Below are 72,089 nucleotides of genomic sequence, written 5' to 3'. Positions count from 1 at the left end.
ATTGTTCGAATGTTCACAGTTGGGCTGTTCACAGCGGGACTGTTGATATGAGGCTTCCTTTGTTGCGTTATTAATAGTGCCAATTACCGATGCAGCAGACCGAAACTGTGAGCGGTAAGGGAATGGGATTACCGACACATGATGATTGTTGCGTAGACATAGTAGCTAGAATAACACACTAAGATGGTCAGTTGAGGGGCCCTGAGTTATGAGCTCATGATCGTTCGCTTAGTAGCGGACACGCAACCATATGTTCCATACCATATTCTATAATGTTCGCAACCATATTCTAAATTTCATCTAAATTTTCAAACGACCTCTTTAGTAGCCATATGAGTACAAGCAGTTTGTTTTTTATTAAATCGTAACAGTAACGTTAAACTTATGTAACAGGCTCAGTTACATAAGTTTAAAGGAGCCAAACTCCTATCTGAGTAAGGAAACTCTTCCTGTTTATATACTTTTTAAAAAAGAGTTTTATTAAATTCCTAACCTACTTATTCCCTAGCCGACGTCCAGTGTGAGAAAAGAGAGCGAGCCACATGGCTGTGGCCTTTTTATTATTTCATTCTGCTGGGTATGCATATCGCATACCGCTGACGATGGATGTGCCGCGTGGCGTGGTATACCGGCTGGATTTCCTAACGGCTCCCCTTTTAGTCGAAAGTCGTCCTCGGCTTTCCTCAATTATCTTGCTGCGGTATGAACTTAACCCTCGGTTTCTTCTGAATATATTCATCTACAATGTCCTCCATACTACCCGTTGGCGTGTCTCCCTTGATAACGATTTTGGTTCTATTGCATGGTGGAAGTATGTTTTTGATGACCAAGGTGAAAATGATTCCAAGGATGATTAGAGTTGTAACGGAGAATGAACCAAAGGATATCCACTTGAAGGTGCGCAAACTTCCGTGTATGTTTGTCGTCGTCAAGTTGAGCTTGTGCAGGTGTTCTCGATGATTTAGATGAAGTTTCTGTAAGTAGTCTAGAGGCATACGATTGATGATTTCAGTGGCGTTTACCTTTAACCCGGTGGTTGGAATAAAAGACGTTGCAGGTCCTTCAGCGTCGAGATTTGTATACTCCTCTCCATTTAGGTGGATAGTACATCCGGAGAACTGAATTAAGAAAGATCCCTGCAAGTCTTTCGTGTGTTTAAAACAGCTTGAAGACATAGTCATGTTTGCATCATTTACAACGATATTGGCGTCGTTGATTTTCTTTACAAAATTTTGACCATACGTTTTCTCAACCATACATTGGGCAGAACTTCCACTCATTAGTTGTTGAATGCATGCTCCTGCTACTTCTAACTGCGACTCTTGGCAAATGTAAAGTCCTCTGGTTTTAGGACATAAATTTTGCATATGGTAAGATTTGGGTCCTTTTAGATAGTAGTTTGAAGATAGATGAACACGTGTACCATTGGTTATGACTGGTTCGATGTAGTGTAGCTCATAAATGACATCCTTAATTCTTGGAACTTTTAAGGTGTAGATAATTGAATGTGAGGTTCGAAGAACATAAGCGCTGGCGATATCCAGAATAGTGCCGAAGGAATCTAGTTCGAAATTGTTGCTGGTGAGAAACTGTTGTGCTGCGAAGATTTCTTCTGGGCTGATGAGGCGGCTGCTTGGTATATTAAACCTAGCTAAAGTTATAGCCTCCTCTACTATCTCTAAATTCTTGATGAGCTCATCTAAATTAAATAAAAGATTAACTGATTCAAATCCATCCATTGTTTCATTATATGACTTGTAATAGTCGGTAGCTAGCAAAGAGATAGTTTTTGTTAAGTTATTGATTCTTTCTTCAAATTGCTTGTTAATTGCTGTTTGCTTATTATTTTGTTCAATTAGTGTATTGGTAGTGGTATTAATGATTTTCAAATCTTCGGCATCCGGGCTGCCTGATATATATTTCCAGGCTTTTCCTAGGGTTTCCCATCGTCTGAATCGTCTAATATTTGGCGTTTTCAGTTTTTCAAAAGTTATTAACAATTTTTCTTGTTTAGATTTTATAAGTGGGCTCAGGATGTGTCTATGTGTTATCTTTTCATTTGCAATTACAATCAGTTTTTCAATAATGGATTCAATAGAACTTACATTTACACGGTGGATAATTCTAACATAGTTATGGCTTATTCTCGCAGGTCCTAATGACACAACAGCTAGAGGGTTTTGATTTAAATCGTGTATGCGGACATCGCAGTGTCCGCCCTGGAGTAGTAGACATAGTCTGGAAGGAAGATCATATAAATGAGGGGTTTAGATAGGAGATCTTTTGATGCTTTTCTTGTGAATTTTGATGTTTGTGTCGTCGGTCACTGTCTTGTCCGTTTCAGTTTTGATGTTTATGAGTCGATATCTGTGTCCGTGAGGCGTTGGATGTGCTTTACATTTTACTAGTGCTTGTCTATTTACCAGTTTCTTGAAATCGTCCTTTGATATTATGGGTAATTTAGAATTGTGATTGTTTGCGTCTAGGGATATATTGTCTCTAGCGGTCTGAAGTGTTTTGTTTTTCGAAAGGTTGATTTCGTCAATGTTAAGGGACGATGAATTTCCAAATATTATTTCTCTAGGTGTGAGTTTTGTCGTCGTATGCTTTGTCTCGTTATACAGGGTCGTTACCAAGACTAGGCCCTGATAAAGTGAAAGATTTTCTATTTTGTCTCTATTCGCCATAGACATTTCGAGCAATGTGTTGTGGAAACGTTCCACAATTCCGTTGCCATTACTGCAACTCGCGAAATGAAGAGATATACCAAGTTTGTGTAAGAATTTGTTAAATTTTGCATTTCTAAAACTTGTGGCTTGGTCACAAGTGATCATTTTTGGTAGGCCGAAACTTTTAAAGTATTCAGTCATAGTCTCCATTAACTCATCGGCAGTTTCATTTTGAATCTTGTAAATTTGCGCGAACTTTGAGAACGCGTCAACGAGGGTTAAAATTTTTTCACCCTCTTTGACATAAACGTCTATGAAGACATTTTCAAACGGTCTTTCATAAATTCTTCTACCAATCGGGATTTTGAACGGTTTTCGTTCATATTTGGCAAATTTGCAAGATTCACAGTTTTGTACAAATACCTTGACCTTAGATAACATCCCTGGGAAGTATAAAGATTTCTGTAGCTCACTGTATGTGAGTTTCCATCCTCTGTGGTTAAAATTATGACATCGTTTGATGAATTCCTGTTGGTCCGCTGATGACATCAAATCTGGAAGTTTGAGATTGGAGAAGTTAATTTTTAAGGTCTTGCTAAATGTGTTATTAATTATCCTTCGACACGACAAAGAAATGTCGAGTGGCGCAAAGATACCGTTATTCGTTGTTGGATCCAGATAATCCTTCAAAATCCTTGTTAGGTCTCCATCTGAATATCCATTTCTATGAAAAATGTGTCTTACTTGACCTGGAAAAGTATTATATATTATATGTGGGCTCTTAGACTTATCCTTAGTAATTTTTAATATAAGCTGGTTCTTGTATTTGTTGATAATTTCTGGACCATATACTTCGTGATTTTCAAAGCATTCGCTTTCCAACGTTTGAAGATTGAGTTCCATGCGGGGAATCCTGGAAAGCCCATTCGCGACTACGTTTTGCTTTCCTTTCTTGTAAATGATTCGAAAGTCGAACTGTTCCAGATAAAGCCGTTGTCGGGTCACTCTGCCAGTGGCGTCTGTCAATTTTAGCTCTTTTGTTAATGGTTCATGGTCCGTGTATATAGTAAATCGTCGACCATAGAGATACGGCCTAAACGTTTTCGCGGCAAAATATATCGCTAAAAGCTCCTTTGAAGTGGCTGAGTAATTCTCTTCAGCCTTTGAAAGAGTTCGAGAGAGATATGCAATAGGTCTCTCTTTACCATCAACCAGTTGCGATAACACTGCCTCAATTGCTACGTTAGAGGCATCCGTAGTCACAATAAAAGCTTCGTCAAAGTTTGGATAGTGTAATAGCAAATCCTTAGTCATTATATCCTTTAACTGTTTAAAGGCTGTTTCGAAATCATGAGTTACATCAAACGTTTTACTTTTTCCGCGTAATTTCGAAGTCATTGGTTTTGCAATGGATGCAAATTTTGGTATGAATCGGCGGTAGTAAGATACGGTTCCCAAAAACGATCTCAACTCCTTCAATGTCCTTGGGATTGGCCAATTTTTGATCGCCTCTACTTTCTTTGGGTTTGGTTTAACTCCTTGAACAGTAACGAGGTGCCCAAGAAATTCAACCTCTTTGCGAAGAAACTCCGACTTATTGCACTGTACCTTTAAATTGGCTTCTTTCAGAGTTTGCAAAACTTTAGTGATATCTTGCAGATGATTCTCCAAGGAAGGGGAAAAGATAATGATGTCGTCCATATAGACGAAACATCTGATACCCAGGTGTTTCCTCAATACAGAGTCCATCAACCTTTGGAAAGTAGCGGGCGCATTCTTCAACCCGAACGGCATGCGAATGAATTCGTATTTGCCATGATCTACATTAAAGGCAGTCTTGGGAATGTGAGCTGGTTCCACTTCAATTTGATGGAAGCCGCTTGCTAAGTCTAACACGGAAAAATATTGAGCTTTTCCTAATCTGTCAAGGATCTCGCTGATTTCCGGTATAGGGTATCGGTCAGCGGGTGTGACTTCGTTTAGCTTGCGATAGTCAACCACAATCCTATATTTCTTTTTGCCTGAATTGTCGTCTTTTTTGGGTACGACCCAAATCGGAGATGTCCACTGTGATGAGGACTCTTGAATAATCCCGTTGTCTAACATCTTCTGAATCTGTTCAGAAACAATTTCTCGAAGGTGGTATGGGTACTTGTATGTACGCTGATGGATGGGTTTTTCATTAGTCGTGTTTATAGAATGTTTTACCTCATGAGTGAAAGTTAACCTTTCGCTTTCATTGAAAAATATGTCTTTGAATGGCTTCAGGGTTTTAACCAGTAGGCGGATTTCTTCTTTGTTTAAATGATCGGCAGGAAATTTTAGTTTACCTGTACTGCATTTGTCTTCCAACAAGTAAGGATCATTATCGAATGGTTTTAAGTTGTGATTTCTTTTCTTTCCATTTGCAGACAGAAATACTGTTGCCCTGTTATCCTCGGCTACATATAAGCCAGGATTTACAGTGACATTTGAGTTGATATCTGTTTCATGCTCAATTAAAAATGTGCCATTCGATGTAGTACAAATCTCACCAAGTTTTTCACGACACTCGTGGAAATTTATGTTTGAAGGATAGTACTTTGTGAAAGAGTACTCTCTGTTACCAATTTTTAAAAAATGATGTGTTGTATCAATGATTGCGTTCATGCGCGCTAAATTTTCGTAGCCTATAAGGCCATCGAAAAATGGATGAAATTTAAACACGTGGTATGGCAATTTTTCACTGAAGGATTCTGCAAACAAATTAGCATGTACAACGCTATCTATTACAAATTTACCATTTTTGTTTGTTACAACCGCAGGATTAGATACCTTGCTAGCGGTTTTGACATGTTCCGGATTTATATACGACTTATTGGCCCCTGTGTCGACCAGAAAGTTTAAATAACCTTTCGAAGTCGTAAAACGAATGTATGGTATAAAATTCAAGTTCGAGAGTTTTTCAATCTGACCACGTGAAAATTTAGTTCATTGGATTCCACTGCGATATCTGATTCGTCGTCATCGTCATCGTCATTGTCATCGTCCGAGTCATTGTCCACTATGGCGCTTTGCGCTCCATTTGATTCATTATTATTATGCTCAACCCGCGCTCTGTATTGCTGATATGGTTTCTTATGTTGTTGTTGTTGTTGTTGCTGTTGCGGTGGGGGTTTATTAAAATTTAATTTACTTTGGTGTGCTTGATTTCCGAATGCTTTTGGTTTTACCGTCCCCTTTGCGCGTGTCTCGGCGTTAGCATTAAGCACAACTGCTGAGTGTGCTTCATCGAGTGTAGAAGGTTTAGAATTTCTAATAATGGACGCAAGTGGCTCCCCTATATTGTCCAAATATTTTGAGACTGTTATCATCTCGATAATTTCGTTTGGTGAAAGCGGGTTCATTTGAAGATTAGCCTTCAACTTAGTATTGATTTCTTTAACCTCGTTAAAGAATCTCGAATTTTTTTTGTCACCTTTACGGATATGGAATAAAAGTGAAAGGTTAGTAGTAAAATCTCTTTGGTCACCGAAGTTTTCGACCAAAATTTTCTTAATCCCCTGTAAAGTACTGGGATTCCCGTTGGCACATAGAATGGTGCGTGCCTCACCTTTAATTTTGTTTCTTATTGCTCTGAGATAGAACATGTTTAATGTGTCAGGAGCACCCTTTCGTCCCTTCACTTTAAAGGTATCGTATAATTCGTCAACTTCTTCCAACCACGAGTTTAATTCTCGTTTGTTGCCCGTGAACTCGGACAAATTTTTGATGGGATCTGGCAGGCGATAAAGATCGTCATTCTGCCCCCCGGCGAGCATTGTTTTAAGCTCCTCAACCGTGTTACGGAGCTGCTCAATTTCACTGCACTTTTCGTCTGGCATTGTTTCGGTAGTTAAGTATAATTAAATGTGTGTACTTACACGATTATTTCCAGCATTCGATATGCTGATATGTAGGCCCCGAGGAGGCGGGCAATAGTTGTCGTTCTGCTAGGGGCAATGTCCAAGCGATGCTCCAGAATGATTATTCGGTGCTGCTGCTGGTGATCACTACTAAACTTTCACTGTCACTTTGTCACTTTTTTTTCTAAAACCTCCTGATGGGTATCCTACCGGCTGCGCCAGTAAGGAAACTCTTCCTGTTTATATACTTTTTAAAAAAGAGTTTTATTAAATTCCTAACCTACTTATTCCCTAGCCGACGTCCAGTGTGAGAAAAGAGAGCGAGCCACATGGCTGTGGCCTTTTTATTATTTCATTCTGCTGGGTATGCATATCGCATACCGCTGACGATGGATGTGCCGCGTGGCGTGGTATACCGGCTGGATTTCCTAACGCTGTATAGTTACAAGTATATATAAAATTTTTTCATTAATTCTAATATTAATGAAGTAGAGAACCGATTACTCGCGATTTTACAAGCAGTTAAGGAAGATTGATTCAAGATTTATGGTTTATTATTAACTAATGATAAACCATAGATTTATTCAAGATTATGCCAATGGATGTATCGGAAGAAATGACCTTCGAATATTCGAACGGAAGGTCCTGAAAAATGTTGATTCTCGCGAAAAAATACCATATGCAAAACTTTAGACGTCGCAAAGACATCAAAGTTTGTATTTTTTTGGAAATTTTCATTTGCATTCTAGTACACGTGATGGCCATATGTCGCAATGTGTTTCATTTTTCTAAATGCACAATTATCTATCGCGGCGATCTTTTTCGCTGCTGATATCCACTGTAGACACACCTGATTATGTGATTATATATTTGTTTCATCACCACCGTTACCAACCTTTGACAAAGCATAAAACCAATGCGTGAGTGTTATTTAATAATACACAAACATTCTCTGCCTGACGGTATGAAATCTGACACGATGAATCTTTTTCATCTTTTCAGCTCGAATATGAGAACAAAAATTGAAAGAGGATCAAAATTGTATCTTTCATAAACAATACTCTATTCGTCCCCCGAAACGATTGCGCTTTTTGTCAGGCAAGTCTTCTATGTTTGGAGTTGTTGGCAAAAGTGTAGTTTGGAGCTCACGTTGCAGTATTTTTCTTCTACTGCACTGCATTTGCACTTCTAGTGAGCAATTTACGGGCGATTGATTTGCCCTGCAGGCTTTGCAGTGATAGTGGTATATTCTCATCACTACCATAACATACAAAATCGATTCGATGTGGTTTGCATTCCACGAGCAGGAATTTTAGATGGATCAGATGGTGGGGTTCGGAGCGTAGTGTGCGTAGTGTCCATGTGAAACCCCTATTTTTAGCAAAGTTTTTTATCAATTAAAAACAGATCTATTTTTGGAGTTTCCGCTGAATATGAGTATAATGTTACAGTGTGCAATGGATATTTGTGAAATGATGTCGGAAAAGGTTTATAAAAGTGATATTTTTGTGTGTCATTTTCATTCTCTCACCTTCAATGAAACAAAAAAAAATCGTTATTTTCGCGATGATATGTTAATATTTTCAAGGCTCACAGTGTTGGCGTATGTGATTTGAGAAAAATAGTTCACAATTGAGAAACATTTAATTGAAAATGCTGCTATTCTCGAGGACTTAGGATATGGACATTTTTGCACCTCAAATGATGGAAGTAAGTTACAATAAAATTGTCATCTATTAAAAAACAATCAGTTACAAGTTTTGGTGTACAATTTGGCTCATAAAATCATGAAACCGTGAGTTTTTTTTTAACATTGTTTTGTTTCTCCCATATACATTACATATTAAATGCAAATAATGATGACACCATATTTTGTTCACCTATCCAAATATATTCTGCCTACCTCATTGGTTTGCATCAAAAAAAAAATATCATGGTAACCTACCCCATCGTCATAATTCCAAGTAATATTTGTTCTCATGGTAACCCAGCACTTGCTGGCAAATTTATGGTTTATATTGACGACGAGATAACTGTTGCGATATTCTCTTTACAACAAATGTTTGGATGCCTTGACAAGAATCAATTGATCGAATGAATGTACTGAACGGGACAAACGATTCACAAAGCATTAGCACGCACTGTTGATGGCTCGCTGTCTATAGTGACACCGAAACACTGAAATAGCGGAGGCATCTTTTATGGTGCGCATTTCAGAAATCTGGACACTCACTTTGATGGTGTGTGAGTGTAGAAGCCTGGATCGGGACTTCCTCGGGTTATATAGCATATCAAACCAATAACTTGAGGCTGCCCTTGCACGGGGCATCCTTCATGTGTTCCACTCCTTTGGTTGTTAAACCATTTTAAATCGATCTAGAACCATTAAAGCATAAGACTCCTGCTACAAAGTAACCTGTATACACTTCTGTCGATTTGGATACCCGGAGTGTATCTAGCATGTCTAATATACTTCCTATCGAACTTCAGACCTATTTTGAAGGCGATTTATATTATGAAGATAAATAAAACATTTTCTTTTAGAACACAAGTTTCCGGTATACACTCTGTCCAACTTCTATAAGACCACCCTGATTCTATTTCGTTGCAACACAAACAGTTAGAATTTCAACAAGATACATTCATACATTGTTGAATACCTAAATAAAGTATATTTATGGTCAATTTCGTTCAAAAGAGTTGTTTGTTTATTTATTCTGCTTAAATATGATAATTTCAGCTGTCCAGTTTCTATAAGACCATTTCAAAATTCATTAGTATTATCAATGAAAAATTCAAAACGATCGGCTGATTTACATGTCAATAATTGGCAACCTTGCCATTTCGACTAATGACCTGGAAAATTCGTATTGGAATACTATTTTTCAAATTCTGCTGAACATATTTCTTAATATTTTTGCATTTTTCCGAAATTGCGTCCTCAATCGTTTTGTACCGTTTTCCCTCTGTGTAGATTCTGTGTACTAGGATCCCCCTAAGATTTTCAACAGGATTAAAGTCTGGAGAGCGAGCCGGCCAGTCCAAAAAATTAGGTTTTTGGTCCTTAATCCATTGCTTAGTTTCCTTGCTGGTATGAATAGTAGCTGGAATGTGGTTTTTTTTGTGACGATATCCACGCAAAAACGATAGGAGAGAGGATTCCAGAACATGTATGTAATCCTTGAATGATGTGAAAGCTATTTTGAGCTCTCCAGTTGCGCAGAATCCCGCCCAAACCATGCACGAGTCTCCACCAAAATTGAAAACTACTGTTCCTTTTTTCGTGAATCACGCCAGTGCCCTTTGAAACCATCAGGAACATCCGATGACTTTCCGAACTTTTTTCGTCAGTGATGACCTATACATTAAAGAACCTTTCGTTATGGTATATAGCAAAATGTATTGTTTTGGAATTATTCTTTGTCATAACATACCATGTCCCACCAGGGTTGCCAACTATAATTTGAAAAAATCAGGAAGAATGAAAATAAAAATCAGGATAAATCAGGATATCTCATATTGGCATTATAATTTAATTTTATATCCAGTTCTGTTTCACAATCTTTCGCAATCTTTCACACAGCTTAAATATTCTAACCTCCCAGAACATGTTTGCTTCCTCGTCGAAAACTGCTGCGAGCCATACATGTGAGAAACAGGTTGCTTGATAGTAGCTCATAATACAGGATCCATTCCAAATCCCACCAGAAACAGAGTACATCTTTCTTCGGGCGAAGACCGGATATATGAAAGAATTAATAAGCATGGTATAAATCCGTTTTCGCATAAGCGGAAATGTTAGTGTTTCGCCTCACTTTTTGATCGTTTATATTTTTTCCGAAAAACCTACAGCATCACTACAGTCAATTGCAGAGAAATCAATATTCACATTTTCACTGAATTCATCATCCATGCTTTGGAATAAATCTTCACTCAACAAATGAGGAAAGCATATCAGTAGTGGAAGACTTGTTGATTTTTTCCTAATTTCTATGATATTTAGTACGGTTATAGATATATATTTACCATAGTCCCATAATTAAAGTTTATTCTACTTTGAATCAGACGAAAAAATTACATATAAAATCTCATTATTTTGACTATGGATTCAAAAATTTCCTCTTGAGTAATTTTACATTCTGAATAGTATTCCTACATTAATAACTCTGGGGATATATCTACATACACACTATCTTCAATAAAACAATGTTATTCCTCAAACTTAATCTCGTTGTAATTTCATAAATTCGTCAGACAATCTGGTTTCATGAAATTTTCTAGCACTGCTTTGGGAAGCCACAAAACAATTGAGGGTACAGATAAAAAAGTTGAGTACACAGTCTAACTTAATGTAAGATATATACAAGTGCGAACCGGAGAACTATCATGACAGAAAACTTTGGCATGGAAACCAGTATATTTATTACGAATAATGTAAAGAGTACAAAAATCAGGTAAAATCAGGATCATTTCAGAAAAATCAGGATAAATTAAGTGTTCGTCAGGATATCAGTTAGCGTGCTAAAAAGTCTGGAAAATCCTGAAAAAACAGGAAAGTTGGCATCCCTGTGTCCCACTGTCGGTTCATGTGAGCATTGGCAAAACTCAGACGTCTTCCGATGTGAAATGGTGTAAGATGAGGAGTTTCCACCTTTTAAACCCTCTTTATGTGAGGACTTTTTACCAAAACTTGACGAATTGTCACCCGAGTAACATTTAAATTGAAATATTGCTTTATTTGCATAAGCGATTTTGAGGAATTCGAAGCTGTTTTAGCTATATCCCGCTCATCCCGGTCAGAGAGCTTCGATTTACGTGGAGCTCTCGCTTTCTTACCGTATCTTTGAGGATTCGCCAAATAATTGGACACTACTTGATGGGATCGTCCAATCCGACGAGCAATTTCTCTGATTCCAACATTTTCGTGGTGAAATACATCGATTTGTCTTTCTTCTCTCTCCGCGAGCACTTTTCCCTTTGGCATTTTCCAGATTAATGGATCAAAACAACTAAAATAACGGGAAATGTAACTAGTCTTATAGAAACATGACACTTGAAAAATACAAAAACATTCTTTTACGCGCAGCGCTTGTACACACACATATGAAAATCATTCGATGTATGGTAGTCACCAATACCTACACACTAGAATATAAATTGAAACTTTGTTCATTTAGAATGACACAAAGCAACAAGATCATCTCCTGGTATTATAGAAGTTGGACAAAGTGTATATTTGACATAATGTATGGTGATGAATGCCTATAACAACAAATGTAGATCATAGAGCAATACTATATGTATGATTCACTCGTGAGCAATGAAAAATAATTTATACTTCTCGCTCGATGTAACGTGACAAATACGAAATTTATTCTCAAATCAGCAGAAAGAATCAACAAACATATATTCCATAGAACAGTCCCTTATTATATTCAATAAACGTATATTTCATTACACAAAACGCTCCCAATGAGTGGCGCGAGCAATCGGCACAGCAGTAACATTTCCAAGTCAACTCTTAACATTGAACACATATTGTTGGCTGAAACTAAAAATCGGAACCACAGTTAGTTGTTTATTTTATAAACTCTTCAAACTTTATAGTTCATTTGCCTCCAATCTGATCGAAACCACGAAACCACATAAATTGCTTGGTATATTTATTATTAACTAGCTGACTCGACGAACTTCGTCCCGCTCAAAATAGATTTTTTGATTTAAATACTCTCAAACATCCACGTTTTCTTACTAAGTGAACGTTAGTAAGTCCAATCACTGAACTCTTCATTGATTGATTACCCTTGGACCCTTTAGAATTTCCTTTTACTATAAATTGTCTAGTACTTCTTCAAAAAATCGTCCTTATAATATAAAATTATTTTCAGACACAATTCTCGTTCAAGAATATTCATTATGATGCAATTTTCAAACATGTGGGAATTCAATTTTCCGAATTTTCCGTCCTTCCTTCAGAGTTTTCCGAAATTTTTCCGGTTTTTCTCTCCACTATATTGATCTACGGGAAGAGACGAATACAACAAAATAAAGAAGGCTAAAATCGGACCATCCCTTCTTCGGGTTTTCCGCTTACCAACAGATTTTGCTTTACATTTTTATTTAGATAGATGTGTATATTTGGATCCATCCATTAGTTGGGATATATTAACGAAAATTATCTTCAACAAGCAAATCGCAGACTTCAATTTTTCGGATTAAAAATCATCGAAAACTTTGTGCTCATTTCAAAATGAAAAACAAAAAAAAATTAAAATCCCCACTTGCATCACAATTTAACATTTGCGGAGGGTTCCTAAGAAAATATCAAAAATAACTAAATCGAATTTTACTTGTACCTTATGTTGTACCGTACCGTAAGTTCATCGGAAAAATAAACTCGAACTCATTGAATCGAGAACTTTCGATGTAAATTTTTTATTATTGAATCTTCTCCCCCCCATTCCCCACTTCTGCCATCTTCAATTTAATCCCAACATCACCAGGTGCACTCGAATTGCAACATCCACACCGGCAGCTTCCTGCCGCATCTTAATTAAAATGTTCTACTTTGCTGTTTTTAATTTCGTCAAAAAGGAACCTGACCGTCTTCGGTTCGGCAACAGAAAGAAGCTGCAAAAAGATAGATCTGCTCATGATGTTCCGGAGCAAAGCTATGGCGTTAGAGAAAAAATCATGGGAGAGGACCGGCCACAAGTGGGTCCGGGGGGGTGTAATGCATACCGTTGCACAGAAAGCCAAACATGAAAGCACCTCAAAACCCGTTCTCGGGAAGCTCCAACGATCAAAGTCTAAGGTGTCTGCCGTTTTGGGGGCCATCCTCTTCTTGTGAGCTCTAAGTGAGAGCACCCACACGTGTATTAGAATGAATGAGCGAGGGAGGGAGAGTGTGGGATAGAAAGAACAAACATGAAAACAAAATACTGGTCCGGATGTTCTCTGTGCTGTTTTGGGTTTGAATTTAATTTCGGATATTAAGAACCCTTCTGAGATTGCCTTTGCTCGGTACAGATTTTCGACATCAGTAGCAAAGATGTTTGGGTGCTTTTCCTGTGGGTGAAAGGAAGTATGACACAATATTGAAAGAACGGGTGCAAGTTAAAGAGCCCTTGGAATACAAACGTCGTCCCGGAGGTACTAACAACGGTTATTAGGTATACCTTTGAAATTATTTTTTTCTAACGTGATTTACAGAAACTGCATTGTATAAAGATTCCTAATCTTCAATTTTTTTCTTAATTTATTTCTCACTGACAATCGCACATCTTTTCACATCTGCATAAATAAAATGAATAAAGGTAATCAATTTCTTTAGCAAAAGATTTTTAAGGGGGTATTCTAGTGTAGATAGACGAGCTTCGTAAAAATAGAACAAAGAGTATTTTTACTATCTATTATATAATTATTTGTTCATCTATCTTTTAACAATAAAACAAAAGTTGAACGGAGAAAAAATATTCATAAATATGGCAACTAAAAGTATCGAAGATGTGCTACTCACATGTGCAGGAAATGAACAAGTCCTAAGTTTCGCGCAACAAAAACAAGCAACACACACAAAGCCAAACACTGATGGCCAGAAGCGACCTATAATCATTTTCACTCTTCACTTTTATCGCCTGCTTTGCCATGGCTCGGATGGTTGTGTTAATTGCAATGCCAGATGCACTTCAAGTGAAATATTCGCTAGCGTTCACAGCTCGAGAGGAAACATAGAAGAAAAAATGGGCAGAGTAAGCGACCTTTGTTGTCTCGGGCACAGAAAGATTCTGAGAATTTTCCTCAGAGGAGATGCAATACTTATACGCTAGCGACAGCTTACTTATTATGCAAGGGTGGGGTTTACTTCACAAATATTCTCTTTTCGCTATCCTCCTTCGTAGTTTCTTTTCTATCGGCTGCATAAGTTGCCCGTTATTGACAGCCTTGTTCGGGAAAGCACATAAATGGACAGAACAAATGTATGGGGAAATGGGAATGCTTCCAATTTTCATCAATTTAAACCATATACAGACTATGGAATTGTTATGTATAGCATATCAAACAAATCTTAGAAAAATTCTGATTCGATTGGTATACAAATCGTTGAAATCCGTCCGCAGCAAAAATAATTATTGACGTTAACTTTATTTCATAAAAACGTGACCTGTTTTCTGATTTGCCCTTAATGTAAGACGTATTCCTGCGTCAAAAAAACAAAATTGCAATGGGTTGTATATAGGACACGACCGCAGTTTTCGACGTAGAACCACGGAATTATATTATTCAATCCACTTGTTTATCACTTCGGATATTATTCTAGAATGCATCGAAATTTTTGTGATATATTTTTAGCTATTTAATTTTTTATTACTTCAGTACACTCGAAAAAGTCGAGTAGAGTCGAAAGCTATCAGCACTTCTCGTTTATTTGGTTCAACTTGCATTAGGCTTCCTCCTTCCCACTCAAATATCGATCACAAACTATGAACCCTTTTGCTCCTATATTCCGTCTGAGATGTGATCGAACCCCACAACATGCAACAGTAAGGTTACCCTGCTGGAATTTGAAAGCATACATTCATTAAATATATGTTTATCTAAATAAATGCAGTGTATATCTATATTCCAAAATTCTGGATACTCTTCCATATTTGTACTAGCACAAAAAAATCTCGTATGCTGCTTTTCTTTGTCGTAGCACACCTCGATACAGAGGGCTTCCTCTCCTTGTATCGAGCTGTGTGAGTATATGAGTGACATCAGCATTAGGCATGAATGATATCCGCTCGTTGTGTTATGCTAGCTTACTCGCATCTGTGTTTCCATTCTATTCTATTTATGGTTTCCGCCTCTAGCCGTGTGGAAAGAAACTCTATTCCATACTCCTCCTTCACCCGACAAGAACACAATCCTCTCCCGCTCGACGCTCTGCGGCAATCATGTTGCTTCGATGACCACCTAACGAGAAGTGGTGTGGCTTCAAATCGCGGTTGGCTTATTTAAACCAAATATGTTGAAAACGGACAGAAACGAATGTATCAGTTGTTCGTTATTGACAGCTCTGTTCGGGAATGCACACAAATCGGCAGAACAAATGTATGGGAAAATGAGAATGTTTCCAGTTTTCATTAATTTAAACTGTTTAGGCAATAGCGGATTGTACTGTCTAGTATATCAAACGGATCTTAGAGAATTTCCGATTCCATTGGTGTGCAAGGTATTAGAATTTGTTCGCTTTGAAAATAGTTATTAACGTTAACTTTATTTCACAAAAACGTGACCTGCTTTCTGATTTGACACCCTTCCTGAAAGACGAAGTTCTACGTCAAAAAAAGATTTTCATCAAATTTCTAGACTAGGATACTGCCTTAAAGCTGTAGCGCAACGTTCAACAAAAACCATCCAATCGAACATACCTCCCGGCCAAGCACACATGACAAGTCATGTGGATCATACATCCAAGTGTAGGGTTTGAAGAGGTTTCCCAACCGAGTTAGTTGCTGACACAAGCGTCCGGGAAAGACCGAGCCGAATGAGCACTGTACTTGTACTTTTGTCTTCCTATCTCTTCAGGTCCCAATGCTACCTTCCAACTCACCCACAAACCATAGCCACAAACGAGCGAGGAGGATGAAAACGTGCAATCAGCATACAATCGATTATTATTCGCTAGCAGTCTCACAACTCATTAGCATATAATTCAATTACGTTGATGTGTGGTGATGGCTTTCCAGGCATTTGCGATGCATTCGCCGTAGCATGCTCAAGTAAAACGAGCACATATCGGATCTCGTCCCGCTTGGACCAGGTTTGTCGGAACGTCCGGGAGTTTGTGGAATTTTCATTTGACGCGAATTTTGAATGATACCCTCGCCTTTCTCATCTCTCAATCGTTTTCACTCTTAACATAAGTTCTAACTGTTATTTGAGTGAAAATGAGAAACGGATCACGAGAAAGCTAATCAAATCCAACGGCTTCAGATCATGCAGGACTGGTATCGAAATGGCGGGATGAAGCGAGTGCACATGAGTAATGTTTCATTGTCTGCAGGAAATCGAATCACGATTCGCTCAGTCATCGGAGTAGCGAATCTTTAGAATCTTTAGAATAAAAGTCCACTTTTAATACATTCCCGATTCTACACCATTTTATCGTAGAGTATAAGCCATAAATTTACCCATCGTTAAAATCATGCTTAAGTGAAATTTGCACACTCTTCTCCCAGCCACATGTACTGAGAGGTCCAACTGATTAATCCATCTTGCGATGGACTTTCGAGTGTTTCAAAAACTGAAGGATGGTTGGGCAGGTAGAGTGTAAAAAAATAATCAACCACCGAAGCCTTACCACGGAGAACAATATTGTGCCGTGCAAATCACCTGCTTGACCCATGTTGGGTTAATTTTTGTTTGCCCCAACTCAGATACCATATAAGACAGACTTTTTTTTATGTTTCAACTTCTTACCGAGGTTCAATGGTTTGGGAGTGGATCTTCTCAAAGTGTTCACAGCTTGGATCGAACCCAGAACTCATTCAGTATCAGAGTCCATCGTTCGATGGCAGCGCTTTCCTCTACAGTCAGATTATTCTTGATGTGGCAGAAAGGGGCACCGAAGTGTACGACCAGTCGAAGCGAAATCGCTCTGGCAATGCTTTTATTACATTTTTCTGACCGTCTCTCTTCCGTCTGCTGTTCGATCCTGTCCAGCAGCAGCAGCAGCATCACCGCCGCCACAGACCACATCTTCCAAACATCGATGTGACCAACTGACGTTGTGCCGCCACCGTGTCATCGTCCATTTACAGCTGCTCGTTGACGTAGGGTATGGACACCTTGAGAGCGGGTAAAAAAATTCAACCGGGTCACATCAATCGGGACCATCGCAGAGGGGATATTTTTATAATCCTTAACAATACACGCTTCGCCACTTCGATGTGCAGTGCACAGTGGAAAAATTCTATCAAAAATTAGTCTAGAATAGCGCTCTTCGAATGAAGATGATGATGATTGACGTTTCATCTAACCTTGTTTAGTTCAGTTCTTGTTTTTTAGGGTAAAGTACTCAGCCAAAAGTAACCCTTGTTTCGAAATACGAATACTACAAAATGCGTATATGGATTTTTACAAACAATGAATAAAGAGTTATATACCCCTTCATGTGAAATCTTTAGATTATGAGCAATCAAGAAAAACAAGGTTGAACCTAACCAGATAAGCTCTTGGAGGCCGAATGATGTTGTGATGTTTTATTCCATATTCTAGATTTTTGACGTGGGTCTACGTTTAACCGGAGTAAAGGGGGGGTAAAATGAAAACCTAAACACAGAACATGCAGGAAAAAATGAAAGATTACGAATGCTTATAACTCGAACATTTCATACTGGATCGGAAAATTTTTTGCATCAATTGATAGGGAATATTTCTACGCTTCTATCGCAATTAATAAAATGTTATTTTTCATTAGATAAACAGTTGAAAAAATGTAAAATGTTAAGCGTTATCTAAACGCCCTAACTGCCTCGTTTTGTTCGGTCGATTTTCGGTTTCCCTAACACAGCCATCTAAACCAAGCAGCAGAGGTGCCAACCTTCCTGATTTTTCAGGATTTCCCAGACTTTTTAGCACGCTCCCTGATATCCTGACGAACACTCATTTTATCCTGATTTTTCTGAAATGACCCTGATTTTTCCTGATTTTTGTCCTCTTTACATTATTCGTAATGAATATACTGGTTTCCATGCCATAAATATCATTAAAATTAGGAAAAATTGAACAAGTCTTCCACTGCTGATATGCTTTCCTCATTTGTCGAGTAAAGATTCATTCCAAAGCATGGATGATGAATTCAATGAAAACTTGAATATTGATTTCTCTGCAACTCTGCACTGTAGTGATTGTTGGGGGCCTGGAACGGAGCTATCGGAGATTTGGAATACTGTAGGTTTTTCGGAAAAAATATAAATGATCAAAAAGTCAGGTGAAACACATTTCCGCTTATGCGAGGATTTATACCAGGCTTATCAATTCTTTTACATATCCGGTCTTCGCCCGAAGGAAGATATACTCTGTTTCTGGTGAGATTTGGAATGGATTCTGTCTTATGAGCTACTACAAAGCAACCTGTTTCTCATATGTATGGCTCCCACCATTATTCGACGAGGAAGCAAACATGTTCTGGGAGGATAAAATATTTAAACTGTGTGAAAGATGGTGAAAGATTGTGAAATAGAACTATGGATATAAAATTAAATTATAATGCTTTGATTGAAAATGATGTTTTTGTTTTTCCAAAAATCGACATTAACTTTTCGGACAATCCAATATGAGCTATCCTGATTTATCCTGATATTTATGTTCATTCTCCCTGTTTTTTCAAAATTATAGTTGGCAACTCTGCCAAGCAGCCTTGGAGAAATCGGCATTGCAAATACATGAAATCGGGGGTATTTTTGTTCCGACTGAAATGTGTTTCCCTAACACAGACTTCAAATCCATGGAGCATAGGGAAATTGGCATTGCAAATACTTGCAGATCGGGGGTATTTTTGTCTCGACTGAAATGTGTTACTCCAACACAGACTTCAGAACCAAGGTGTCTGAGAAAATTGGCATTGCAAATTCATACAAGTCGGGGGCATTTTTGTTCCGGCTGAAATGTGTTTGCCTAACACAAACTTCAAAACTAAGATGTCTGGGGAAATCGGCTTTACAAATAAATGCAAACTGCGAGTTCTTTTGTACTCGCTTGCCTTTGTGCAAACTAGAATATGTTTCCTTAACACGGTCTTCAAAACTTAGGAACCTGGGAAAATCGTGCAGACACTAGAGGCGAATGAACTTTCAGGTTCAAATCCTCTATAGTATAAAAAGTAGAAGTTGAAGTTGTTGATTCATGCAAGCCGGAGGTACTTCTGCTCTCACATGTTTTTTTTTGCACTCCGAAAAGTGTTTTCCTAACGCGGATTACAAGAACGGGTACGAACATAACGCTTTGGTTCGGTTATTCAAAATTGCATTGAAGGATATGCCCTCATATCTTCTGCTCACTGAAATGATTGCTAAGCTAAAGTAGTCCCACGTCAACCTTGCAGTTATATCATAGATATAACCCATCCATTTTTTTGCAATGCTAGTTTTAAAGGGGTATTCAAGTGTAGATGCACGAATTTCGAACGTTGTTGTCTAGCTCTGAGCAAATAAAAAACAAATAATATATTTATCTACTAACACCCGGCGAACTTGCCCCGCCAAAAATAAATTTTCTGATATGCATTCTTCCGAACATTCATGTATTCTTACTAAGCGAACGTTCGTGTGTTTCAATCGCAGAACTTGCCCTTGATTGATCCTCTGATTGGCCCTTTACAGTTTCCTCTTATTACAATTTTTCTATTACTTCATCTGAAACTCGTCATTATAATATAAATTTATTTTCACACACAATTTTTGCTCAAGATCTTTGATCCACTTGTAAATAACATATTTCTCCGTTACATATTTATATGCATGTTTCAAAGGGCGTTAACCCTGAAAATCCATTTCTTCTTTCGAACAACGATCTATTTCGTTAGCGCAAACATCAACTGGACTAACAACGTTTATCAACGTTTACGCGAATGAAATAAGAACACCACTTTTCTTAACATGTGCTTCACAAAATTCTCTATATTTTAAAGGAGTAAATGCTTTCAACTCGATGCCAACATATATTAAACGTGCAACAACACTAGCGGAATTTGAGAGAAACTGTATTTCACACGTTAAGGCTGTGTTTTCCTAACAGCCGAAAGCTTTTTTTTTCCATTTTTTTTATGACGAATATTTTTTGACTGACAACGTTTTATACGAACGGATATCTTAATGTGAACAGTTTTCTTCATTTTATTTTGTTTTTAATATTTTCAACCTGACGAAATTTTTTTTTTCTAAACGGATTATATTGTTTATACATTTTTGAACAATTTTTGATTTATGTTATATTTTTTGTTTTCTATTTGCATTCGTCTCTATCATGATCATGATCTTGGTGATGATGGACTATTTTTATTTTTTGTTGTTTTTGTTTTGTATTAGTTAAAAAAAATTAAAAGTAGTCTACAAAAGTTTGAGCGCCGCGCGCGTTTCACAGATATAAAGGATATAAAGTAAAATTTTTTTTAAGTGCCGGTCTAAGAATTTTTCGTAATTGAAAATTTCTCTACTTCTCTGGATGAGGATATTCATTGTCAATCCAAAACAAGGCTGGCGGTTGGACTTGTGCTTTGGTGGACCAATTGGCTGCAAGAGCCTGGTCGGGACCGTATCGGCCCTGTGGCGGACACGACTGGGTATCGGCTTGGGTTGTTTTTGACATTGCAATACTATATACGAATTTATATCTGTAAATAAAATCAGTTCGTTTTACTTTGTTAAACTGGTTTCAATGCTGAGAAAAATAAATTATCTTTTAGATAATTCGTCTTGCTCAAACCTCTGTAGGGGAAGGAGGCGGGACCATCATCATCAATCAATTCATGATGTAGTTGTTGAACATATGGGAATTTAATTTTCCAGATTTTCCAATCTTCCTTGTAAGTTTTCCTAAAATTTTCCGATTTTTCTCTCCACTACATTGATCTACGGGCAGAGACTAATACAACAAAATTAGGACGGTTCAATTCGGAGTATCTCTTCTTCGTGTTTTGCGCTTACCTACACATTTGGCCTTCCATTTTTATTCATGTAGATACATTATTCCATTATATGTTTCTATGCCCTTCAATAATACTACTACAAGAACTAAACAAAAAAAAAATCAAAATTAGAATAGTTACAAGCTGGTGAAGATGGGGTTTAAAAAAAAGTGCTATGGCGTACACGATTCCAGCCCTTCTAATTTGCTGTATTTCCCTCTTCTTTCTTTTTTCTTTTTTCTTCTTTCTTCTTTCTTCTTTCTTCTTTCTTCTTTCTTCTTTCTTCTTTCTTCTTTCTTCTTTCTTCTTTCTTCTTTCTTCTTTCTTCTTTCTTCTTTCTTCTTTCTTTTTTCTTTTCTTCTTTCTTTCTTCTTTCTTCTTTCTTCTTTCTTCTTTCTTCTTTCTTCTTTCTTCTTTCTTCTTTCTTCTTTCTTCTTTCTTCTTTCTTCTTTCTTCTTTCTTCTTTCTTCTTTCTTCTTTCTTCTTTCTTCTTTCTTCTTTCTTCTTTCTTCTTTCTTCTTTCTTCTTTCTTCTTTCTTCTTTCTTCTTTCTTCTTTCTTCTTTCTTCTTTCTTCTTTCTTCTTTCTTCTTTCTTCTTTCTTCTTTCTTCTTTCTTCTTTCTTCTTTCTTCTATGTGTCTATGTTCTATGTCTTCTATGTGTCTATGTTTCATTCAATTTAAAGTTCTATACAGAGCAACTTCGATATAACGTACATTTCGCTTTCAAAATTGTACGTTATATCGAAACATAGCTCATATTACTTTATTATAATGCTGTTTGGTTAGATTAAACAATGATGACAAAGTCCAACTAGAAGGTGAGGCCAACCGTTCTCATGATGTTTCTCTTCATACTGTTGGTTGAGGGTAAATAGTTTAAGTAAACAAAAAAATCGTCTTGTTAGTAGTTGCATGGACTATTCATATAATTTTCGTTCAGAATTTAAAAAAAATATATTTTTGAGAACAATGAATTTTTATTTTGAAAATATTTTTTTTCATCGTAATTTTTATATTTTGACGTAGGACTACGTCTTTCATTTCTATACTGGGGTGTAAAATCAAAGTTTCGAAAACGAAAGCGTTACGCCGAAGACCGAGATTTTGAGTGTTAGCTCCTAAACAACTGAACGAAATGGTATGATAAACACTCCATTCGAAAGATAAAATGTCTACGCGTTCTATACTTGTTACTTTCTGATCCAAAAACTTGTTTCAATAGTCTTAAATTTGCTTTCAAAATAGGCTATTGAAATCACCAATCGGTATATAAGCGAGCGCCGCTCGGAAATCCACTCAGTTCTAATTGAACAGCGATTGGAGCATGTTGTCGCTGTTGTGGTGAAGCTCTTCATTTATCATGAAAGCGCGGATGAACGGTGTCACCAAGAGCCTGTTTGTGCACCTTAGGCCAGAAGGGAATCCATCAGGAGGAGAGTGATGCTACAAACGGTTCCCCGGGAAGATCTCGAAGCAGCCGCTACACACACACACATACACGCACGGAATTCTTTCCGTTTGGATCGAGAAAGATCCGGAAAATAATCTGCCAGTTCCTCTAGGAATTTAGAAATACATTCATGTGAAAGAGTTTATTTGAATGTTTTCTATCCATGTAACACTGTGACCAAATACATTAGGTTTTGTGATTTTTCAATCAATCGCAATCAACAGGATAGCTTCTGAAGATTATTCTTCCCCATCAGTAGGATATTTCCGTATCCAATATTGGATGCATAAAACCTTGTGCCTCCAACGTGACGCTCTCGTTTTCGAAGTTCTCCAAATATTCATTCATTCAGAATGAATTCAGATTCAACTTCATACAAATGATCTCTAAATCAACGATAGTCCTACGTCACCCTTGCGGTTATACCATAGATATAACCCACTTCCTGTTTTTTTCGCATTTTTTCATCAAGGATTAAATTATTTCCTATATTTTATTTCATTATTTCATTTTGAAAGTATTAAATTTTTTAAGTCGAACTTTTTCGAAAAAGCTGAAAAATAAATTAAAATTTCCAAAAATGTCCACTATAAGAACTACATAATTTTGGTCAGACAATGAAATCAACATTGGAAATAGGACGCTGCTATTTCTGGTGATTTTTATGAGAAATTAAAGGAATTGTTTTGGGAAAAATTAATTTCAATCTTTAAAATATAAAAATATATTTTTTGTTTTTTTAAGTCCCAAAAGGCCAAACATTTTTTTCGAGATGACACCAGATATTGACGTTTCATGCATTTGTTATATGGCATCGGAAAAAAAATCGATTTCCCAAATTCAAAGGGAGGGTGGATATGAACATTGTTTAGGTGGATTCAGGATGGCCTGAGTCTTAACTAGGCTGAACAAAAGTACCGTTTTTAACGAGACAGTACCGTGTTTTCGACCGATTTTGATTGTTCCGTCATTCATTCATTAATACATTCTTGTATTCATTAATATTCTACTATCGTTATTTTCAATAATTTTATTCGAATGAACATCTGATGAATGAATTGGGATTTACATTCTTATATTCGCAGGGATTTCGCACAACTGTCTTCAACATGCAATCGACATTGAAAGCTCCGTTGTAATAATTATAAATCAAACATTTATTCGCTTTGTTGAAAGAGACGATGTATCTGCCACTATACCAGTGCCCATGAATTTGATGATTTTATTAGAATTTTTACCAGCGTCAATTCGTCTTCAACTCGATTATCTCCAAGGTTAGCCTTAAATCATGGTTGAAAAGGCCGTACTCCAATCGCAACTTCTCTCGACTCACGTCCAATCACTGTTCGTTAGATGCTCTTGACGATCTTGTCCAAATCTCTTTATGTTCCCTCCTCTCTATAATAAAAATATGTAACCCTACTAACCTCGAGTCGTCCGCGTTTGAACTGTTCCCCATCCTATTAACCGTAGAATGAGCAGGTTGTAAATATACTTTAGAATTAAAAATAGATATAGAATTTGGCTTATTCAAATTTATGTAACTGAACCCATAAGAATAAACATATAAATAAATGGTATAAATGGTTTTTATTAAAGTTCATTCCTAACTGGCCATTCAAAGTAGCATCAGTGAAAATCTTCTTTTCCAGATAAATGGAAACATGTTGTTTGATGAGCACACAACAACTAAAGTAATTTAAATTGATGAGATAAGGTGGTGGTGGAACTAATATTCCTTGCCAGTGGCAAATCTTTGGTGAAAATATTCTCAGAAATGGAAAATGAATTTTTATAGTGTAACTTAGCTTACTTATTATATTTTATGTGTGTCTGGTAGTATCGCATCAGTTGGAATGATTTTTCTATAATGAACAATACGTGGGGACAACGGAAAAGTCACGACTCAATTTTTTTTGTCCCATTTATTTATTTTAGGCTCAATAGCATTTCAGCTGTAACAGAGCCGAATTTTAATTGTGTGAATACATGTCACATGTTTATTATATCTATAATTAGCACATTACACTGTTGCCATTTTTCGGCGTAAGATTATTCCCTTCTATACCATTTTGCATATGGTACATTTACACAGTAGCCATTTTGGCGTAAGAGTATTCCTTCTGATCCTTCCATTATTCAGTTAGACCACCGGACAGCGGAGACAGTTGATTGATCATTGTTGAGTTATTTATAGAACAGCAGTCCGATGTTGCAATACACAGAGCAGTTGTATGGATGCATCGATCTTATTTCGATCGTGGATCGATCTCCATCGCTGATGATTGTTGCGTGGACGTTGTTATTCTGTAACAACACAGAGATGGTCAATGAGGGCCCTGAGTTTTGAACTCACGATCGATCGCTTACTAAGCGAACGCGCAACCAATGTGGCTACGGAGACCCCTTAGGACTCAACATTGAAATCATAAATAATAGTCAAATAGAACTTTTATCTGAATTGTGACAAAATTTATGGAAAACTTTCGAAAAATTATAATTATCTAAATATTCTTTCCTGGTAGAGTACAAAGCAGGTATCTATACAGCCATGCCAGGCCAATGCGATATAGTGGTTCTCAGGTTCTCGTTAAATATAAGACCCGTATTGCTTTAATTTGTTTATTACGGTGGTCCACAAAATCAATTTTTCCCCTTTTACAAAAATGTTGGGTCTAAATGATTTTGCGATAAGGATCAAAAGTATCAATTTCAACGAAATATGAGAATCACTATATCGGTTTGGCATGGAATGTCTGTATAAGAATGTTTAATTGTCTGCTTTTATTTTCGGTTTCATTCAGTCAATAAAATTCTTAAAAAAACAGTCCGGAACAATTTGGTCAGCCAAGTTTTAATCGAATTTTTGAGCACAATATCCCGGCCTATCGGCGAAAAACTCGGCGAACAATGACAAAATATTTCTACTAGAAAGAGGGGAAACATCTGATGTGAAGATGTTGAACTGGATGATTCCTATAACACTGCCCTGGTGTAAACCTGCTTTAACTCTAAACGTTGATTTGAGAGATCTACCCAGTTAGTGGCAGCTTAAAATCTTCACAAGAAATATCGGGAATTACCGATGCGGCTTGAACATAACAATTATTCAACATTTAAGATATTCTAGAACGCCTTCTCGGCGTTTAAATACGACGATTTGTCACAGCGAAGGTGCGATATTTATGACCAAGCTAATGCTCTCGATTACAATGATACACGATGCATAACTGTAATTGGTAGGCTGAAACTGCAAGCTTCGTTCTTTACTGATAAACATGAGATGATAGCTGAAAACTGAAGCTGTTTCGAAATACAGCCCCATCGGTTTTTAAGAAATGTGTTAAAAATTCAAAAAATAAATCGAAGATTTCTGACGAATTTGGAGGTTACTCAGTTTTTTTTGTCCTCACAATAAAGTGAACATGTCAACTTTCTCCGCTCGATTTGCGGCACGTGGTGGGGAGCTCATCCGGGAGATCTCATAACGCTTTACAAAACAACTATTCTATCTATTCTGGAGTATGGCTCTTTTTGCTTTCTCTCAGCAGCTAAAAGTCACCTTCTAAAATTGGAACGAATTCAATATCATTGTCTGCGTATAGCTCTCGGCTGTATGCACTCAACGCATAACATGAGTCTCGAGGTTCTGGCAGGAGTAACTCCTCTACAGAACCGATTCTGGGAACTTTCTCTCAGAATACTGGTGAAATGCGGAGTCACGAACACACTTGTGATTAAAAACTTTGAAAAAATTCTGCATCTAAATATACAATCTCGGTTTATGAGAATTTATTACCACTATATTTCGTCGGATATTTGTCTTCCATCGTTTACTCCAGACCGTGCTCACTTCACCATCAGCAGTTCCTCAATTGAATACGATCTGTCGATGAAACAAGCAATACTTGGGATTTCAGATCAGCTTCGACCAACTTTCATTCCCCGTATTTTTAACCGAAAGTACCAAAAAGTCAATTGCATGAAAATATACTTCACTGATGGGTCTCGCCTCAATGGATCCACTGGCTTCGGTGTTTTCAATGAAAATTCGAGCGCCTTCCGCAAACTGCAGGAACCTTGTTCCGTTTATGTTGCTGAGCTGGCAGCAATCGCCTTCGCATTGGGGATGATCTCCAACAAGCCTGCAGACCATTACTTCATTTTCTCGGATAGTCTCAGCTCGCTTGAGGCTCTCCAGTCGATGAAAACTAGTAGGCACCCATCTTATTTCCTCATAAAAGTGAGGCAGCAGATGAGTGCACTGATCGAAAGATCTTATAAGATAACCTTTGTATGGGTCCCCTCTCATTGCTCAATTCCTGGCAATGAGAAAGCGGACATTCTCGCAAAGGTGGGTGCCCAATAAGGCGAATTGTTTGATAGACAGATTTCATACGATGAATTTTTCCAATTACTACGTCAGAGTTCTCTCTTGAGTTGGCAAACCGATTTGGACACTGGAAGTCTTGGGCGGTGGTTATATTCAATTATTCCAAATGTTTCTTCGAGAGCGTGGTTCAAAGGTTTGGACGTAAGTCGTGACTTCATTCGTGTAATGAGTAGACTTATGTCCAACCACTACTCGCTAGATGTGCATCTCCACAGAATAAATCTTGTTCAAAGCAATGTCTGTCGGTGTGGAAACGGTTACGATGACATCGATCACGCAGTTTGGCAATGTACGGATAATTACGCAGCCAGAGAGTACCTTTTGAATGCCCTTGAGGCCCAAGGAAGACAACCCTATGTTCCTGTTAGAGACGTGTTGGGAACTCGCGACATCTGCTATATGCAGCTGATCTATATGTTTGTGAAACGGTCTAGTATAAAAATTTAATGCTGTTGTGTTTTTCTTTTTCGTTATTAGTTTGTTTGTCTTGTACCCTCATCTCACCGTCGCCCACCCTCGACAGTGAGTCGAACACCAGATGATATCCCTGGTCATTATGCACAATGCTACAGTGCGTGTGGAAACCCTCTGTTGAGACAACGGTACTCCTTATCCTAATCCTTAACCTGTCCTGTCCCACAGAAATTGTTGCCCTTTTAACCTCGAGTAAACCGCGAGTATTCGGTCGAATCCTACTAAACATAGCAATTAGTTGAAACGTTGTATAAACAAAACTTGAATTAGCGGCTCCGCAAAGCTTATGCGATTGAGCCTTACAAATAAATGAATTGGGAAAAAAAATAAAGTGAACATGTTCCATATTCTGTATTATAAAGAACAAAATGCGAAAATATGTATTGAAACAACTCGTGGATATTTCTGGAATAAATTATGTATATTCAAACAAACATCTTCACCGGACCATTGGCACTAATTTGATAAGAAAGATCTATGGATAATGTATGGGTTCTGAGACAGTTTGTACCACCGTGTCGCAGACACTTGACGTGGGATGATAAATTTTTCATCACATTTTCCAACAGCATCGACCACGAAACAAAAAAAAAGATGCAAGCTTATCATGACATAGCCCCATTCACTCCGCATTTTTTCCACCCGAATCTCAGGTAGTCACTCATCTCACGGATCTTTTTTTTTGTCTTTCGTCCGCATATTTTCGACTGTAATCTCCGGCGCTCCATTCCGGCCAACGAACGAACAAATAATACCACACTCCAACGCTGTTCCGGAGTCTCTCTCTTTCTCGTTCGTCAGGGTCTTCGGGGGGCTAGTACTCGACATTTTAGAACAGTAAATTCACTATCTAGCTTTATTGCGCTCTTGTACGTGATTAATGACGGATTTTTCACCCACTATCTGGCTGGCTGTTCTCTCAAAGGTTCAAAGCAAGAGGGGCGAATGAAGATTGGCACTCGAGCCACAGGATTCCCTCTGGGGTGCTTTGGAGGGAAACACTTGTAATAGAATTCGAGTTACCAGAATAATGACGGTGATGATAGTTCCAGTAGCAACAATACCAATGCAATTCCAAAAAAATGGTTTCAAAGTTCCGTGGGATGACACTCGAATGAAGAAACGGGACTGTATTTGATGTAAACATTGCGTTGCGAGAGATTAAACGCACTGATCTCATCTTCCTCTTTCGTGTGAAGGGGAAAAAGACTGAATGATAATTTCCCTATCGCAGTATGCAAAAGTCTAGACGAATGTGACGATCTTCTAGGAACCACTGTCATGTTTTCACTCGCTCATACCGCAAGGAAAGAATAATATTCTGCAAATAGACTGTACCTCTATCAGTTTTGTCACGGTTTTTCGTGGTATAAATTAATTGTTATTCATGTCATATTCATGGTTTTTCGGTTAAACAGAAATGCAATTTCACTTTATTTCGGGCAAAGTACACCGTTCGGTACCGTACGTGATGAACAGCGTTATGTTTCTAAGAACTGAGCTGCTGAATTTCAGTACATGCATATTAAAGCACATCTCATATTCATTCATAACAATTTCATAGGTTATTCTTAACATTACAAGCGTTACGGACGGTTGAGAAGCTTCAAGTCTTGGTGCGAAAATTGACACATCACCTAATAAGTTTCTGCTTTATCCTGAAAATCCACTCTCTTCACGTGATTTCTTGGAAGCAGCTAAAAATAGTTGATTAATGATTCATCATGCTCTCGCGTGAACATTTCGCGATGGCGAATGTACAGTGTTGACCTCTGGTGACGATATCCATTTAATTTATTTTTATAATTCAATCTCTACAGACCCGATAATCCAATAGATATTTTCACTAAATACATCATCTATATGAATGGAAATAGATGGCCAAATGTGATGGTAAGCGCAATACCTGAGGAATGAATGGTCAGATTTGAGCCGGCTCTATATTTATTGTTTTTGTCTCTGTAGGCCAAGATCATTTCGCAAAAATCGCCACAACGACGTCACAGAGATGCCCAACGCTTGAGCAGAGTTGCCAATAATATTTTTCAAAAAACAGGAAGATTGCTCCTAAAAAAAACTGGAAGTAAACTGGAACCTGAAAAATCGTTTTATTTTAAGAAGTTCGACTTTGAGTTATTCAAAACATTGTTTTTTATCTATTCCAGTGCTTGATAAATAGAATTTACTTCGAAGCTTCGTGTAATGTTCACATGTAGTTCATAGAATAGCGAAATGAGCCATTAATTAACCATTCGAGCAGATCAAAATAACGTTTCCCACCCCTCGAACATTACTGTGAAACAATATTCGAGGAACTTCTATTGGTTTCAAAGGATTGCGCTCGGTAACCTTCTCCGGTTACCTACAGATAACTCTTCTCCGTCGCGATTTAATTTCTATAAAGCTTACGCATAATGGAACATAACTCCGGGACGATTGTTTCTAGAGGAGCTCTCTCGGCTTCTCAGGCTTTTGAAAGATAACTGTGTACCTTCGAGATGGAAGTTGAATATAGATGAATAACGGAATATAACGCCGGTCCGATTGATTTTAGAGTTCTTCCGGTTATTTTTTCAGGTTTTCCAAATATAACACTCCGCCGTCGCGAATGGAGTTCTATAAAGCTATGGTTGACGTATCGCCGGGACGATTGATTTTAGAGAAGTTCTCTTGGATACCCTCTCAGTTTTTAACTGTGAGAATAGATTTCGATTAGGAAAGATGCTATAAATAATAGAATATACAGCCGGTCTAATTAATTGTACAGGTTTCCCTTTTTAGGTTACCTAAAATAATCTTTGCCGCATGTTGTGACACATGAGATTTTCGAATTTTCATTTCGTTGAAGGGTTGATTGATGTAAACGGATGTAAACGGAAGCAAGATTACTTGGGTTGATTATTCATATCAATTAAAGTCAATGGAGCACATTGATCCTATGATCTTCTAAACTTCAGAATTAATTGGAGGACCTATAGCATATAATGCTCGAAGTCAGCATAGTACGCGGGCTACATGAACCATTCAGGGTTAGATTTCTTGTTGTGAACATTGCACTAGTCGTTGTTGAAATGGTAGATCAATTGGTCTGAACTTCAGCATGTTTTGGAGAACCTAGAACATATAATATGTATATAAACTCGAAGAACGTTGTTGCTTGGGTAGACACCACATATCTGCACACCAATGAGGTACAGCAGGTGGAACAGTAGGCGAAGTGTATCTGTATTGGCAAGCCAAATATCGTGTCGTAATTATTTGCATTCAATATGGAATGTATATGGAAGAAACAAAACAATGTTGAAAGTACTTACGCTTGATGTACTGCCATACAAATGAGGTTGGCATGTGGAGGTTTTAGGGAACAAGAAACATTTCTAAGGTGATTCAACACTCCTCCTACCTTTCTGAAGATGAGAGGGGGGAAGTCTGCCATAGAGATGAAACAGTTTTGTTAGAAATACTAGGAATTTTTTTTTTCGAGGTGAATTCAACAGGGTCAATTAGATGATCAATCAATGAACAGTTCTGTGATTGGACCCATGAACCTGCTCATAGTAAGAAAACGTGGATGTTTGAAGGTATTGATAACAAAACACAAATTTTGGGCGGGACGAAGTTTGCCGGGTCAGCTAGTTTCACATAAAATTGGTAAAACTGAAGCACACAAAATTAGTGGGTTATATCTATGATATAACCGCAAGGTTCACGTGGAACTACCTTAGCTTAGCAATCATTCGTTTGTATTGATTAAATTCTTGATTGAATGAAACAGTTTCCAAATTCAATTGAGTTCAATATATTTGCTCTGTGAGTGAAAAAAATGAACAAATGCCGTGTAAAGTCAATTCATTTATTGTGATTGATTGTTCTTCGTTACAAGTAAATTTAATGACGGACCTTTTACGTTTGGTATGATGACTAGAACAAAATATATGTACGGAAGAATTATCAAACGTTTGATGAACCAGCCTAAGGCTGAAAATCTTTCCAATAAAGACAAAAAAAAATTATCAAACGATTATTTTATTTTACATTTCCCTCTGAAGTTTACATCCCAAAAGTGTACATACTTCTCGAATCTCGAATTTGCTTGAAACTGGGAAGTTCATTCGCTTCTAGTGGCTGCACGATTTTCCCAGGTTCCTAAGTTTAGAAGATCATGTTAGGACAGACGTATTCCACTCTGCACAAAGGCAAGCGAGGACAAAAGTACTCGCAGTTTGCATTTATTTGCAGAGCCGATTTCCCCAGAAACCACGGTTTTGAAGTCTGTGTTAGGGAAACACATTTCAATCGGAACAAAAATACCCCCGATTTGTATGAATTCGCAATGCCGATTTCCCCACGCTTCATGGATTTGAAGTCTGTGTTAGGGAAACACATTCCAGTCGGAACAAAAATACCCCCGACTTGCATGAATTTGAAATGGTGACCGGAATAAATCGCCACAGTAAACAACTGCAACAGAAACAACCGCTTAGAAAAAGTGTAGTAGGCTAGAAATATTTGGCGCGGGAAAAACATCATGTGCCTCACATTTCTATTATAAATTTATTCTCTTGTTCTCGTTTTTCGAAATTTATTCTGAGGACAATGTAATGGGGACGAAGTCCCCATTTGGCGAGGATAAGGAATCGAGGCGGCCCATGCCGCCAAGATGACGCAATCCGAGTCCACCGCCGACCCGCCGTCGGAAGCGGCGGTGTCTCGCACGCAAACCTGGGATCCACTGATTGCCCGGTTAGTTTGAAACATAGGATACGATCCTTTAGCAATGTCCGACCGAGCTCTAGCGAGCGTCGGACGGTATACGTCTGCCCGGGGCGTTACGTTTGCCTGGGGCGATACGTTTGCCCGGTTAATTCTTGTTTTGAAATACAATACCGCGCCACAATATTTATAGCCTACTACACATTTTATAAGCGGTGGTTTCTGTTGCAGTCGTTTTCTGTGGCGATTTATTCCGGGAACCATTTGAAATACCGATTTCTCCAGGCACCTTGGTTTAGAAATCTCTATTAGAGAACACATTTCGGTGGGAACAAAAGCTCCCCCTACTTTCGTGTGTTCTTTTTCTTCTTTTTGGCTATAAGAGGGTTTAAACTTTTCAGTTCACTCGCCTCTAGGCTCTTTCGTGTGCTTGCAATGCCGATTTCGCTGCTTGGTTTTAAAGTCTGTGTTAGGGAACATTTTTCGATGAGAACAAAAGTCCCCCTACTTTCATGTATTTGCAATGCCGATTTCCCCAAGGCTGCTTGGTTTTGATGGCTGTGTTAGGGAAACCGTAAATCGGGCCAATCAAAACGATGCAGTTAGGGCGTTTAGATAACGCCTAATATTTTACAGTTATTCAATTGTTTATCTAATGAAAAACAACATTTTGTTAGTTGCGATAGATGCGTAGAAATATTCCCTATCAAGTGATGCAAACATCTCTCCTATCCAGTACGAAATGTTCGAGCTATAAGCATTCGAAATCTTTCATTTTTTCCTGCATGTTCTGTGTTTAGGTTTTCATTTTACCCTCCATATATTCCGGTTAGACGTAGTCCCACGTCAAAAACTGGATAAAACTGGACAATATTTGAAAAAACTGGAAGATTTCAAGGTTTAACTGTTTGATTGGATCGAGGCAAAACAAAACTGGAAGAATCCAGTTTTAACTGGAACATTGGCAACGCTGCGCTTGAGAACGACGAGTGAGAGACTGATTTGGATCTTCCCCAATTGATGCGCTGGCGGCAGCAATATTCCCGACGCTACGGGCACTTCTTTGTCTCACTAGCACGTTAACATTTTGTACTGCACCTATGGATTCAAATTTTTCCACTAGACGCTGAATTGTTGATCTGGCAGGACGATTATGAGGGCCATAAATTGAACATATTGCTATTAAAGTTGAGGCCATTGATTTCGAATTTCGGTAGTAAATATCAATAATCTCGACTCGTTTTTGGATCTTATATCCTTACATTGTGAAATGGCAAACCTAAAGGCCCATTTATACGTTGCTAGTAGCTGACTTGGGAATGAGCAGCTACTGACCCGGTGAACTCGCTTGACAATTGGTTGACTCGCCTTGTCCGTTCACACAGTGTGAGCTGCTGACGAGAAACTAGATACTACAGCATTGGCTTACCAGGGATGCCAGATGATTTCTCAAATGTCCATCAAATAGTCAGAAACAGCAATCAGGTCCGAATTTGGCAGATGATTGATCCGAAATCGACTTCTCTATTGGTAGTATTCGTCTCAGGTTTTCAGTTGCATTTATTTTATTCAGCTGCACAATTTTATTGCGAAATACACGCTGACCGTGTATAAAAATAATTTGTGCTGAATTTCTTCGAACTGAAGAAACTATCCGAAAAAGCAGAAAGGCAAAAGGATTTGGGCCAGGAATTGGATGCAAGAAAAAGGAGCAACAAATAAAATCTTGAAGGAACTCTACGATGGTCCTCTAGAGTACATATCAGTGTTGAGAAAAACACCTGACTTAGTGGAAACACTGTTGGATTTCATTGGTCCAAAAATACAACGCCAAGATACACTCATGAGGGATGCTATACCTGCAAGAGTACAATTAAAAAACGACATTGATGTGCCTTGCTTCTGGAATATCGTTCAGATTGTTGTCGATAATTTTTAGATTCTCGAAAGCATTCATAGCTTAGATAATTCCGGAAGAATGTGATGCTATAAACGGCAACCTAAAAGATTTTTAAAAATTTTATTTGTTTCGCCTTGCCTGCAGCTTCGTGTGCCAATTTGTGAAATAAAAATGATAGTAGACTTGCAGGTGGAATAAATACGCGTCAAAAATTAAAATAATGAGTGAAAATGTTCTTTTTAAAATCGAATATGTATTCTGTTTTATAGAACAATACTTTATTTGCAAGTTGTGAGTGAATTTTGAATGAAAATTGTGCTTGATAATAATTCTATATTATAGATTCTCAAGAAAACTATCTCAAAACGAAAGCGTGCCCCGCCAGCGTGCATAACAAAATAACAACGATTTCGTTTAGAAACTATGAGGGTTTTATTTGTTTTTCCAATAATTTCAAGTCTATAAATATCTTCGCATATTTTCAAATATCTAGAAAATAGAGAATTTTTTTTACATTTGGCATCCCTGATTCGAATGCTAAATTCTGTTTTTGACGTTTGGAGGGATGCGAGTGCGAGTGAATTCAAAAAAACATTGAAGTAGCTCGCACGCCGGATTACACATGACACTAATTGGCTGCACTGCAGTAACTGACTAGACCGACTCGTATGCTTACTCGCATCGTCTGAACCCGGCTTTACTGTAGAGAAATGTCAAGAGAGCGGGAAAAAATACGGCGTCGTTTGCTGTCCCTATCGGTCTTCTTTTGTAGTGTCCCTATTTCAATACCCGTTACATCGTGATAAGTCTTGTTAGCCCATTCGATATTTACGCTAACGAAATTGATCTTTGTTCAAAAATGGAAATGGATTTCAAGGAGAAATAACGCTCTCCCATATCTTTATTTATATAAATAAAAATGAATCGTCAAATGTGTTGGTAAGCGCAAAACCCGAGGAAGGAATCATCCGATTTGAGCCGGCTTTATTTTGATTTATTTGTCTCTGTTGTTAGATCAATTTTACGGAGAGAAAAATTAGGACATTTTCGAAAAATGTGGAAATTTCATTCTCATTTGTTCTGAAGTAACGTCGTAGAAGGTGTTGTTAGTCAAATTGATCTTGTGTTGACGTTGACGGAATTGATCTTCGTGTTATGTTTGTGTGAAGCGTGAATTGTGATGGGTACTTAGGTGGATCAACGCACTTTGAAAAAAAGAAGAAATATGAATGAAAATCGATTCCTGTTAAAACAACTCCTGTTAAAAATTCACTTTTCCGTATCCATGCAATGAAGAAACATGTTTTTTTTTCAAACGATTAAAGAGGAATTATGTCTGATAATAATTTCATATTCAATTAATATCATCAATTAATGAATAGTCCTAGGTTTAAACCCAAGATCGTGCATAATAAGAAAATTTGAATGTTCGAATGTATTCACATCAAAAATCATTAGGTGGGACGGAGTTCGCCGGGTCAGCTAGTTATGATATAAAAACGTTATCAGACACTATTGACGTAGATCTACGCCTTTGATTTCTATATAGGGGAGTCACTCTACGAAAAGTGTAACGAAAAATGGGTGAGTTATATCTATGATATAACCGCAAGGTTGACGTTGGACTAGGTTAAGTTAGCTTAGCAATCATTTGTTTGTATTGATTTGTATTGAATTTTTGATTGGAAGAAACAATTTCCGAATCCAATCGAATTCAATATATTTGCTTTGTGAGTAAACAGATTGAATAAATGCCATGTAAGGTCAATTCATGTATTGTGATAGATTATGTTCTTCGTGACAAGTAAATCTAGTGACAGTCTTTTTGTGTTTGGTATGAAGCCTAGGACAAAATAAGTGAACGGAAGAATTATCAAACGATTATTTTATTTTGCATTTCCCTCTTAAGTTTGCATCTCTCAAGTGTACGTACTTCTCGAACTGCGAGTTTGTTTGATTTGATGAACTTTAGGTACTCAGTGCCAGAAATTCAGTGAGTAGAAGATATGAAGGCATATCCTTCAATGCAATCTTGAATAACCGAGTCAAAGCGTTGGGTTCGTACCCGTTTTTGTAATCCGTGTTGGGAAAACACTTTTCGGAGTGCAAAAAAACATGCGGATGCAGAAGTATTTCCGGCTTGCATGAATCAACAACTTCAACTTATACCGTGTTCAGGAAACATATTCTAGGTTGCACAAAGGCAAGCGAGTACAAAAGTACTCGCAGCTTGCTTTTATTTGCAAATCTGATTTCCCCAGACACTTTGGTTTTGAAGTCTATGCTTATTTCAGTCGGAACAAAAATACCCCCGACCTGCATGAATTTGCAATGCCAATTCCCCCAGACATCTTGGTTCTGAAGTCTGTGTTGGGGAAACACATTTCAGTCGAAACAAAAATGCTCCCGACTTGCATGAATTTGCAATGTCAATTTCCCCACGTCCATGGATTTAAAGTCTGTGTTAGGGAAACACATTTCTGTCGGAACAAAAAATCCCCCAACTTGCATGAATTTGCGATGTCGATTACTCCAACACTGCTTGGTCTGTGTTAGGGAACATATTTCGGTAAGAACAAAAATCCCCACACTTTCATGTATTTGCAATGCCGATTTCTCCAAGGCTGCTTGGTTATGATGGTTGTGTTTGGGAAACTGTAAATCGGGCCTTTCAAAACAAAGTAGTTAGGGCGTTTAGATAACGCTTAACATTTTACAGTTATTCAATTGTTGATCTAATGATAAATCATATTTTATTAGTTGCGATAGATACTTAGAAATATTCCCTATCAATTGATGCAAATATCTTTCCGATACAGTAAGAAATGTTCGAGTTATAAGCATTTGGAATCTTTCATTTTTTCCTGCATGTTCTGCGTTTAGGTTTTCATTTTACCTCTCATATACTCCGGTTAGACGTAGTCCCACGTCAAAATTAAGAGATTTCAAGTGCATATCATACTTGTGACAGACATACAGCTGTACTTGCGTTGTACTTCGAAAATTGTATATCTGTCACCATGTACAGCGCTAGAACCATGCAAGCAACTCGGTACAATCGCTGTACCTGTACCGACCTGTTTTACCGCTGTACATGGCTACAGTTGTACTGTGCGCAGCGCCATAGACGGTTAGTGGTGGGTAGCATGAACAAGCAGAATCAAATCACTTGATAAACGTTCTTTTCATTGACTTTCTCTTAAGTTAATAACTCAGATTGGAAACTTGTTTGTTGTGTTTGATAGTTTAGACACTAAATAAAAACCTTTTTCATTGAAATATGTGGTGGAAATTGGAAAAATATCTGATTGCCAGTTTGACATACGGTACAATGTACACAACCAAAGTATGTCTGTCATGGTACGATGGTACCTGTACAACGCTGTACACGTACAACGCAAGTACAGCTGTATGTCTGTCTCTGGTATTACATAGAATTATCATAAAAAACTATCCACCATTTTTTCACCTGAGATATCGTTAGCGGAAATAGTAAAACAAGTGAGTAATTCAATGAACATAAAGAGGTACGTTTTGTAAGCGAATGCAAAGGAAAATCAAGTACTTTGCATTATTTCTCTCAACTTGATTCCCGTGAATGTTGTATGCAACACAGAATTGTGTGCAATAATTCGTTCTATCAAACAAATTAGACATCCAGTCAATGTGTAGGAATAAGGGTGATGTAGATGTTGGAGTGAGTTAGTGAAATGGCTGCAGTTCCATAGAAAATCATTATTTCAGCGATACCAAGGTTATATAGTCAGTGTGTGTGACGTGAAATATAGTTTGCGGACGAACATTATTTCACCGAAAAAGCTTCTATTCCCGATGACTTGGAATAAGACTAATAAAAAATTGTAAGGGGTTGTATATAGGACACGACCGCATATTTTCGACGTAGAACTACGCAATTATATTATGCAATTCACTTTTTTACCGAATATTATTTTAGAATGCATCGAAATTTTTGTAATAGATTATGTTCTTCGTTACAAATAAATTTGATGAACATCCTTTTACGTTTGATATGATGCCGATGACTACCAAAATATGTGAACGGAAGAATTGTCAAACGATCATTGTATTTTACATTTTCCTCTGAAAATATTGCACATCTCATCTTTACGTAGTTCTCAAACCGCGAAAGTTCATTCACCTCTAGTATCTGAAATGACGATTTTCCCAGGCTTCTCAGTTTAAAAGTATGTTTTATGGAAACATATTCCGATCTGCACAACGACAAGCGAGTACAAAAGTACTCAATGTCAAAAAAATACCCCCGACTTGCATGTATTTGCAAAGCTGTCTCCCAGGCATATTGATTTTGAAGTCCCCCAGGCAGTTTGGTTTTGATGTCTCTGTTAGGAACCCGCCGCATGTGTCGTCAATTTCGACCAATCAGAGGTGGGTATTTACATTAGGATAGGGCTTGAGATTTTTCAATTGTTCGATAGTTATTTTCATGACATATACTATTTTCTTCGATATAAAAATTTGTTAAGGAGTGCCGAAATCGATTGACGCAACATTTTCATTAATCCATCATGAAATGACTGAGCAATAAGCGTTTGAAATTGGACAATTTTCACGATGTGCTCGATATTCGATTTTCAATTTGTACTCCAATATGTTCCCGAAAGACGTAATTCTACGTCAAAAGAGAGGAGGCGATCTGGCGTAGTGGTAACATCCATGCCTCTCACGCTGAAGGTTACGAGTTCAATTCTCACTCCCGACATTCTTCCAAAAATGGAAATACAAGTGACGAACCAAATAAATGAGTTGAAAATCACTATAATACAGATAAAAAAAAGAAAAAACTAATAAAAAACAGGTCACATTTTTATGAAATAAAGTTAACGTTAATAACTATTTTCACTGTGAACGAATTCGCATGATTTGCATAACAATTCAATCGGCAATTCTCTGAGATTTGTTTGATATGCTACACATTACAATTCGCTAATTTGTAAACGTTTAAAATTAATGAAAACTGGAAGAACTTCCTTTTTTTCCATATATTTATTCTGCCGATTTGTGTGCTAACCCTACCCGTATTTCGAATGCTTATAACTCGAACATTTTGACGTAGGACTACGTCTTTCATTTCTATACCGGGGTGTAAAATCAAAGTTTCGAAAACGAAAGCGTTACGCCGGAGACCGAGATTTTGAGCGTTAATAGCTCTTAAACAACTGAACGAAATGGTATGATAAACACTTCATTCGAAAGATAAAATGTCTACGCGTTATATACTTGTTACTTTTTCATCCAAAAACTTGTTTCAATAGCCTTAAAATTGCTTTCAAAACAGGCTATTGAAATCACCAATCGGTATATAAGCGAGCGCCGCTCGTAAACCCACTCAGTTATAATTGAACAGCGACTGGAGCATGTTGTCGCTGTTGTGATGAAGCTAACTTCGTTTATCATGAAAGCGCTGATGAACGGTGTTACCAAGAGCCTGTTTGTACACCTTAGGCCAGAAGGGAATCCATCAGGAGGAGAGTGATGCCACGATTCCGCTTGAAACATCGGAGCAGCCGCCATACACACACACATACACGCGCGGAACTCTCGTTGCTATCATCGTTGCTGAAAAATAATCTACCAGTTCCCCTGGGAATTGAAAAAATACATTCATGCGAAAGAGTTTATTTTAATGTTTTCTATCCATACATCACTGCAACCAAATACATTTGGTTTTGTGATTTTTCAATCAATCGCAATTGACAAGCTTCTATTATTTTTCCCCATCAGTAGATAATTTTCGTATCCAATATTGGATGCATAACATGAAGAACGGAAAAATTTTCACATCGCCAAAATCATGTAATTTTCGAGTAATTATTTGCTTCCTACTCATATAATGCTGCGACTAAATACATTTCGTTTTGGATTTTTTAATCAAGTGCAATCAAAGTAAGACCACGTCTTTCGGCAATTTATTAGAGGTGCAATGAATCTTGAGGAATTCCCGCTCTACGCGCGGGAAACGATGTTTACTCAACAATTTCTTTTGGCAAACGATGTCAAATGAGAAATGTGTGTTATGAGAAAGGATTAGCGAACGCAAAAACGACAAACGGGAGAAAGAGATTTTTGGAGGTTGAAGAAAGTTGGCAGAAAACATCTTCATTTTATCTTTCGAATAATGTGATTCATACCACTTCGTTTTGCCAGAAAGAGATTATTATTGCTCAAAGAAGGAATCGAGTCCTCCGAGGAAATTACCCAGCGCAAATTAGAGTCGACTATCGATTGCGGCATTCGTACACAAATAATTTTATAATGCAGTTTCATCAAAGTGATTTCTTCGATATGGGGAAATATTCACTACATAATGTCATGTATTTCATATTCTTCATTATCAAATCCATATCCATGGCTCCTATCGGTATCGAATTATCATTAACACCACGATTTTCGCTAAATGCTCATTTCAGTTCGGCCTGCAAAAAACATTTCTGAACTCTTATCCATCAAATTTGGAGCCTTGAAAAGAGCCGTTGATTATATGCTAAGCTAATATAGCACGCTCTCCACGGATACGATGGGCCAGCTGGATGTCCTTGGGCATGATGTGACGCGTTTTGCATGGATAGCATACAAATTGGTATCTTCAAATAGGCCTCCTGCAGTGTCACAACCGCGGAACTTTGGAAGCGCAAGTCGGTTTTGAAGTCCTGAGCAATTCCACGAATCAAATGCTGCAAAGGTAGATTGCGGATCAGCAATTCGGTCGACTTCTGATAGCGACGAATTTCACGCAAAGTTCCCGGTTGATAGCGATGTGGTCACACTCCCCGCGGCTGGTGCACTTATCCGAGCTGCTTTCGTGGTGCCTTACCACCGAAAGACTAACGAGCTGTGTGCTTGGTCCCACACAAACGAGTCCTCACGGTGCGAGAGTAGAGTAAGAAATGAACGAAAGCAAAGGAAGCATCTTATTATAAGCCATAAAAGTCCAGAATGTAAACCCCACCCTCTTTATTATATAAGCTTACTGTATACTTACTTCGATGTTATTCGTTTCTCTCTCAGAGTAACCCAGATTCCTATATTTTCGAGCGGTTATAAGCACAGTGTCGACCGAGTGACGAAAAGTGCTACAAAAGTGCCCGAATTTTACCCCGCCTTGCCACCCGCAGGCAGCACTGCCCTAAGCTTCTGCTATAATCACAATAAAACTACACGAATTGAGCGAATCGCTATCACAGCAGCCTTTTTTTTCCTCATTGAACTGTCAAAACACAACACAACAGTTTTTGGAAAGAGAAACGATTTTTGTAAGTATTAAAAATTGCTTTTATTTTCAGTTTAAACTCAATTTAATTCGTTCCAGATTGGCTTGATCGAACTCCCGAACTGCAGAGTAGACAGATAGGACAGGTGAGTAAGTTTATTTCACTGTTCTATCAGAAAAATCTGTTGTATTGGTCGGCAGAGACATAGAGGCAGTTGAATTATTAAAATAATTGTGCCGGATAATTTTCCCGTATCCAGGGATGTGACCGGAATAAATATTTGTTATCTGATAACGAATATTTATTCCGGTAATATAATAAAAATAATATCGTTTCTATAGGCTATAATATTTTATATACATGTATACTATTTATTATTTTTATTTCAGGTTAATTTCACATTGCCTTTTATTGCTCCAGCTTCAACAGGCATCATAGTAAATACAGGTGAGTACAATGATTTATTTTTGTTGCATAGTTTTCATGTTTTTTGTTATGAACGGAATCGATCTAATAGTGAAAACGGTTCCTTGTTTTTGTTTTTTTCTAGACCAAGGAATCGTTTTTGTTATCGTTCCTATTATCTCTAACGTATAATGTACTTTCGTATTAATTATTTTATTTATTTTCAGGTTAATCTCGCATTGTCTTCCACCGCTCCACCGACAGCAGGCATTCACATTAATATTATTATATACTACACATACTTTTAACATGAATATATATTCAGTATACATTATAAAACTAAGTGAATAACCGATAAGTTGATGATTGTATTTCAAGTTGCAATTGTATTTAAGTGTGAATTGCTTTTTCTAGAAATAAGATACATATTTTTTATCAACGGTATTTCTTTCATTACATTTTATTTTCATTTCCTTGAAAAGAAACAGAGTCATAATAAGGGTCGAGCAGTTTTGCGTGTGGTCGACGCGGTGCCAGATTGACCCAATGTTGGCTCATAATTGGTTGTCAAATACGAAGAGTTGGTCGACAAAATCATTGCAAAATGGCACGATATCGGTACCGTTGTCGACACCATTTGTTGGGACCAATTTTGCACAACAAAGTAGACTGGGAAGCTACGAATATAATAAGGGTGGTTTATAAAATGACGCTTTAGAGGCGAATGAACTGCAAAGTTTAAAGCCTCTTAAAAACAAAGAAAGAAGAAGAATGACGCTTCCTTTATTTTCGTTCATTTCTTACTCTACTCTCGCACCGTGAGGACTCGTTTATGTGGGACCAAGCACACAGCTCGTTAGTCTTTCGGTGGTAAGGCACCACGAAAGCAGCTCGGATAAGTGCACCAGCCACGGGGAGTGCGACCACATCGCTATCGACCGGTAACTTTGCGTGAAATTCGTCGCTATCAGAAGTCGACCGAATTGCTGATCCGCAATCTACCTTTGCAGCATTTGATTCGTGGAATTGCTCAGGACTTCAAAACCGATTTGCGCTTCCAAAGTTCCGCGGTTATGATGCTGCAGGAGGCCTATTCGAAAATAACAATTTGTGTGCTATCCACGCAAAGCGCGTCATATTATGCTCAAGGACATCCAGCTGGCCCATCGTATCCGAGGAGAGCGTGCTATTAGCTTAGCATAAAATCAAGTGCCCTTTTCAAGGCTCCAAATTTGATGGATAAGAGTTCAGAAAAGTTTTTTACAGACCAAACTGAAAGGAATATTTTCGTTTGGACGCCATTCAGCATCGAGAAAATTTCGGAAAGATCTAATCGTTGCTGAAAAATAATCTGCCAGTTCCCCTGGGAATCGAAAAATACATTCATGTGAAAGAATTTATTTTAATGTTTTCTATCCATGTAACACTGCGACCAAATATTTTTCAATCAAATGCTACTATCAGGTGGTTATCGAGTTAGTATTAACCACTGGTGGGCTTCGAGTATCGAGGAAAATCTGTAAAGAATTAATCGTTGCTGAAAAATACTCTGCCAGTTCCCCTGGGAATTGAAAAATACATTGATGCGAAATAGTTCATTCTAATGTTTTCTATCCATATAACACTGCAATCAAATACATTTGGTTTTGTGATTTTTCAATCAATCGCAATTAACAGGAAAGCTTCTGAAAATTATTCTTCCCCATCAGTAGGATATTTCCGTATCCAATATTGGATGCATAAAACCTTGTGCCTCCAACGTAACGCTCTCGTTTTCGAAGTCCCCCAAATATTCATTCATTAAGAATGAATTCAGATTCAACTTCAAACAAATGATCTCTAAATCAACGATAGTCCTACGTCACCTTTGCGGTTATACCATAGATATAACCCACTTCCTGTTTTTTACCAGATCGGAAAGATATTTGCATCAATTGATATGAAATATTTCTACACGTCTATCACAATTAATAAAATATTACTTTTCATGAGATGAACAATTAAATAACTGTAAAATGTCAAGCGTTATTTAAACGCCCTTGCTGCCAAGTTTTGATTGGCCCGATTTACGGTTTCCCCAACACAGACTTCAAAATCGATGTACTTGTGGAAATCCGCTCTTCTAATATAATACATGCAAGTCGGGGGTATTTTTGTTCCCACCGAGTTGTGTTTCGCTAACACGAACTTCCAAATCAATGTGCCTGGGGGAATCCGTTTTGTCAAAACATGCAAACCGGGGGTATTTTCCCCACTGAGCTGTGTTTCCCTAATACGGACTTCAACATTAATATGCCTGGGGAAAATCCGCTTTGCAAATACATGCAAGTCGTAGGTATTTTTGGTGTTGAGTACTTTTGTACTCGTTTGTCGTTGTGCAGACCGGAATATGTTTGCCTAAAACGTACTTTTTAACTGAGAAACTCATCATTTCAGATACTAGAAGTGAATGAACTTTCTCGGTTCGGAAATTACGAAAAGATGAGATGTGCAATGTAAAATACAATGATCGTTTGAAAATTCTTCTGCACACAAATTGTGGTTGGATTAATAAAAAAAAAAAAGGATTAATACAAACTGTGGTAGTCCTAGGCATCATATCAAACGTAAAAGGATATTCATCAAATTTATTTGTAACGAAGAACATAATCCATTATAAAAATTCCGATGCATTCTAAAAAAATATTCGAAATGGTAAACAAGTGGATTGCATAATATAATTGCGTACTTCTACGTCGAAAATATACGGTCGTGTCCTAGATACAACTCCTTACAATTTTTCTGACGTGGGACTACGTCTAACCGGAGTATATGGGGGATAAAATGAAAACCTAAACACAGAACATGCAGGAAAAAATGAAAGATTCCGAATGCTTATAACTCAAACATTTTTTACTGGATCGGAAAGATGTTTGCATCAATTGAGAGGGAATATTTCTACGCTTCTATCGCAATTAATGAAATGTTATTTTTCATTAGATAAACAATTAAATAACTGTAAAATGTTAAGCGTTATCTAAACGCCCTAACTGCCTCATTTTTATTGGCCCGATCTACGGTTTCCCTAACACAGCCATATAAACCAAGCAGCCTTGGGGAAATCGGCATTGCAAATACATGATAGTATGGGGACTATCGTTCTCACCGAAATATGTTCCCTAACACAGACTTCAAACCCAACCAGAGTTGGAGAGATCGGCATTGCAGATACATGAAAGTTGGGGGTATTTTTGTTCCGACTGAAATGTGTTTCCCTAACACAGACTTCAAATCCATGGAGCGTGGGGAAATCGGCATTACAAATACATGAAAGTCGGGAGTATTTTTGTTTCGACTGAAATGTGTTTCCCCAACACAGACTTTAGAACCAAGGTGTCTGAGGAAATTGGCATTACAAATTCGTGCATGTCGGGGGCATTTTTGTTCCGACTGAAATGTGTTTGCCTAACATAGACTTCAAAACCAAGATGTCTGGGGAAATGGGCAAATAAATGCAAGCTGCGAGTACTTTTGTGCAAGTACTTTTGTTTTTTGGCCATTTAAATTTTTTTTTAATTTAAAACACATTCGTTCGATAACTCGCAAGTAGATCGGACAGGTTTTCGAAACGATCCAACAAAGGTGTTTTTTTTTCCACATCGAATCAGACTGTGTTTTTTTTTCGTCGGTTGCGCTTGCGAGTAGAGCGAAGCTCAAAGTGGTGCGCGACCGAGACGCAGAGGATACAATTCAGACAGATTCATCACACACGCCACACAGCAGCGGTAAGTATAAGTTTATTTTTCTTTTGTCCTCCTATCATTCCTTCTACCATCTGTGCTCGATTTACACCATTGTTCATCTGTGTGTTTACCAAATCGGCAAACGTTGGCATTAGGGGTGTCTATTTTTTCTTGGTTACATTACCGTTGAAATTTTATTGGAACTTTTTTTCATTTTAGAATTTTATATAAATAAAATAAATTAATATAAATATTATCCGCAGCATAACCTTATAATATTTTTTTTACTTATTCATTTTGATAATTAGAAAAAAGCAGAAATTGAGGTAGAAAATTCTGTTTACGAAGTTGATAGTTCCGAAGATGAGGAAATCGACGAGAAACAGGATTTTCGTCCTAAAGAATACCCTGAAGGCTCCAAAGGCCCATTCATTGTGTACTTTAGACGGAAATCCAAACTTCTCAATGTCATTCGCATCTCGAAGGAACTAACTCAACATTTTTCTGACGTTACCGAAATTACACGGATGGGGCCAGACAAACTATGAGTTGTCGTCTCAAGCAGGACCCAAGCGAACAAAATAACGCGCTGCGACCTCTTTGCGATTGAGTATCGTGTATACGTACCCTGTTGCAACGTCGAAATAGACGACGTAATAACCGAAAAGGGTTTGTCCCGAAAAGAGATAATCGATGGTGTCGGTCGCTTCAAGAACTCCACACTAAAAACTGTGAAGATTCTTGCATGCGATCGACTGAAATCTGTGTCACATAAAAATGACAAAAGAATTCTCAATCGGACAAACTCTTTTCGTGTGACTTTTGAGGGTTCCGCCCTTCCAAATTACGTTGCAATAAGGGCACTTCGTTTACCTGTTCGGTTGTTTGTACCCCGGGTAATGAAATGCAACAAATGTATGCAACTCGATCACACGGTCGCCTATTGTTGCAATAAAAAACGTTGCGCAGATTGTGGAGAGAGCCATGATGAGAATCCTTGCGCGAAAGAGCACAAATGTCTTCATTGCGGCGGGACTCCTCATGATTTTACTCAATGCCCGGTGTACATACAACGAGGGGAAAAACTCAAGCGTTCCTTAAAGGAACGTTCCAAGCGGACTTTTGCAGAAATGCTTAAGAGTTCCGTGCCAACGACACAGGACAATCCCTACTCCATTCTGCAGAACGACGAGCCTGTTGCTGACGCTCCCAATGCCGGATGTTCCGGTACATCGCAGGGTGCCATCAGGAAAAGAAAAATTACTTCTTTTCCATCACTCCCCAGAAAGAATACCGAAACTTCCCAAGTTGGAATGAAGCCTCGAACTGAACGTGCTGAGAATAGGCCGAAGCAAGTACCTCCCGGTTTACGTGGTCATGCTACCAACCAGGGGTCCTCAGCACTTCCCGGAACAACAACGAACACGTCTGTTCCATTTTCGCGGTCGAAGCAACAGCCACTACCTGGCCTGCTTGCGCTTTCAGACCTTGTGGATAACATTTTAAATGCTTTAAATATAAATGATCCTCTTAAAAGCATAGTATTATGTTTGCTTCCGGTTGTGAGAACATTTTTGAAAGAAAAATGTAGCTTTTTAGCAGCGTTCATTTCCCTCGATGCCTAATTCAGCGCAAGAAGTCAAGGATTTGACCACTGTCATACAGTGGAATTGCAGAAGCATCATCCCTAAACTAGACCAATTTAAATTTTTAGTTCACAGTTCTAACTGTGATGTATTTTCTCTCTGTGAAACATGGCATTGTTAAGCCGACGAGCTGAATTTTCACGATTTCAACATTATTCGCCTAGATCGTAACGACTCGTTTGGTGGCGTACTATTGGGGATCAAAAAACGTCACTCCTTCTATAGAGTCACTCTCCCATCGATTACAGGCATTGAAGTTGTCGCTTGCCAGATACAAATCAATGGCAAAGAACTCTGCATTGCTTCGATATATATTCCTCCCAGGACTACGGTAGGCCGCCATCAGTTCTTTGATATTATCGAGGCATTGCCGGAGCCGCGGTTAATCTTAGGTGACTTCAACTCCCATGGAACAGCATGGGGGTCAGTCTACGATGACAACCGTGCCACGTTGATTTATGATCTGTGCGACAACTTCAACATGACAGTTTTAAATACTGGGGAAGCAACTAGGATAGCCAACCTTCCTGCACGGGCAAGCATGCTAGACATATCTCTCTGCTCTTCTTCATTATCCCTGGATTGCACATGGAAGGTAATCCAAGATCCCCACGGTAGTGATCACCTACCAATAATTTTATCGATCGCCAATGAATCAAAATCTAGTGAGTCAGTCGATATTGCGTATGACCTCACGAAGAATATTGACTGGAGAAAATTTGCAGAATTAATATCTGAAGCAATCATTTCGATGCATGAACTTCCTCCCCTTGAAGAGTATAATTTTATATCAAGTTTGATTTACGAAAGCGCACTTCAAGCTCAAAAGAAACGTGTACCGGCTACCACTTTCCGACGTCGTCCTCCATCACTTTGGTGGGACAGGGAGTGTTCAAAGGTCTACCTTGAAAAATCATCCGCTTTCAAAAAATTCAGGAAAACTGGATTAGTGGAATGGTTTCGAAAGTACCAAGCTCTAGAAGCCAAACTAAAAGGTCTGATTAAAGCAAAAAAGCGTGGATATTGGCGGAAATTCGTCAATGGTTTGTCAAGGGAGACCGCTATGAGTACTCTTTGGAATACGGCTAGGAGAATGCGTGGCTGGAACCATACCAATGAAAGTGAGGAATACTCTGACCGTTGGATTTTCAAATTTGCAAGGAAGGTTTGTCCCGATTCTGTTCCTGCACAAAGCGTCGTACGTGATATTCCACTCCAATGCGATTATGAGAATTTTTCGATGGTAGAATTCTCAATTGCCCTCCTCTCATGTAACAATTCAGCTCCGGGGTCTGACAAGATTAAATTCAACTTGTTGAAGAATCTTCCCGACTTGACAAAACAGCGTTTGCTGAACTTGTTCAACAAGTTTCTGGAGCTGAATATTGTCCCGCATGACTGGAGACAAGTGAGAGTGATAGCCATACGAAAACCCAACAAGCCGGCTTGCGATCACAACTCGTATAGGCCGATTGCAATGTTATCCTGTATTCGCAAATAGTTAGAGAAAATGATTCTACTTCGTTTGGACAAGTGGGTCGAAACGAACAATTTGCTGTCAAATACGCAGTTTGGCTTCCGCCGAGGTAAAGGGACGAATGATTGTCTCGCGCTGCTATCTTCTGAAATCCAAATCGCATTTGCTCGCAAAGAACAAATGGCTTCCGTTTTTCTCGATATCAAAGGGGCATTTGATTCAGTTTCCATGGAAATTCTCTCAGAGAAACTTCATAATCGTGGACTTTCACCAATTCTGAATAATTTCCTGTACAATTTACTGTCAGAAAAGCACATGAATTTCTCTCATGGCAGCTCGAAATCTTCTCGTTACAGTTTTATGGGCCTACCGCAAGGCTCCTGCCTAAGCCCCCTCTTGTACAGTACAATCTGTTCACATGGGCCCTCAAGCTGGGTATCGAATTCTCTACGGAGAAAACTGAAATGGTCGTTTTTTCTAGGAAGCACGAACCCGCCCAATTCCAGCTTTACCTATCCGGCAAAACGATCCAACACTCTATGTTTTTCAAATACCTGGGTGTATATTTTGATTCTAAATGTACCTGGGGGAGACACATTGCGTATTTGAAACAGAAATGCCAGCAAAGAATCAATTTTCTCCAAACAATAACCGGAACATGGTGGGGTGCCCATCCAGGAGACCTCATTCAGTTGTACAAAACAACGATATTATCAGTGTTAGAATATGGCAGGTTTTGCTTCCGATCAGCTGCCAGGATTCATATTCTCAAGCTGGAGAGAATACAATATCGTTGCTTGCGTATAGCCATGGGGTGTTTGCATTCGACACATACGATGAGTCTCGAAGTTTTGGCAGGAGTACCCCCGCTTACTCTTCGGTTCACAGAATTATCCTACAGATTTCTCATCCGTTGCAAGATCATGAATCCATTGGTGATTGATAACTTCGAAAATCTACTACAACTGATTCCTCAGTCAAGTTTTATGTCTTTATACCATGAGTACCTTACCCACGACTTGCACCCTTCACCAGGCATCTCCAACCAAGTTTGCTTCCCATACTTTTGCAATTCCTCTGTAATTTTTTATCTGTCCATGCGACAAAAAATCAATGGAATACCAGATCACCTACGCTCCAATGTTATTCCGTCGATATTTTCGGAAAAATATGGGAAAGTTGGATCTGATAAAATGTTCTTTACTGACGGTTCATACATAAACGGGTCCACTGGCTTCGGCATCTTCAATGAAAATTCCAGTGCCTCTTTCAAACTCAAAGATCCTTGTTCCGTGTATGTCGCAGAAATGGGTGCGATATACTATGCTCTAGGGATCATTGAAACACTGCCCATCGACCATTATTTTATTTTTTCAGACAGTCTCAGCTCAATAGAGGCAATCCGCTCAATGAAAGTTGATAAACGCTCATCTTATTTCCTAACAAGAATAAGACATCTATTGAGTGTTTTGGTCGAAAAATTATTCAAGATTACCTTAGCATGGGTTCCCTCTCATTGCTCGATTCCGGGGCACACTTTTTGAAAGGCAAATTGCCTATAATGAATTTTTTCACATTCCTCGTCAGGACACACTCGTTAGTTGGCAGCGCATGTGGAGTGAAGATGAGTTCGGTCGTTGGTTACACACGATTATCCCTAAGGTCTCGACGAGTGCTTGGTTTAAGGGATTGAATGTAGGTCGTGATTTCATTCGCGTGATACCTCGGCTCATGTCCAATCACTACAACCTAAACGCGCATCTCTATCGCATTGGGCTCGCAGCAAACAATCTTTGTGATTGTGGCGATGGCTACCACGACATCGAGCATGTTGTCTGGTCGTGTATCCGGTTCCATGCTGCTCGCTCTCAGCTCTCTAGAGCACTGAGAGCACAAGGCAGACAATCGGATATCCCCGTCCGGGATATCTTAGGTAGCCGGGATCCTGATCTTCTGCTTCATCTATACCTGTTCCTCAGGAACGCCGATGTCAACGTTTAATGATGTTTCCTTCGTTGTGTCCCCGTTTCATATCCCACCTATCCGATCGATAAACTTTTACTTAGTCGCGGCAATACATACACACACTCTTTACAGATACACGGGCCAAAGGTTGTGCAGTCCACTAATGATTCAACAAGAGCCAAAGGTTGTACCGCTCATGACAACTCTACACGAGCTGATGATTGCGCCGGCTAGTGACCATTCTATCCTGGATTCCTCGAGTCGAGAAGACGCACCACGCTAGATATGGGGTACAGACTAGGGAGCGTTGCTGATTAATGGTCAGCTGCATCCCAATAGGAAGTATCCCGTGTCGGGCACACGTACAGAGCATTGGAGACAGCAACATCCCAATTACGAGAACACTTGTAATACTAACCTCGAGCCGACCGCGAGTAATCGGTTACATATTACTAACATATATAATAAGAAAAAACTGTCAAAATATTGAACTCCGGCCCCGTCAGGCTAACGCCATATGAGCCTTGATAAAAATATATATTTTGGAAAAAAAAATATATCTTTTGCTTACTGAATTTATACGCATACCATTTGATGATTAGGCAAGATGTTGATAGCCAATTGCTGCGATGGCGCCTATTGATTAAACAATATGCGTTCGACGTACATGTCAAAATCGAAACTGAGTGCCTGAAGTTCATCAAACCAAGCAAATTCGCGGTTCAAGCAATACGTACACTTGAGAGATGCAAACTTCAGAAGGAAACGTGAAATAAAATAATCGTTTGATAATTCTTCCGTTCACATATTTTGTCCTAGGCATCATACCAAACGTAAAAGGACTGTCATTAAATTTACTTGTAACGAAGAACATAATCTTGAAGCATGAATTGACCTTATATGGAATTATACAATATTTTTACTCACAAAGCAAATATATTGAATTCAATTGAATTCGGGAATTGTTTCATTCAATCAAAATTTTAATCAATACAAACGAATGATTGCTACGCTAAGGTAATCCCACGTCAACCTTGCGGTTACATCATAGATATAACCCACCCACCCACATTTGCTACGGGGTTGAATTACAATGGTTCCGGGATGCGCCCATCTATCAGAAAGTGAAACAAAGCCAAACGACTTAAGTTTGCTGAATGCTAATGCTAATAAGCTCCTACAGATCTGGAAAACGGTGGTCTCTACCGACGAATTTCGGTTAAAAAATTTTAGTTTTTGACCGAAAGCGGCGAATTTGAGTGTGGCGCAGTGTACCGGGATTTTTCAACAGATGGCGCCACTAAAAGTGAACAAGATTCATTTTTCGTTCAGAAAATGGAGAAAGAGAAATATCGGATTTAGATCAAACATTGTTTTCTGATGGGAAAAACTTCTGAACAATCAATGCTGTGGTTAACGAAATGTTATTCCACTTCTGCTCCTTTTAGAACAACTGTTTATCAGTGGTTTAGTGCATTTAAAATGGGCCGTACAAGCAGTGCAGATGCACCTCGCTCTGGAAGGCCAAAAGAGACTACGAATAATCCAGAAATCATGAAACAAGTGCATCGACTCGTTTCGAACGATCGTAAAGTGAAGTTACCACCAAGTGTATTGCCCTCGAAGGAAACTGTGTTGAGGAATAAATACAGTTTTGCCTAAAAAACGATAGTTTTCATTAAAAGTCCCGGGACTTTTCAGCCCTTGTAGTATATCGAGTAGGTCGGATCAGAAGTGCCACATCAAAGGCACGGTGAAGCATGAAAGAGGAAATGTGACGGTCTGTGGAAGTTTTTGACGTAGGATTACGTCTTTCGGGAACATATTGGGGTACAAATTGAAAATCGAGAATCGAGCACATCGTCAAAATTGTCCAATTTCAAATGCTTATTGGTCAGTAATTTCATGATGGATTGATGAAATTTTTGCGTCAATCGATTTCGGCACTCCATAACAATTTTTTATATCGAAGAAAATAATATATGTCATGAAACTAACTATCGAACAATTGAAAAATCTCAACCCCTATCCTAACGGAAATACTCACTTTTGATTGGTCGAAATTAACGACACATGCGGCGGGTCCCTAACAGAGACATTAAAACCAAGCTGCATGGGGAAAATCGGCATTGCAAATGTATACAAGTCGGGGACATTTTTATATTGCAAGTAAGGTGAGTGATACGATTAATTCTAGCGAATAAAATTTGAATTTGGAACTTAAATGTTGGTTGCTTCGTAAAGTTTCATATCAATGATCGTGGTTTGTGAAATATTTAGCACAAGTGTAAGAGTAAAATTGTATATGGTAGCAGTTGTGTTAATAATGACTTGATATATGAAACAATTTATTTCAATTTTCATAAATCAAGGTGTGTTCCCGCTCGAGAACGGGTCGTTTGGTTTAAGCTGTCTGTTTTGTTGTGTTCATTTTCACCCAACGATATAAATTTTTCTTGGGTGAAAATAAACAAAATAAACGGTGAGAAAAATTGGAAAAATGAAGAGATATTAGAAAAAGTAATTTCCCATATGCTCTACATATAGTACTAGGTGCTGTTAGTCCAATTTATATACGCATTGGGTTTAATAAACTTTCTGAGTGTGTAAAAGTGTAAAAGTTATAAAAGAAAATTACCTTTCCCATTTCAAATATGTTTTCTCTATATTAAAGTAACATGTTTTTAAATCATGAGAAAAATGATAGTTGTGTTCAGTATTGGTAATTATCTTATATTAAAGTTGTGAGTGAGTTTTTTTTATTTATTTCATCCATACATAACATAGGAGGCATCTCGTCTAGGATCACAGAGAGCGGTTTTCATTATGTCTCGTTCCACTTCGGTATCTTTTATCTGATACGCATCATCCAACGACAGTTTAACATCTTTCTGTCATCATCACTCGGTGAACACTGGTGGAGTGAACAAACAATAACCAACAACCAAACAATATCTAACAACCAAACAAAACGGCCCTTTTCAAGGCCACCAAATCATTATCAAAGAGTTTAACGATGTAATTCTTCAAACATATCCAAATCAACCGATAGCCTAACGGAATCCTACGTCAACTATGCGTCGTGTCTCGGACACAACCTTCCTGTGACTTTTTTTGTGATTCTGGAAAATTCTGGAGATTGCTAGAGCCATGCAATGTGTTTCTTCGTGCATTTTGGCTGGCTAAGGTTCATCATGGAGAGCGACTACGAAGTGTATGATCTTAAGCTCATTTGATGACGATAAATATGTGTGATACAAGTCCCCAAGGCTGTGTTTTCGACAACAGTATGATGGATAGTAAATATTTCCCAAAGCATGAAATTCGGGCCAGAGTACAACCGTAACAAAACCATGTTTAATTCAACGTTCCCGTGGGCGCTGTACGGACGCGGCCTTTCCGATGCGCTGCATAAATATTTATTCAAATTACTAAATTGAAACGGACACAGCTTAAGAGGTACTCGTTTTCTCGCTTGTTTTCCTATTCAGGATTTGTAGCGATTGTGTTTGAGTTGAACCAAGTCCAGATTACAGTCGCAGGATGAAGCTAGGGAGAGAGGCGAACAATTTCTCACAGAATGAAGAGCGGCTTCGTAAGAGAATTATTTAATTATTTAAATTGAATTAAAATCCGAAGCGAAAGTATTTGCTCAAGTTGTATCGTGACGTTTAGTGCAGCCAACCGGGACCCCACGGGGACGACCTTTTAACGTCCCGAGCCTGTTTCGAAATGAATTTCAAACAGCTTGGTGTGGGGCGAATATTTGTTACTGTCATCAGTATGACTTGTGTTCCGTTTCTCCAAACTGATAGCTCGTTAAAGCGTTTCTAATTGAACAGATTTTGTATTTAAATCGTTCTTTCCTCTGGCTTGATAATTACGAATCTAGATGAGCCATGCTCCGCAACAATCCCTATGGAATATTCCCGTAAGCAAATTATTATCCAGGTACGGATAATACCTCTCGGAAAATATTCTGAATAGAATTGAAACGCAACTCATCCATCCCCACGAACCGATTAGCATCTTTTATACAATTCCACCGGGAGTCCCTCCGGTGAAAACGGAAAAAGCGAGGGAGAGACACACAGAGAGTTACAAACCACAAAATTACGACAACCCACCGGTTGGGCAAAAAGTAACGATCCATTGAAAATAAAATTTCAATTTAGCAGCTGCGAGAAATTATCTTCCTTTTTATCAGATTTTCGCCATCATCTACATCGTGTCCCCGTGGCGTGTCCTGTCCCCACGGCCGAAAACTTTTGCATGCTCCACACTCTATAAAACACACACACACACAGACACACAATCACATTTTTCGCACGATTTGCTATTTTTGCATTCCAGTCTCAACTTTCCGCCCGGGCGTCGTGCGGCGGACAGAAGGCGGCCTCGAGAGGTGCGATATGACCAATGATATTCCAATGACATGTCCTCTCTGCCTTTACGGCCTCGGAACGCGCTATGGTGTTGGCCGGATTCAATCAGTATTTATTGGATCGTACGTTTCCTTTACGGGTGTGTTTAGGGAGTGTCAGCCGGCGAATCTGGGGTGGTGAGTTTCAGATCCGAATAGATTGAACCTGTTGTCCCTTCGGAAAGGCTCGGCCAATTGAAATGAATAGGCGTAATGTTGTGGAATGTTAATCGGCGTTTTTCTGGACATTTCTTGCACCTGAGATGTTTTTTTAAGTTTTGACACACCTCACCTTTTCGTTCATTTGTTATTCCTATTGACTCATCCATATTTTCGATACACGGCATTTTATCAACTTGTTGGTGCTATAAGTATGCAAATAATGAGTGAATGAAAATGATTTATTCGTAATAAACCCCACTAATCGTTGTCCGATAAAAGCAACATCCGAGCATTTCTCACACGGGAATACTCCCCCCAACGAAACATCGTCGCCACGAAATCGGTCGCCCAATCGCCATTAATGACCACGATTAAGGCCAACCCCCTCTGCCGCAAATAATCGCACAAACACAATGCGGTCTGATACCCGACCCAACGCCCATTGGTCACCGGTAGTTGGTCCACCTGTCTCATTATTATCAATCAATGAAACATGATAACATCAATTAAACTAATGTTTCGTTAGGTCAGCCTCGTATCGATCGATGTGGGGTCGACATCGCATTACATGACCTATGGTGGGACCCCCCAGAGAGAGGCTAATAACATGCAATCAAATGCAGAATAACATTCCCCATCAACATCGGTAATTATCGATGGGGATAAATAGAATTCCAATTACCCAACTGAATCGACTCGATTGGCAGGAATTTGTTTATTGAAACTATTTCACTATATTGAAATCGGTCGGTTTAATTCCGTGGCAAAAGATAACTCGGTGGAAAATGTGCGGCGTAACTAAATAATCAACGGGTTTTGCGTTTACGCGATTTTCCGGCTCCTTTCAGCGAAAATTATTTTCCACACTCGACGTGTATTTTCTGTCCACGATCGCACAAAAACCCATTATGGCCAACTCATGCATTCAATTGTGCTCAATTTGACACAACGTGACGCTGACGGTGCTAATTTATATCGTGACTGTAACGATGTCCGAAATTGTTGGCCTTAATTTATTGCAATAAATTACGATCGACACACTGGGGAGGGTTGAATTAAGTAACAAATTTCAATACAGCGTTGCTTTTCCGTGCAGTTAGCATTTAGCCTTTTGACGTAGAACTACGTCTTTCAGTAAGGGTGCCAAATCAGAAAACAGGTCACGTTTTTATGAAAGAAAGTTAACGTTAATAACTATTTTCACTGTGAACGAATTCTCATGATTTGCATACCAATCGAATCGGAAATTCTCTAAGATTTGTTTGATATGCTATACATTACAATTCGCTAATCTCTAAACGGTTTAAATGCATTAAAATTGGAAGAACTTCCTTTATTCCCATACATTTGTTCTGCCGATTTGTGTGCTAACCCTACCCATATTTCGAACATTTTTTCGAACTCGAACATTACTTAACAGATCGGGGAGATGTTTGCATCAATAGATGGGAAATATTTCTACGCGTTTATCACAGTTAATAAAATGTTATTTTTCATGAGATGAACAATTGAATAACTGTAAAATGTGAAGCGCTATCTAAACGCCTTAACTGCCAAGTTTTGATTGGCCCGATTTATGGTTTTCCCAACACAGACTTCAAAATCGATGTACCTGTGGAAATCCGCTTTGCAAATATACATGCAAGTCGGGGGTATTTTTGTTCCCACCGAACTGTGTTTCCCTAACAAAGACTTCAAAATCAATGTACCTGGGGGAATCCTCTTTGTCAAAACATGCAGGTCGGGGGTATTTTTTGCCCACTGAGCTGTGTTTCCCTAACACGGACTTCAAAATTAATGCGCCTAGGGGATCCGCTTTGCAAATACATGGCAGAGGGTATTTTTTGGTGTTGAGTACTTTTGTACTCGCCTGTCGTTGTGCACACCGGAATATGGTTCCCTAAAACGTACTTTTAAGTTGAGAAGCCTGGGAAAATCGTCATTTCAGATACTAGAGGTGAATGAACTTTCACAGTTCGAGAACTACGTAAACATGAGATGTGCAATAATTTCAGAGGGAAATTTAAATTACAATGATCTTTGACTATTCTTCCTTTCACATATTTTGGTAGTCCTAGGCATCATATTAAATGTAAAAGGACGGTCATCAAAATTTACTTGTTACGAAGAACATAATCTATTACAATGAATTGATCTTAGATGGCAACTCTGCTATTATATCATAGATATAAACCACCCATTTTTGACGTAGCACGACGTCATTCATTTCTGTACCGGGGTGTAAGTTCAAAGTTTCGAAAACGAGAGAGTGACGCTTGAGTGCAAGGTTTTGCACGCTAATACCTCTTTACCGGCTGAATGGAGTGGTATAATAATCACTTCATCCGAAAGATAAAATGTCAACGAGTTATATGATTGTCGTTTATTGGTCCAAAAAAATCTCTTCAATAGCTTAAACATTGCTTTGAAAGCAAGCTGTTGAAATCATCATTGCTCATTGATGATGATTGGTGATCGGAATGTGTTCCCGAACACGGACGCAAAATCTAGGCACTTGGAGAAACCGTCATAGCGAATACATGCAAGCTGCGACTTCTTTTGTTCGCTTGCATTAGTGTTTGGGAAACCATAACGGACACATGCAAGGCGTGAGTACTTTTAATCGCATCAGTTTCTGTTCTGCTTTCGCATGGAACAGTCATGAAAAATTGCTTGCGTGTGAATGCGTCCAAGCGAAGGAATATTCGCATTCATGCATTCGACTTGGTGTTCCCGTGATGCAATCCAATTGACGAATTTACGCAAAGCTGAATCAGCTCATGCGAAACCTACATTAGAGTTCAGAACCACAAAAGTGATGATGTTTGTTTATTCTGCGCACTGAAAAGCAAGATTTGGTCGTGATTATTCATTTCATTTCTATTTAGATTCATTTCAACCATTAAATGTCTTCAGTATATGGTAAGAAAGTTAGGGCTTTGTATATTTACGATGATTTCAACACTCGATTGGACCAACATCGTTGATAAACATCGAAAATTTTGAGTTTGATAATGCATACAGGTTATGAATACTGTGGATAATGGTGATGAAATCAATATCACATTAAGTTGGATTATATCATTGATAATGTAAGGGCCGATACAAGAAGGATTTGCAGTATTTTTAGCGCCACACATGCTACTCATCGTTTATCTAGTTGAAAAAAAATTAAATTACAACACTTATACCAAGCCATCCTTCAAAATATACATACCATATTGTAAAATGGCGAATTTTATGCAATGTTATATAGACTTTATTTCGTTTTCACTGTGAAGTGGCGCCCTCATTTTCTATTCTGCGCATGAAGTGATCATGAAAAATCTTGTATTATTTCACGAAAACAAAAGTGAATCATGTATCAAACATCTTCAGTTACTTTTACAAGGCCACTCAAATTCCATCTGTTCGTTTAAGGACCACCAACTAGTTCGAAAGAGTTGACTTTTATGTTAATAACAATTCCATACTTTTACTCATAAAGCCACAAACTAACAAGAAAACTTTCAGCATCTTTCAAAATATTCATTCATTCATTCATTTAGAATTTTTTTTTTCCAAAATATATATTTTTATCAAGGCTCATATGGCGTTAGCCTGACGGGGCGGAGTTCAATATTTTGACAGTTTTTCTTATTATCTATGTTAGTAATATGTAACCGATTACTCGCGGTCGGCTCGAGGTTAGTATTACAAGTGTTCTCGTAATTGGGATGTTGCTGTCTCCAATGCTCTGTACGTGTGCCCGACACGGGATACTTCCTATTGGGATGCAGCTGACCATTAATCAGCAACGCCTCCCTAGTATGTACCCCATATCTAGCGTGGTGCGTCTTCTCGACTCGAGGAATCCAGGATAGAATGGTCACTAGCCGGCGCAATCATTAGCTCGTGTAGAGTTGTCATGAGCGGTACAACCTTTGGCTCTTGTTGAATCATCAGTGGACTGCACAACCTTTGGCCCGTGTATCTGTAAAGAGTGTGTGCCGCGACTAAGTAAAAGTTTATAGATCGGATAGGAGGGATATGAAACAGGGACACAACGAAGGAAACATCATTAAACGTTGACATCAGCGTTTCTGAGGAACAGGTATAGATGAAGCAGAAGATCAGGATCACAACTACCTAAGATATCCCGGACGGGGATATCCGATTGTCTGCCTTGTGCTCTCAGTGCTCTAGAGAGCTGAGAGCGAGCAGCATGGAACCGGATACACGACCAGACAACATGCTCGATGTCGTGGTAGCCATCGCCACAATCATAAAGATTGTTTGCTGCGAGCCCAATGCGATAGAGATGCACGTTTAGGTTGTAGTGATTGGACATGAGCCGAGATATCACGCGAATGAAATCACGACCTACATTCAATCCCTTAAACCAAGCACTCGTCGAAACCTTAGGGATAATCGTGTGTAACCAACGACCGAACTCATCTTCACTCCACATGCGCTGCCAACTAACGAGTGTGTCCTGACGAGGAATCTGAAAAAAATCATTATAGGCAATTTGCCTCTCATTCATTTAGAATTGATTCAGATGCAATTTCAAATAAATGATTACCGAGCCAACGATAGTCCTACGTTTACCTTGCGGTTATATCACAGATATAACACACTTCTTTAGTGCACCCTTTTCGGTGCACTAATTGTGCAGAATTTTCTTTTTAGTTTCCAAATCATTCCGCGACATTTCGAAAACAACTTTTTGACCGCGACTAAATGACAATTTAGTCGTTCCGCAAGAACCCTTCTCAGGGCAGAAGGCGAATAAAAAAGAAAAAAGGATGCAATGAAACCACAGTTGCGAGTGAGCGGATATCATTCATGTCTAATGCTGATTTCAAACACATATACACACACAGCTCGAAGCTCGGAAGCCCTTTGTATCAAATTTTGCTTTGCAAAAAAAAAAGTTGGTTTTTTCATCTTTTTGATAATGATGAAAAATGTACTATTTAGAATTTTTATAGTAAAAGCCGTATGCTCTCTTGAACAACAATGAGTTGAACTATAATATTGTCAGCAAAACGGGAATTGAAGCGGTATGCGGATGCTGGAAATAGACATATTCCTTAGGTTGAACACTATGCTCCCACTTTCCCTATAGGTCGCTTCTAGCCATCAGTGTTTGGCTTTGCGTGTGTTGCTTGTTTTCGTTGCGCGAAACTTAGAACTTGTTCATTTCCTGTACACCTTCGATACTTTTAGTTGCCATTCGTATTTGCTCTCGTGCGCATCTGCTCTGCTCTGATGCAACAAGCTCCTAGCTTTGTTGACGGTTTTGACCGAGAGTCGAGAAACGATTTTTCATAAACGCCAATTATTGCGCCAATTATGAAGCCGTGGTAATGAAAGAAATTATCATTTTCATTATCTTTCAAGTACGTCGTTAAAAAGCCTAACTTAAAAAGACGGGTGGGTAATGTCGGGGACATAACCGGAGTGACGTAGGACTATACAAAGGGGACAGCTTTTGTTAAATATATATTTTAAATATATTGTTTTATTTTCTTCTCCTACGTGAATACCTACCTATCTACCTTAAAAATGGATTAGTTTACTGTTTACTCTTCATGAATATGTTGATGGTTCTGAAAAGAACCTTTGGTGTTGTGTTTTTGTTATCACTCGATATTCCCATCTTGTTCGGTTAAACCTTCCTGTTTAGCTATTGCGTTTGCCACTCGCCACAGCTTTCACAGTTGGAAAATTTCTTCCCATCCAGCTTGTGACATGTTGTTCAGTAAATTACATTTGATGCGACGTGCCGGAGAAAGAAGAACACTTAAGAAACACTTAAGAACACTTAAGAAACACTTTGCCACTCACTGAAACTAATTGTTGCCTTGATGAGCGCCGAACCGAAGCTGCTTTGTTCTTGATGCGGGTTTTCTGATTGTCGTGAGCAGCTTTGTAAGCCAACTCGAGCACTCCGACGGCCAAAACTCTATAATCGCTGTTAGGTATACTGGTGCTCCGGCACCAATCCGTTCGGCCTAGTTACTCTTGCGGAGCAATCAGTGAATGCGACCAAAAGGGAACTGGAGACTTGCACGGTTCGAGTGAGACTTTGCCTTTCCCTTAACTTGTCCTCCTTTGTTACGTCCACGATGCCGATGACGTACAACGTTTCGTTTCTTTGTTTTTAAGAGGCTTTAAACTTTGCAGTTCATTCGCCTCCAGCCCAGTGAAGAGCCACAATAAAACCAGTCCAGAGGGGACTGGCGAAAGGGAAACCAACAAAATCACTCATCAGACCTGTCCGCTCGACTCTCGGTGAAAGAAGAAGGTAGGAAGGGATCCTATGCTTCATAAGATATTTAATATATGCTGTAAAGAAAAGTAAAAATTTACTGATCCGAGGACCAAAGCAGTAACGAAGCACAAGTGACCTAGCGAAAGGCGTGTTCCAAAGCCAAAAAACAAAACGGCCCCTCTCAGGAGGATAGGAAGGAAAGGAGTGGAAAGGATTTAGGTGGGATTAGTGGATTGGGAGGGGGTGGGAGTGGTATGGGAAGGAAAGAGGGGAGGAGTAGGTGTGGGGTGGGGTGAAATGAAATGAAATACAGTTTGAATAGATAATAAAATATAGTGGTTTTGAATTTAATGGTATATAGTATAGCTGAAAAATTGAGAGGTTTATTTAATGAATTTATCCTCCTTGGTGAGTGTGGCTGTAGGAATAGGAAGTTGATTAAAGTATAATGTAATGGATAGAAGATAGATGTGGGTATGAAAGTATATATTATATTATTTGTTATTTAATATTATTGAATGCGTGTATATACATGTATGAATACCTTCCTTCCGACCCGTACATACATGTGTATACACACATAAACACGCATACATGACTGTGAAGTGGCGAACTTTAATAAGCAATTTCCAAGGTATTTAGTATTTCGGTTTAGATTTTACCAAAGAAGTCGGTTTCTTTCAGAAACGCAATTAAATTGGTTTCTTGGGTCTCGTCTCTACTGAGGATATCTCGGAGACTCTGACCTATGTTGTGTCGGACTCGAGCATCTTTGGTATGTTGACATTCAAGTAAAAGATGGCTAACGGAAACCGGAGCTTCGTTGCAAGCACATTGGGGTTTTTCGGCTCTGCAGAACAAGTGTGAGTGGGTGAAGTTAGTGTGCCCAATTCGAAGACGGGTAAGGACTTGCCTTTCCCTACTATTGAGGCGGTCATCCCAAGGGAGAGTGGAATTTTTAATTTTATGAAGATGAGTGGGACGGCTGTTTATCCAGCCTATGTCCCAGCTTTCACGGACTTGCTGTTTTACCCAGCGGACAATGTCAGATGGAGGACAGGGCATGTCTGGGGGATCTATTTTGCTGCCCTTGCCGGCCAGTATGTCGGCGGCTGTGTTTCCACGGATTCCTGAGTGACCAGGAACCCAGCAGAAGGAGATGTTTTTATTTGAAGCAGCCTCTTCTGTTTGCTTAATCCATGGGTGTTTGCTGTTTCCACTCAGAAGATCGTGGAGACAGCTAGCTGAGTCTGAGAATATTGTGGTAGGAAGAAACTCATGGGTGCATTCTTGGGTAGCTATTAAAAGGGCGAAAGCTTCCGCACTGAAGATGGAGCATTGCGGTGGAAGAGAAAAGCTACCAGTGTATCTACTCTCAAAGACTCCACATCCAACTCCATCGGCACTGACTGAACCATCTGTGTATACCTGGTGGTTGATTTGAAAATTGGATGCAACGAGGTTATTGAAGCAGGCTTTGACTTTTGGAGAAGGGTCTCCCGCTCGAACTGTCTTGAGAAGTTCAAGGTTAATGTTCGGCGGTTTGACGTTCCAATTTCTTCCCGTCGCAGATGAACGTTCACATATATCGGGAAGATCTTTGTTCGTGAGATTTTTGAACCATGTTTTAGCTCTATGTATTAATGGGACATTGTGGTCGCTTTCGGGGAGTGACAAGTGACGGATGGCTTTATTGGTGATGGCTTTTGTTACCAGGTGGGTGAAGGGAAGTTGCCCACTTTCTGCCATTACAGCAAGAGTGGGACTGGTGGGAAAAGCGCCAATTGCGAGCCTAATTGCTTTATTGTAAATTGGTTGAATGGTGTTTAACACCCTGTCCCCTCCACGGCTGAAGGTGCCTATTCCGTAAAGGATTTGTGGGACCAACCAAACATTTACAACATTTAGCAACGTCTTTCTATGACCAGAGGCTAGGTTGCCTGCGATAGACTTGATGATGTTCAATTTCTTTCTGGTGGCTATTTTGGTCTTTTGGGAATGTGATAGGAAGTTGAGTTTCTTGTCGAAAGTAACCCCTAGTATTTTCAATGTCCTCATTGTAGGGATCGGGATTTTGTTGAGCTGAAGATAGGTTCTCCTTCTGAGAGCTTTTCCGATATGTATGTGTTTGGATTTCTCCGGGGAAATTTTAAAACATGTTTTTAAAGCCCAGTTTTGGATGGAGTCTAAGGTTTTTTGAAGCCTCTTTCTCTGAATAAAGCCGAAGCAGCTCGTAGAGATAAGAGTGATGTCATCTGCATAGACTATGACCTTTATATGGTCCGGGATAATCTCGAATAGAGATTGCATGGCAATGTTGAAGAGGGTTGGTGAAAGTGCTGAGCCTTGTGGGAAGCCGTTTTCTGGGATTTTTAGAGAAGATTGGTGGTTGTTAATAACGGTTTTGAAAGACCGGTTTTCTAGAAAACTTTTAACGAAGAGACCTAATCTCCCACGAATCCCCCAGTCGAAAAGGCTTTTCAGCACTGGGTACCTCCATGCCCGATCGAAGGCCTTGGATAAATCCAGGGAAACAATATCAATGTGGTGTAATTTTTCAGTTGCGTCGTCTAGGATTTTTTCGATTGCTACAAGGCAATCTTCTGTACCTTTTCCCGCACGGAAGGCGAATTGTCTGGGATCAATCAGCTTATTTGACTCTAGAAAAGTCGTTAAGCGTCGATTGACCATTTTTTCCAAGACTTTCCCAACACAACTTAGGAGAGTGATGGGGCGGAAATTGTCAAGAAGATGGTTGTTCATGTCTGGTTTCGGGATACAGATCATTAAACCCTCTTTCCAGCAACTGGGGAGGGTTCCACTGTCCCAGACTTTGTTGAGGAGCTTCAGAAGTGCTTTTTTCCCGAGATGGGGTAGATTCTTAAGCATAGGGTAGCTAATGTCATCAGGTCCTGTGGATCCTTGTTTGACTTTGTTCAGTACCCAATCGAGCTCTTTGAGGGAGAGGTTTTTGTTGAAGTCAAATTCCACATCGGTATGAAAATCGATGGGAATTCTTTCGCATTCCGTTTTGTGGGTTAGAAAGGTTTGGTCGTAGTTTTGATTGGAGGAGGCGGAAGCAAAGAAATCTCCAAACGCCTCGGCGATGATTTTCCGGTCATTGGTGTATTGACCGTTAATTAGAAGATTATATTCTTTGCTTCTTTTCTTTCCATGAAGCCTGCCAATCTTACTCCATAAATCCTTTGTTGACGCGTTGGGATTAATTTCGCTGACGAATTTAACCCAACTGTTGTGCTTGGCTGTGTTGATAGCAGTCTTAGCTTCTTTGCGAGCCCTTTGGAACTCTGCAAGCAGAGTGGGTCTCAGTGGGCTGTCCGGATGGGCCTTTCTTAATTTGCGTAGGGCCTTACGTCGACCTTTGATCGCTGCCTTCAGCTCAGGCGACCACCATGGGACACATTTCCTGCCAGGGATGCCACTGGTTCTGGGGATGTGCACCATTGCAACTTCTAGGACAACTTTGGAGAATTCCTTGGCTGTCCAATCTCGTTTAGCGGAGAGGCGGTTTTCAATGTCAAACTGATAGCCAGCCCAGTCAGCGTATTCAAATTTCCATCTTGGCCTTGTTGAAAACTCTGGAGAAGTTTGGCCGAAGGAAGTGAAGATTGGAAAATGATCGCTTCCGCAAGTATCATCGTGGATGTTCCAAGAAAGTTTTGAAGATAGTTTGTCTGATACTATAGTGAGATCGATGGCTGAAGTAGTACCAGAATAATGGATTCTGGTGTGTTGGCCGTTGTTAAGAAGGAGAAGAGAATGGTCGGATATGAAATCCTCAATGATGGATCCTTTTCGATCGAGGTATGCACCTCCCCAGGCGTATGAGTGGGCGTTGAAATCACCCATAAGCATGATTGGGGCGGGAAGTTGGGCGAACAGATGGTCCAGTTGGCCGCGTAGAGTGTTCGGATCGGAATCATTAGTGATGTAGATGCTAACGACGGTGATTGGAAAGGGGTGTTTAATGCGCACTACCACTGCCTGAAGATCAGTGGTAATGGGAAGAAGATCATGTGGAGTGCCATCTTTGATTGCGATTGCAACTCCGTTTTTTGAGGGGTTGGGACCCTCTTTGAAATATGTGATATATTTTGAGATGAAGTGTTTATCGAAGTTGTTTGGAGTCATAGTTTCTTGAAGGGCTATGACTGTGGGATTAGAGTTTGAAATAAGCATTTTCAGTTCTAGAATATTTCGTCGGATACTTCTGATGTTCCATTGTATCCCGAATTTCTGTGTTGGAGTGAATGTGTTGGTGTTTTTAACTCTAATTCCTAAGTCTTAATTGTGTGTATGTTTGAACTATTCAAAGAGAATTAGTTCGATGGTCCTTTACCCTTGGAAAGAGAAGCTTTCTTCGAGGTATTGATGTCGTTCTTGTTTGGTGTAGAGGTATTTGGAGAGTTTGTTGTGTGTGTGTTGTTTTTTGTGGAATGTGCCTTGTTGTTGTTGTTTTTTGTTTGATGTGTGTTGTTGTTGGTGTTGTTGTTTCTTGTTGGTGTGGTAAAGTTGTTATTTGTTGGTGATGTAGTTCTTAGATCGTTTTTTTTTCTTTTATGTCTTTGTTAGTTTGGGTTTCATCTTCAGATTTTGGATCTGAATCTGAGGATGAACCTTTCGAAATTTTTCTTTTGTTTTTTTTCAGGCCTTCAGAAGTATCCATTGAAATTACCGATTCACTATCGGATTCGGTTGTTGAACTTTCAGTAGACGATTCTGTCATGGTTGTGTCTATGATTGAGGGGGTGCTTTCGCGACTAGAAGCGGCCGAAACGGCCGAGGCGCAGCTGCATTTGCACTTGCAGCCAGCTACTGGTTCCCGAATGTTGAGCCAGTCTTGCAAGACGCTCGAATAAGTTGGACCATTTTGGGTGTTGGAAATGATTTTTGCTTCTTTGTAAGAGATACCACGATCGATTCTTATTTTTGTGATTTCATTTTCCTTTAGCCATACGGGGCACTTCCTGCTGGAAGAGGAGTGGTTCCCTTGACAGTTAATGCATAGTGCTGGTGTATTACACAATTTAAAATCAAAATCTTTGGGGTGCTCTTTGCTGCAATTTCTGCAAAGCGGATTCTCACGCTTGCATCTTTTGCTGGTGTGTCCGAAGTTGAAACATTTGAAGCACTGCATTGGATTCGGATAGTAATTCCGAGTCCCAGCGCGAATGAAACCGAAATAAATGAATTCGGGAACAACAGTTCCACGAAGCGTTATGATTAGTGTAGCTGTGGGGATAATTTCTTCTCCTACCTTTCTGGTGATTCGCTTGACATCGATCACTTTCTGATCGGAAAGCTCTTTCAGCAATTCGGTTTCGGTGATATTAATCACGTCTCTGCATGTAACCACGCATTTGCGTTGGTTTAGGGTGGGGTGGAAAATAATCTCAACAGGTGTGTTGTCAATAAGTTTGTTAATTTGGAGAAGCTTACCTACTGATTCCTCGTCCCTGGTGGTAAGAATATATTGAAGGTTCTTTTTTTCGTCTCTCTGTGGTTTGGCACTGTTGAAGTTACTGAAATTTTTGATTGCCGACGTTATAGTCTTGCTGACTACGAAGGGGTTGGATGGGAGAGCCTTGTCTCCTGTAGCCCTCAAGAGCAGTATCTGCAGGTTGCCATTCGATGGGTCCGCCCAAAGTGGAGCGGTGGCTTCGGTTGGCTTACCTTCATAGAAGTTTGTAGCCCGGCCTCTCGGAGGCCCTGAGCTACTGGAAGCCATGTTGATTGTCGGCTACACCTTAGGTGTAGCCGGAGAAAAGATTTTTCTTTTGCAGAGCACTTTATGAAAAAATTGAATATTGGGCTAATCACTTGCGGATATGTACCAAGAAATTCACACTATTTTTTTGAAAGCACTTATAAGAACCACCAATGTGCTCGAAAGAACGCGAGCGATTCACTATAAAATTTTCGTTTTAGAATTTTTCTTCACTTCACCGTCAGTATGCGGATATATTTTTAAAATATTATTAATAATTATCACTACCAAAAACTAGTCACTATCACACAGCTTATGCCTTTCGAACGGCTTCCGCCGATCCAGAAAGGGGCGTGATGCCGAAAAAGCGCGCGCTTTTTCCGGCGAACCGGTGAGCACCGCCACCGCAGTGAACGTTTGTTGATATCCTCTTCTGCTATCCTCGGGTTGCGATGCTGAAAATCAATTTGTATTTAGGACTAATCAAGCCTTCAGAAAGGCTGCTCTAAGCATTTGATTAGTTGTGCGAGAAAACTCCTATTTTTCCGTACTCTTTTACAAGGGCGCTAAAAACACGACCGAATCGGTTGAATGTCAGTAGCACCTTGTGACGTACAACCACACGGGTTTACGGTTTGAAAGAAAATAAGATTTTTTTTTTGGGGGTCCGCGTGTTTTATACTCTAGCGGTACACACTCACAGGATAGGGACAAATCGGCAGACTCAGCCAGAGGGGCGAGTCCAACGAGACGAACGAATGAGCGTTAAAAGGGAGCGATGGCAAAAAAATACATTCATTACGATTTGTTCGCTCGTTGGATTCACATGCAGGCTAAAAAGGGTCCTTTTCAGGATCACAAAATTATCTTCAATCTAAAGAGTTTATTGTTTTGTTATCACTCGATATCCCCATCTTGTTCGGCTAAACCTTTCTGTTTAGCGATTGCATTTGCCACTCGCCACAGCTTTCACAGTTGGAAAATTTCTTCCCATCCAGCTTGTGACATATTTTATAGTAAAGTACATTCAATGGCACGTCGCACTCAGTATCGGATTGGAGGTAATTTTAACCTGTAATTGAGCATTTGCGATGACAGTGGTACAGTGTCGACCTTCAATGTGGGGTCATAATTTGGACCCCGAACTCTATGTTTACAAAAATGTCCAACTAAATATGTCGCATTACTGGTCCGTCCAATTAGCTAAATGTCGAGATAAGTGTAAATTACTGTACTTTCAATCTAGAAGCAATTTAAGAATTGGTGAAAATCAATAAGCTCAGAACAACTGCCAAATTCACATACTCATCATATCCTGGCAAACAAATTATGAAAAAATCAATTTGTGTTTTATTATTATTTTGGATATTGTTTTAGAAAGCATTGAACTGTATTTCCTAAACTCTTTTTTGGAAGGTTTAATGGCCCTGAAAAGCGCCTTGTTTTATGGAATGGTTCCAATTTAGAAAACTTAGTACTCGTGGTTTTGAAAAAAACCATTTCGAACGCCCTCGATGCCGCCTTGTTCTGGATTTGCCACCAAAGCAGTGTGTATAAAGAACAAACTTTTTTCTTCTGCTACCTGATGCCGTTATGCGATTGCGTTTGCCACTCGCCACTCGCTGCAACTGCCTGTTGTCTTGATGTCCACAGAACCGAATATGTTCTGTTCCGAATGCGGGTTTTCTTATCGTCGCGAGCAGCTTTACCAGCTAATTCGATCACTTCGGCGGCCGAAACTATATAACGCCGGCTAGGTGGACTGGTGCACTGGTACTAACGCGCTCGGCCTAGCTACCCTTGCGGAGAATTCCAGATCAACACAGTTCGAGCGGGATTTTGCCTTTCCCTTCACTTTTCCTCCTTTACCATGTCCAGACATGGCTGCTTGGGTTGGTTTGTTGATGTGTTGTGATGCGAACCGATGTGGTGTACGGTTTGAATGAGAATGATCGTTACGGCAGCGGAGCGGGGATTTTTAAACTGACTGGCTGGCTCGAGAATTACGCATGTGTGAGACTGCGACCAATGTTTCGTTCATTTTTTTTTCGTTTTCCTTTCCAATCGTGGTTCATTCTATTTCGCTGCTGCTCTGGTTGCCCGTTTTGGTCGGTTCGATTTGAGGAGCACAAAATGGACCAATCAAAAATGGGCACATAGTGCATTTTGACAATGCTTGATATTTCACAATTATTCAATTATTTATCTCAAGAAAAATGAAATGTTATTCGTTATGATAGATGCGTAGATATATTTCCTATCAATTGATGCAAAAACCTTTGCGATCTATTGAGAAATGCTCGAGTTATAAGCGTTCCAAATCTTGCATTTTTTCCTACTTGTTCAGTGCCTAGATTTCCATTTCACCCCCTATATCTTCCGGTTAGACGTAGTCCTACGTCAAAATGGAATTTTATGCTTAAAACTTTCATATCTTGAAAGACCCCCTTCGATATTTTAGAATATATTTTTATTAGAAAACCTAATAAATTGTGGTGCGGTTTAGAACTCTTCAAAATAGAGATATGTTTTTTCTAATTTATGAAATTTCAATACTCTGCGAAATCGTAAATGTTTAAGAAAAGTAGTATAACAAATGGATTTGACATGCGATTCTACATGAAAAACTATACATAATGTTTTATTTTTGGACTAACCGTTCTCGAGATATGACTCATATAATGGAAATAATGTTATTTTTCTTCTATTAAACGGCCCACTATGGGGCAAAAGTACGCATTTGCCATTTTGTATTAAAAAAGGTATTTTTCCAACTAAAAACAAAATTCGAGAAATTCTTGAACTACGTTTCGAAGGTAATATATGTACGAGGGCGGTCCGATAAGTACCTAGCCTCATCGCCCGATGGTGTCAGTATCGCAAGAGAGATTACTTATCGTGTAGTACATTCTCGTAAATGGTTACTGCCAAAATTTCAGCCGAATCGGACTCGTAGTTTTGTTTTGACCGTGTGTGGAAGCGGGCGTGTCCGCGGATTTTAGAAAAATGGAAAAATAGAAGTTCCGCCGTCATCATGGCCAAATTGTTCGAACTGCGAATTACCCCTACGAACTGTAGTGACCTCAATTTTTACGGACGAAGCGTGCCTTAGGAAATCGTTTCAATAAGAATTTATGATTTTAATGGGAAAGATCCCTACTAGAGATAGGGGAAAATCCAACCAAGGATTTTCCAATACGAATGTAAGGAGGAAGAGAAGGAATGGAGAAGGTAGAAGAAAAAATAGAGAGTAGATAATACAATTGGTAAGCTCCGCCTCCGGGGCTCAGTTGGTAGAAAATAAGATAGATCAAGGTTTCAAGAAGAGACGCTCGAAAAATAAAAAGCAGTCTTGATTCATAGCCCAAAGTAAGAAGGTGTTTTAATTCTTAGAGAATGTGAAAAGTGCGTTGGTCCTCTCGGTACGGTGAAGAACTGCTGCCCCATCCACCATATTCTCCAGATTTAGCCCCGTGCGACTATTTTTTGTTTCCAAACTTGAAATAGTCACTCGCCGGGCAGGAATTTGTCGAGTGAGGAGGTCGGACCTCGAGAAAACGTATATTTCAGATGGATTAAAGAAGTTGGAGCATCGCTGAGTCAAGTGTATCGAGCTAAAAAAAGTCTATGTTGAGAAATAAATCGCCACTTTTCCAATTTTTTTGTTTTTTTGTAGGCTAAGTACTTATCGGACTGCCCTCGTATGTCACCATTTGTTTCATTATATCAGGCAGGCATTGCACTGAGTATTGAACGAGAGGCATATTCCGTGCATCGCCATTCAACAAGCATCAAACACGCGTCTAACAGATGCACACAGTTGCAACGATAAAAATGAAACATCACGAGAATGACCGTTTATTATGTTGTTTCGGGCACAGAAAGATCCTGAGAATTTTCCTCAGAAGAGATGCAATACTTATACGCTAGCGACAACTTACTTACTATGCAAGGGTGGAGTTTACTTGGCAAATATTCTCTTTTCGCTATCCCCATTCGTTATTTCTATTCTAGCGGCTGCAAAAGTTGCCCGTTATTGACAGTTGTGTTCGGGAAAGCACACAAATGGACAGAAAAAATGTATGGGGAAATGGGAATGCTTCCAATTTTCATCAATTTAAACCATATACAGACTATGGGATTGTAATGTATAGCTAATCAAACAAATCTTAGAAAATTTTCGATTCAATTGGTATGCAAATCGTTAACATCCGTTCGCCAAACAAATAGTTATTTACTTTATTTCATAAAAACGTGACCTGTTTTCTGATTTAGCATTCTTAATGTAAGACGTAGTCCTACGTCAAAACCAACACTGCCCAAACAGTGGTTTGGTGTTAACATCACACACTGACGAAAAAAGTACGCTAATTCGCAAGGATTTGAGGTGTACCCTCAATTTTACGATGCCCAAAATAGAGATTGTTTTAAATTTTTAGGAATAAACAATTAGCACAAAACTTTTCGCGGAATTTTATTGCTCATACAGCTAGTTAAATGTGTGAGTAATTAATATGCATCAAAAGATAAATTGATTCAACATATTTTATACCAAATAAATGGAAAGTATCGTCAAGTAGCATTTGTACACTCAATCTTGCGATTGACTGTATATTCAAGGTGGTCCTATAGAAGTTGGACAGAGTGTGGAATATATTAAATAGGCTGCCAAAAAAGTCCTGCGGTATTTTTTTGAATTTTCATTTGTTCATAAAATTAGTTACAATCATCTGTTTTAAGTCAAATATGCGCCGTTTTGTTCGATGACTTGTTCCCAACGAGATGCCAACTTCATAATACCCCTGTTATAGAAGCTCGCTTCCTTATTGGCAAAAAACTCGGATAGCCAATTTTCACAGGCCTCTTTTGTGGCTAACTTCTGACTACCTAGCTC

Source organism: Toxorhynchites rutilus, chromosome 2 (assembly GCF_029784135.1).
Source record: "Toxorhynchites rutilus septentrionalis strain SRP chromosome 2, ASM2978413v1, whole genome shotgun sequence".
Classification (NCBI taxonomy): Eukaryota; Metazoa; Arthropoda; class Insecta; order Diptera; family Culicidae; genus Toxorhynchites; species Toxorhynchites rutilus.
Note: the sequence above shows the minus strand (reverse complement) of the source record.